A 72,089-nucleotide genomic window follows, 5' to 3' on the forward strand; every position below is an offset into this window, starting at 1 on the left:
ATAAAAGGACGCATCTTTGAAGAAGTTAAGTAGGTCATTTGTATGCAATATTGTCATAGGGTTGCTTGAGCCAAGAATATTTTTTTCAGCCTTTGGGAAGCTTCATTATCAAATCTATTCCATTGAAGTCTTTTGTTAAGGTATAATGCATCTTGGATTCAATTTCTTTAAGTGCCATGAACTTATAAGACATTTTGATGATTTGAATTTAAATCATGCTCAAAGGTCAAGCTACTTTAGAAGAATTGAGGAGGCATGAAGATTCTATTGTTTTGAACATCTTCGTTATGGAAAGACAATTTGCTACTAGTGTTAAAAGCTACATTTGTTGTTACTGTTACTAGAAGTCTAGAATAAACTCTCGATGTTACAAGGGTTGTTGAAGAGTGTATAAATTTTGAGTCATGTCAGTAGTCTCTACTAGGACATTTCAATTGCATGGTGACGTTAATGTATGAAGATAAATGTGATGAAACTTTAATACCTCTTTCTCTTGTGGATATGTGTAACCATAATTGCCTTTCTAATGATGGAATTTTATAAGAGATTGATTTTAACTGTGATAAAGGTTTTGTAAAAGGGAAAGTAGTATGTAACATTAATGAAGAGTTTTTGAGCAATATGAAAAAGGAGTATGTGTGGTGCATGTAATAGAGTCTAATGATGTTATTTGACCTAGAGTTTATAAACCCTAGGTAAGTCTTGAAGAATATGATTAAGAAATCTCTAAGGTTTGTACACAAAACCCTAGAGCTAGACCTTAAGTATTAAAGGTTGATGTTTCTGCTGAAAGAAGAAACCCTTGCTCAGGGAAGGAATCACATCATGCTAATATTGAGGATAAGGTTGATAAATTTTCAAGATAGATGCAAGAAGGCTAAGATCAAAAGGGAGTTGACATTTCCATATAATCCTTGTTGGGTGTGTGTTATATTATTTCCATGACTAGTCTCACGCGCGCGCGCGACACAGGGGGGGTGATAGCCTCCCTTGCTCGTTGCACCAGGTGCAGCAGGGGGGTCACAAGGGGGCGCACCCCCCCTGTCGAGGGGTTTTTGGGGGACGGTAGCCCCCCTGCACGAGGTTCAGAGCAGTGCCCCGGGAAAAAAAAAATTGGACCCTATATTAGGTGGGCGGACCTACCTATGGTTTTGTGCATGGGTTTTGCACATGGTTTTAGGCATGATGGTTTTCTACCCATGGTATTTTGTAGATCCAGTCATGGGAACTACGGTTATGTTCTAATCCAGGATTAATGGATTTGGGTTTATGAATGTTTTAGCATGTGTGTGTGTGTGTGTGTGTGTATTGTAACATTGAAAGGAACATAATGAAAAATCAATATGGTAGTCCCGGTTTTGGGATCAAGGGGAAAATCTCTGTGTATAATTGTTTTATGTTTTATGTTCTCACCATAGTTTATTTTATGTTTTCAGGTAATTTATATACAGGGTTAAAACTTACAATCCTCAAAAGATAAGTAACCTATATATCTCTTCCTTGATCATTATTGTTATTGTTTTTACCATTAGTTAGCCTCTTGTCTTTGTATCTTTTTCTTGGTTATAATTGTTCTTCCATGGCCTCCTAGTGAGGATGGAAGGTACATAGTGAAGGCTACCAAGGATTCGGAAGTACATGAAAGTAGTGGAAGAAAAAAAAGCAAAGCTTGTGACAAGAGGACTCTCCCAGAATCGGTGATTTAAGTTGAGATATATTGTACTATATGAGATCTAAGCTCAAAGGGAGTAGGCAAGTCAAAAAGTTTGAATTATACCTTGATAGTGTCGAAGAGAATTCAACAGTGACTTCCAAATAGATCTACAAGATCTAGCGTGTAACAAATGGTAGCATAGACAAGTACAAAGTGAGATTTGAGACTAGAAGTTTCTCCCAGTAAGAGAGAGAGGATCATGAAAATACATTTGTTCCAATTGCCAAGTACACTTCTATTAGAATTATTGTTGCTTTTGTTATGGAATTACATCAGATAGAAGTAGAGGTTGTCTTTCTCCCTGAAGAGATTGAGGAAGAAGTGTACATGGGATAACCTCAAGGTTTTGAGGGTCATGAAGAAATCACTAAAACGTGGAGTTGACCCCCAATTTTGCACATGTTTTGGGTGAATAATGCATGATAAATCCACAAAATGTGTAGAAGAAGTTTAGGTCCCAAAAATTGTCAAAATTATAGTCATTTCTAAGATGGAACTTGATGGCCACCTAGATCAATCATCCCCTTTACAAGGAAATATTTTCCACTGCATAAAGTTCCTCCATCAGATGGGGAAACCTCTACTAAATTTGGTTATTGGTAAACCACTTGCCCTAGTGATAACTCAATAAACATATATGTTCTATTGGTAGGTTCCCTTCTTCTCAATATACATTATCTAGTCAAATATAGTTTCTCAATGCAATGAGAGTTGAATTGTGTAGGGACAAAGCACTCTACCATCTTAGGGATGCCTAATAAAAGTGGAAAAATAGTTGAAGCAACTCCATATTAATTATCAAGTGTAAACCAAGGAAAGGAAGAATACTTGATCAAAATAATTCTCACTCAGATTCTTGGTGATGGTTCAAGGCCCATATAAAGGTGACCTAAGCTTCTTATGCACATTTGAATCACTCTTTTTGCAAGTAAAAATATACCTTATAACAAACCCTAAATTTGTATTAAACTCAACATTGATTGTGATGTTACTTGTACTTAGCATTAGATTTCTACAAAACACCATGAATTCATTGTTATATGTGTTGAATCCATTCAACAAAATTATTTTTTATTTATAACCCTATAAAATCATGGGAGGACTCTTCTTATGTGGATGCAATAGGTAGAACTACATTGATTGGGATAATAGATGGAACCACGGGAACATCTAAATAAGTATAGCCAATATAACTACGAAGGGATCTATTGTAGCTATGTTGAACATAAGAAAGGATTGCATTACATATATATGTGGATGCTTGGAGTTTTAAATTCTAAGTATATGCATTATCATATTGTTGGCCACCTACCTTTATCTATCTATCAATATAGGGGTACAAGACAATTGATGTGGTTAGCTTGGTGTCCACTAAAAAGTACCAAGGAACATATTGTCCTAATCACAAAACAATGGATTTTGATATTAAAAAATGAACCCAAACACTTGAAGAAGAGCTTGGAAATTGCTTTTGTTGTTGTACTATCTTATAGGATGCCAAGACAATCATCTTAGAGAACCAATAAACAACCATAAATACACAATCAGCAACCATGCTTGGTTGAGGGAAGACCTAACATATATCATAAACATTGACTCCCAAATTTTATCTAGGTAGGTGTAAGATTGTATAATCTTAATTGCTTGATGGTAGGTTTAACAATAACACAAGTAGTACACAATCTAATATACCTAAAAATTCCTTGGCAAAGCTTTGTTTAGTGGAAGTACTTCTATAGTACTATGATTAGTTTCTCCATGCCAAAGTTCCCTACCACCTACTTATAATGTTCCTCCCAGATCAACACCTCACACTCCCCTAAAGGAACATAGAGATGGACCATATGGCATTAATTCCATCTATGAGGTAAAATTTTGAAACTTATTTACCTACAACCAATGTCTAATATGTAATAGTAAAGTTTTTTATTGTTTTCATACAAAATGGGGCCTCTCAAAAGTCTCATGTCCACAATAATTAAGCATTAAAGTTAGTGCCACAACTAGATACCAATTGAGGTAGTTTGTGACTTGGTTTGTGATTCCCTTCTTGTAATTGATGAGCGAGTCTAATTATTGAATGTATGTGGACCAATTTTCATGACAAACATTATTCAACTTTCATTGTGTCTATATGAATTATAGGGGCTTATCACTTGTGTGGATGCCTCCATTTCTCGTAATATAAAGTTTCCATTGTTGACATATCAACGTAATGGAGTATATGTCCTTGTCCTAGATGGATTCTTATGAACCATATGAGTGTTTCACTGTGATGGGCCATTAGATGTTCGTGTTGAATGAGGACCGCATCTGATAGAATAACCTAAGGCATCTATCTCTATCTCAGACATTGTCCCAGGTATATAAAAATAAGAATTAATGCCAATCAAAGGTGTCATTTTAGATCCTTGAATTATTTAGATTGTGCTTTAGCACAAACAAACTTTGGTTTGGCTCGACCTTTGGTCACCTAGCTTAAGGACCAAGTAATATTAGAGAACCCAACCTTTGGAAGAAGTTGGCGAGGCCCAAGAACTTATATAGACCTGTTAGGGTATTTTGGGATGACCACTCATGAATGACTTGGATCTTGGTTGGATCCACATGTACACCATGTTCATCTATGGTGTATCCTATATATTGAACTCTATGCATGCCAAATGAACACTTATCTAGATTAGAATATAACTTGCAGTGTCACAAGGTCCTAATGGCACTTGTGAAATGGAATCGAAATGTTCCTCCCATGTTCCACTAAAAAAATAGGATACTGTCTAGATATGCAACCACAAAGGAAGCTATAAATGGCTACAAAATACCATCCATCATTCCCATGAACATTTTTGGGGCCTTATTCAAGCTAAAATGCAACCAACCACTTATATAGACCTTTTGTATACTTTAATATTTCCTTTCATACATCAACTTGTTAGAATGGCCCTTGATGATAGTGTAACTCCACATCAATATTACTAAAAAAAACTTGGAACCCTTGCACTAATCAAGAAGGTCAGCAATCTAAAGGATTAGATATTTATTCTTAACTATGATTTTATTCCAAGGTCTATAATCTATATAGGGTCACCATGTCCCATCCCTCTTTTAAACTAGCATAATAAAGCTCGTGTAAGGTAAGGAGGTTGGTTGAATGTGGTCCTTTTATATTAAGTCTTGCATTATTGTGTTATCTTATCATTCTCTAAAAGAGAGCATTAATATACTAAGTCGTTAGGTATAGGAGCACTTGGTGTCAAATCAATTGCATCTTTAGTTGATATTATAAAGGTTACCTTATAGGTGAGGTGAAGACATCTCTATATTCTTACATCTTAATTATACAATTATGTTTGTTGTGTAAAGAGACCCTAGTAGAGGCATTGGCAATTATGGTGATCCTCCATTCACCATCCTACTAAAACTTGAAGAGGACACATATCCCAATATAAGAGATTACTTTCTTGCACAACTTCCCTATAATTGGAAAATTTGTACCTTTGATATCTTGCAAAGATAACCTCCCAAAGAAACAATGACACTACAAAACCTAAACTCATAAATTCCATGACACTTCCACACATAATATTGTCCTACAATAACAATGCAAAATTAAAGTAGGGAAACTATCCATCATATTTGAATGGGTTGATGCCATGATGCAAGGGCGTTATTGGCAAATGAAAGTGTCTCATCTTGGCTCAATTGGTCAATGGTGTATGTTTGGAGGTACAATTTCATTAGTAGCTTACACTTCTTAATGACCTCTACTAATATTAGGTTCTTTTGGCCACTATAGTCAACAATGAAATGTAGAAAAGTCTCCTTCACCCACTACAAATGGAAGAGGTGCTCACCTTCCTCATGCTATTTTGGTTCTTCTAATTAGACTTTTGTGATAGAAAAGGTAACAATGGGTTCCAAGTTGACAATGTGGTTTCCCTTATCTGACTTAGAATCATAGTTTGACCTAGAACCAAAATCCTAAGGATTTTACCTTAACTAACAATGTTTGTTTAGAATGATATTCGCTAGTGTTGTGCCAAGGCTTTTGTGGATCTCACAGCGCTTTCTAGTGTCCAACTTCCCATTATTCTTTTTTGTAAGAAACTTGGACTATTTTCTTTCCTTGGGTTGGTTATCCTTGCTTTGTCCTTAAATGTTTCCAATTAGGACCACCTTTACTATCCTTTTGTTGTCATTAATTTCGGGACCTAAAATCTCTCTTGAACCTTCTGTTGAAACTCTTGTTCAAGTTTGATAATGTATTGATAAGTGACTACCAATCAAGAAATATGATCCCACCCCACTTTTTAGTGTCCTTCAAGTTCCCATTACTCTTCATTATAAAGTAGCTTGGATTGCTTTTCCATGGATTTTTCATCTTTGATTTCTTCTTTTCTTTTCCAATTAGGGCCACCTTTATTATTATTTTGTTGTCACTAATTTGTGGCCCTGAACTCTCTCTTGCTCTTATGTTGAAACTTTTGCTCAATCTTGACTACATATTAATAAATGATTGCCAATGAAGAGATGTACTTTTGTAGGCAAGTGTAGTATTTTATAACTAAGTTCTCCTTGATAACCAACTTTCATGCACAAGGTATGGAATGTATGAGTGTACTCCATCACATCTTGGTTTTGGTTCTCATACAAAGTTATCCATCTCATGCACTCACTCATCGTAGTTTCCAACAAAGAAAAATTCACCCTTGAGGAAATTAAAAAACCCCAACCAAGTGGGTTTTATCTCAAATGCTTCATATTCATATTCAAAATGTTGCACACAATAAGTATCACACCAGTGTTTGACAAGGGGAAAGTGATTTAAGGAGCACAAAGGTGATCATTTCACTATTGGAAAAACTTTGAACAAAGTAATAAACCTCTATCAAACCTAACCATTTCTCTATAGCATCGACATCTATATTGTCCTCATACCAAGGAATCTGAAATTTAACTTATGGCTCTAAGGGAATTGTACATTTGAAGTCACTACTTGCCGAAGCTGCCTTCGCCTAGCAGTGATCCTAGGATTTGAATGAAATTATCCATTGTAATGTTTTTATATTGCAGGAATGTGTCCTTGAGTAACATCTTGATAGTATCTCCTACTCTATTGTATTTCTTTTATGACAATTTAACGTTGTTCGGGTTGGTTAGGAAAATTTTCGCTATGCTATGTTAGTTCAATACCCAATTCCATATACCCTAACCTTATCAAGGACATACAAGAAAAACATACTATTGTAATACCATTGATCCAGATTATGTTGAGAACAAAATGAAGATATGAATAATACGAGAATAACAAATATATATTGCAAAAAAACACAAAAATATAGTGTAAAAACAATGTAAAATGGTCTCTTGGACTTTGGTGGATGTTCACATTCCACACCAACCCATAAAGGATTAGGTGTTCAACATTCCCCCCCCCCCCCATCCAAAGGGGTATGTATGAGTCCAAGAAGAGAGTTGTAATACAAAATGTGCAAAAAATGCATGGCAGCACTAGGGTGAATGTGCTCTATGAAATGTTGGTATAAGGGGGTGGTTTAAGGATGACCACCAACACTGGAACACTTAATGCAATTCTTGAAACTCTTCCAAGTGTGGAAAGAAGTTGAAACGTTCTACAAGAGGAAGTGTCCCTGATGCTTTGGAGAGGGAGACCTTCAACCTAAAAAAGGGAGATCTACAACCTACAGTGGTTTAAGGATGACCACCAACTCTTGAATGCTTAACGCAATTCCTGGAACTCTTCCAAAATTGGCAAGACGTTGAAGTCTTCTTCTAGAGGAAGTGTCTCCAATTCTTTGAAGGGAAGTCTTAACCCCGCATAGATGGTTTAATGCTAACCACCAACTAAAGGCATGCTCAGTGGCATCTTTGTCTCTAGCTACGACTCTGAATCCGATATGGCAGGTTGTGGCTTAGGCTCGCTTGATGTGGCTTTGAAACTTGTAGATGACCATCACTTCCCCCCGTCAGATATAAGGTGAGATGATGGAGAAAACTCAACTACAAGATTGGTCAATACTCTAGAACAAATTTTGACATATGACTGAAATATTTTCTTCGTTGTTGATGCCCATTGCCAAAAAGCGATCCATCCAAGATGAATCTTTGTTTTTGCAAGAGGATTGTTTTTTAAGCATATGTTTGAAGAATGAGTGGTTTTATGATAGTGTTCACATGGATGAAGATCAAAACAATGATCTTTCATATGGCAAACTCGGTCACAGTGTTGGCATTTAACAACTTTTGGCTACAAATGTGGGGTAGAATCTGAAACAGGTGAAGGTGAACCGCCATGAAGAAACCCAACACTTTGAAATTTGATGGGCTTTGAGTAATCTGGAATATGAAAGGACACATCCTTGCCATAACCAAGACCGGTTTTGTTTCTGTTATGAGCTTGGGAAGTAGAACTTGAACTTCGACATCTTTATGTAAAACTGCTCCTGAGAGGGGCTCAATGATCTGATCAATTTCTGGTTGTTAATGGGAGTGTGTCTCAAACAGAGGATTGTCCTTAACAAAGACAAGTTCAGAATGATAACTACACTTTTGTAATTCTTCCTGCTGCAGTTGAGATTCAAGCTGCAAAAAATCAATTTGTTCTTGTGCATATTGTAGACATGTCTAAATTTCAAAGAGAGTCTTTGTTGATTTTGACTGTCATCATCAGTAGACAGGATTAGATTGCTTGATAAGTCTAGCAAATGATCAAGTTTGGCCATTTTCTCAGCAAAGAAATAAAGGCTCAAAAATCCCAGTGGACACTGTAGTAGGGCTAGACAAACCTCAACTATTGAAAATTTCAAAAATGAAGAATATGAGTTGTGCATCATTGAATATATAATGCAGGCATAATTTTTTCTTAAATCATTTAGTGATGCCACCGAGAGAATGTCCTTCTTCAATCCTATGCATGAAATGGTTCAAATATCTCAAGCAATGCGAGATTCACTCCTTTAGTTGATAACTTCACTTTATTGCATGGAGCAAAAATTACAATAAAGAAATACAACAGAGCTCCTTGTGTAGGAAATCTGACTGCGTTATGTTCCTTCCCATGAAGTAATTCATATCCCCTCACCTTTGACCAAGCCTTCTCGACAAATGTAGAGATTAAATTATATGTTTTGATTTGGGTCAACACACATAATAGAAGGAGAAACTCATTGCTTCATTCATTGTTCTTGCATTCAAAACAACCCCTTCAACCTTCTAATCTTCAGGCAGACTGACTGTGACGGTGCCCAAGCATGAATAGATCCAAAATCTCAGGTTGGATTTTAAGAATAACATGCATCTTAATTACAGTGAGTTCCATTTGTGGTAGAAATAGCAGCATTAATGGCGAAAAGTGGCAAAAAGTGCCATAGATCCTGCAGAAATATAATCCTGCGTCCCCCACTTGGGCCAGAAAAACACTACGGGGCTTTCCCCTACATAAATCTCCTGCGCTACAAGGAAAATGCAAAGGGTGCCAATGTTTTCCTCCCCCTGACTCCTCGTGGGTCGTTTCTGGTCCAAGATGTGGACTACAAATCAAAGACCATCACCATTAGGGATTCTGCAAAGTCCGTTTGTTCTTCCCTAAAACTTATACCGCAACAACTTCATTCAACATACATTGTGTCCAAACGCCATATATTGTGTGTGCAGACCATTGTTGTCTCACCATCCAAGATTCAATGCCATATTATAATAACAACCAATGTATGCACATATATAACTTCAAATCATTCAACATTCAACAATTGAACCACATGTATATAATTTACGCAACGCTGCATCATATGCACATAATAATCCAATCTCAAGGCCTTGTTATTGCAGATGTCGACTGAAAGTGATTTCTCGACCTCAGATTTCCAGACTCTGAATGCTCCATAAATAAATTCGGCCTTCAAGCACAGAGTGGGCCTTAGATTCTAGATTCTATCACTAAATTTTAAAATTGTTTGTGGCTCTCTTTCAAGAATATGAAACGACCTAACGTGCCACCTATGTCTTCTTCTCGTAGTCTCGTCAACATTCAATATATATGTATATATCAACATTGAGAACTATTCAACGTTATATGCAACCATCATTCAACGTTGCACCATACACAATCATTACCACGAATTCAACACAAAGGACCAAGACAACGAACAGATCTTCAAAGCGTACAATTTGCAAGAACAAACAATTCAACGCGGCTATGATTTCACGGACTCCTATGCAGAGACAAAAGCAAGCATTATCTCTTCGAATGAAACTATCTCCAGAAAGGTTATATCGCTACAGTTGTTCCCAGCTTTGGCTCGGTTTTGTTTTTGTCCACGGAGCACAAATACATTCACTAAAAAAACTGAGAGGACAACATCTAGCAAAATCAGAGTCTGTGTTATTTGCATGGGAGAATGCACAAAGTGCAGGTCTGGCAAAGGTAACAGAAATGTCAGCGTTGGCGTTTCTGAAGGGCGCAGAGAGGATTTATGACATAAAAATCGATTCAAATACCTAATTTCTCTCACGGATTAGAATTGCTCCAACATCATTAATGTGCACAATCTTTATAAACAACGCATGCATTTCATACTAGAGAGACTATGCGTGCTGGAATACAAAGAGACATTGTGCGCAGATACCAGGAGGAACGATTCTGCAAGGATTGGTAGAGCTGCAACAATAACAAAACAAAATCAAAGGAGTTATGATAGAACAAAAAAATACCTTTGGCAGAGCGCTCAGGTGCAGAGTCCAGGGAGGCAAGAGTGCAGGTGCGTTTTTGCTATTTGAGACAGTGGATAGAGAACCCAGCATGAATCTAGCTGAGAGCGGTCAGTCGGACAGTGCGCAACATGAAATAGGCATGCACACAATAATGGCAGTTCTACAAGCAAGAATGCAAAACTGACATGCACAAAGAGGCCACAACGAGTGGTTCAAATTTGAGCAGGGCAGAAATTCGCCTATAGCTCTGATAACATGTTAAACATACAGGAATGTAAACAACTAATGTGGAAGATAAGCATTAGATTGCATATATTATTGACATGATATACGTTTATAGTACATTGATGTGACCCTTGGATTCATATTCTAAGTGGTCTCTTGGACTCTGATGGATGTTCACATTCCACACCAACCCATTGAGGATTAGGTGTCCAACAACTTTGAAAAAATTTGGAACAAAAACTTTATTTATTGTTGTTTTTAGAGACCTTGACATGGAGGGATAGGAAACAAAAATGTTATCTTAGCGTTAAGCACCTAATTAGGCTCTTGGTCGATATGGAGAATAATTGTTCCTTTGGACAAGCAGCTAGGAAAAATTTTGGATTACCTTTGCACTCGATAGTAACTCTGAAACCAAGAAATGTATAGTAAAGAGGTATTTTGTCTAATTATTTATTGTCTTCACTATATAAAATCCTATAACGTATGCTACTTAAACTCATAGTTTATTGTCAAATTGCATATGCTTTATTTCTAAGAATTAAGTGACTTGTAGGTTTCTCTTTTGTTATGAATCTAGAGTATTATAGGGCATAATGAAATTAATTTTTAAGAACAAAGATATCATGACTATGTAAACCTACGTTATTGAATTAAGAACATTGATGATTAACCTAAACAACAATAGCCTTCTTAACATTATTAAGCATTGATTATTAACCTAAACAACAATAGCCTTCTTAACATTATTAACCCTGTGAAGGGTGTTACATAATAAATTGGCAATCCATGCCTATTCACAAGCCTACAAATTCCAATGAACAAAAAACAAATTGAGCTACATCCTACAACCTATGATTCCTCTTTGCTTGTCTCTTTGCTTGTCTGCCTCATGCATACAAAAATCAACATGTTTACTAAGATTCACTCCCAAGCTTTGTGCATTGAGATCATCATCATTGGGTACAAAATTATGATTCATCATCGCTTTCTTTATAAAACCCCAACTCTAATCCCGCACCCCTAGCAAACCTCTACTTGGTGGTTAATCAACAAACATTGAATGCACAATTTCAAAAGCACAAGTTCGAAAGTTTTCTAAATCTCACTCTCCCCAAACATAACACAACATCTTTGGCCCATAGCAACACCCTCAACCCAATTCACTATAAAGCAACACCCCAACCATGAATAGATTCTCAAGAATGGGAAAGTTGTAGCAGTTGGCTCATCATAGTAGGTCACATTATCTAACATTGTAACCATTACGTTAACAATGTAGACCAACACCCTTTCCACACTACATCTACATACTTATCCTTTTAACTAAAAAACTTCAACACCGTTTTGATACTAATACTAGAAAATAATGAAACACTACTGCAAAATAAAACATCACCACTTTATACCACACTATTATTCAACCCCACCACAAAAGAAAAGGCATGGGATTGTTCTCGACATAAAGAAGGGCTTCAAGTGTGGGCCTTCCAAATATTCCTTCATTCACTTGCCATCAACCTGTGATATCTTCGTAGCACCATTTATGATCTGCAAAATGTGGAAAGGTCACTACTAGTGCATCCATAGCATTCGTACATGCCCAAAGTACTTTATCACCATAACATAGAACTAATTACCCACACTATGACCTTAATTTTAATAACTACAATCATTGCAGGCCTTCTTTTCATACCTCTAAACTCTGGTGATATAATGCAAGAAACCTGTATTTTCCAAACTTGCATCAATTCATCCAACCTTTCTTGAAGCGGAACCTCCTCTATCATCTGCATAGCCAAGGCTAGTAACATGCTAGATTGTAACATTCTAGATTATACATATTCTAGCGACATAAATATTTCCTTACCATAAGCAATGTAAAGAGTGTGTGAGTAGTCAAAGCTTTACAAGTGGTGTAGTAAAGCCCATAACCCTGTGTGTATTCTCTCATTCCAATCACCTCTATTCCCTACATCGATCTTTGATAGATACCTTTCCAAAAGTTTGTTAATGCTTTAACAAGGCCATTCACTTGAGGAAGATAGGAGGTAGTCTTACGATGTTGAATCATGAACTCTTTAAATTAACACTGCAATTGTTACATTCACAAAGTGCTTCCCTAATCACTAGTCAAGTTCCGAAAACAACCTAGTAACAATATTCTCGAAAATGAACCTCACAGTGTCAATGCAGCTGGTTGGACAGTGCAACTTCAACTCCCCAAGTCAAATAGTCAATGGCCATAATAATGTACTGCACCCCCATAGCACCTCACAAGCAGAGCAATAGGCCCAGTAAAATCAATTGTTCATCTGTCAAAATGTCCTTCAACTAAAATGTCCTTCGACTACAACTAGCTGCAACGGCAATAAATCCCCCCAGTCTTGTGACAAATGTCACACTGCTTGGCATACTAACAACATCGGACAAAAGCGTAGCGCACCACAGATCTGATTATATATATATATATATATATATATATATTGACAGTATTAGATGTCATTTACTTAGTTTGTGGTTTAAGGCTTAACAATAAGTGGTTATCTTGCCAAGATTGACGTCATTACATAGAAGGTTCCAAACGCATTATAGCACAAGTCAAAAAGTCCAAAAACTTCAACACTAGCAAAAGAGTTCTACTCTAGGGAATTGTTGCTATTTGTTATCCCAAGGTTCTTCAAGGAGATGATTATGGCCTCTGCTACGATTTCTGTTTTGCATGGTACTTATTAAGAACTGAAACTCTGTTTACAAAGAGAACAAAATAATACTATCCAAGGTCGCTTTTCAATTCAGAAGTCTTTCGTGTCAAATGATTGTTTTACAATTGTCTCTAATTGTACCATGTGTATTCAAAACTAGGTTGAAAAAGTGGCCATGCAACTAAAACATCCCCATAGATTAAATAAATTAGAGCAACATGTCTTGCACTTTGAGCAAAGCATCGCCATCAAAGGAAAGTTGGATGGAAACAGGGGCAAAATCACCTATATGACATGGCAATATGCATAAAGAAGCACGCCATGATATCTAGAGGATGAGAGAGGCTAGCAAGTCAGTGGCAGAAGCAACCATCATTGCCAGAGAAAAATCCCACAATAAATCTTTTCATTGGTTAATCTTGTCATCTTAGTTTCAGGCCAACCTGCACGAAAAAATGGAAGTTGACAGTTAGGATCCCTCACTGCTCGAGTCCTGTAAAATGGACTTGAGTTTTGAGTCTATCACAACCAAGATCTGCTCTGCGGCCTCTAGAGGTAGATACAAGCTACCAAGACAATACTTGATGTAAACACCTACTTAAGACAGTCCCACCATTAATGTAACCATCGTATTTTCAGGCCAACTTAAGCAAAAGATAGAGATTCTTGTTTCGGATGCCCAGAACATCAAGGCTTGCAAATAAGCCTTGTTGAGATTATCACAACCAAAGATTTCTACATATTCATGGGTTGTTGTGGAGAGTCAAGTGGCTATGCCCTTGCTCATGATGTCTCTGGCAGGAAAGGCTATTATTTTGTATCGTCATCTCTATGAAAAATTAGGAATTCTATAATAATATTCTATATTTAATATCTTTAATATATTTAAATGGACCTATCACAACCAAGATCTGCTCTGCGGCCTCTAGAGGTAGATACAAGCTACCAAGACAATACTTGATGTAAACACCTACTTAAGACAGTCCCACCATTAATGTAACCATCGTATTTTCAGGCCAACTTAAGCAAAAGATAGAGATTCTTGTTTCGGATGCCCAGAACATCAAGGCTTGCAAATAAGCCTTGTTGAGATTATCACAACCAAAGATTTCTACATATTCATGGGTTGTTGTGGAGAGTCGAGTGGCTATGCCCTTGCTCATGATGTCTCTGGCAGGAAAGGCTATTATTTTGTATCTTCATCTCTATGAAAAAATAGGAATTCTATAATAATATTCTATATTTAATATCTTTAATAGGTCAATGACTTCAAATAGTTAATAGCTCATCTTTGCGGGCTCTTTCTCCATTGTAGAATAACCTTAAACATTTTGTAAGATTTGCATATTGATGAATGTCATCTCAAGTTATTGACAGAATAAAAAGACGCTACATATATCCTGATTCCTAACACACAAATACCAAGAGCCCTGAAGTACTTCTTCTAAAATTAATTGATAACAACTCGGAGCAGCAGTGTGTGCAACCAAAAAAGACCCTTTGCAGGAAATTTAAGGGCACACACATAAAGAGCCAACTTCACTAATTTTGAAATATGTTCTCCCACCAGATTAACCACATGTCTTCACTCCCTTGAATTGACTCTCTACATCCTTCTCTGCATATTTACGACTCCACAAAAATAAACATTCAAACAATTCATCTGTAGACAATGCCTAATCACTGAGGACCCTAAAAACTTGAAAATTTAATTCAATTTTTTTAAGGCCATAGGCATTGCACACAAAAACATAATTTGAATAAATGGAAAAGGAATCCCGACATGCCACTATAAAAGGACTGAAACATTCAAATTGCTGACTCATTATTTGCATGAAGCCCATAAAAGAAGTTAAAACGTTACATAGAGAAGGAAAAACATCAAAAACTGTCACTAGTCTCCTCATTCTTCCTCATGGAATATTCACCTCAAAGGCTCAATGAGAATATACATAAATTAAAAATACAACTAACTGGCAAGTGCCAGTACCGCAGGTTGAAACAAAATTACAAACTAGAGAAGTCCTGCCTACTGAAGAAGATTTAAATATTGTTCCTCATTTACCAAAATTGTGACAACAGATATGATGAGATTACAACTAGCAGGCAAAATCCAGTATCACAAGTTGACACACACAATGAAACTAGAGAAGCCCTGCTTGCAGAATATGAGTTATATGTTGTTCCCCATTTACCAAAATTGTGACACATATTTTTAGCCTGTCTTCTGCTTCTTGTTTATGACAGTCTTACTTTCTGCATGGGCAGCTGCAGCTTCTCTGCGCTCTCTCTTCAAACCTTTCATTTTAGCTAGTGCCATTTCTCCTACCTGCACAAAGAGAGCACATTTACATTCATAAGAAACAAGAGAAGAGGCCCTTATTCATGAAACATGGTGTACAGCGGAAACACACTTGAAAGCAGGCAACAGAAAATACCTCTTGCTTAGGCATATAAATCCTCCCAACTTTTCCAGATAAAAGATCCTTACTGACGTTCTTGACCTGAAAATAAAATGCAAGATGTACAGAAATCATATTCATCAAAAAAAGTCTTATGGAAGTGGAAAGAAATATTCTGTAACTGGGCAATCCGAAAACATTACCTTCTTTCTGGGTTTTACATCAGAAGATTTCATGGCATCTTTTCTAACATCCTCATTTGGAAGTCGATGTCGTCTGTGTACAAGGTCCATTGAAGGTCCAATTTCAACTAGTTCAATACGTGGAACAATTGTGCCAGATTTTTTCAGACGTATTGCACAATGCATGAAATGAACCTACATCAAAATTAAACCAAGATACTAGTAAAACAGAAAACAAAGAAACATTCTCAGAAGCTCTAAAGAGCAGACTAATTACCCTAATTGAGAAGTAAGGACTCGTCTCTCCCCTAGAACTTTCTACAATCAAAAGTCACACAAATTTTGTGTGCTTGGAATGCATACAAGAAAATCCAATGCCCTGGAGCACTAATTCAGAACTAAAAAAAGTAATTCTAAAACAGGAAGACAAGCAAACCTTGTCGTCACCCACTGCTGTGCATACAAATACACGATCTAGACCTGCAATATTTAGTGTCTCGACAACCTGGCCAACCAAGAGATAGCATATTTAAGTGAGTACTACTTGTAAGCAAATATTTATCGTAATATTTCCATTAATAGAATTTTTATAACAAGATAGGCAACTACAGCATTAATATTCTAAGGAAAAACTGAGATAAGAACCAGACCTCCCCCCTGAACATATCAAGCAAAACCTCTTTCAAATGTTTGAGCTGTTCCTTGGTCTCAAAACCTTCCCCAATGAAGGCAAAAAGAGGCTTTGAGCCTACTTGTGGGGCCAATTTCTTTCCATAACCAAACGACTCCATTGAACTGAGATTTTCCACACCGACCTCAATCAGATCATATATATGATGATCATATGTTCTCCCTAAAACAAGATTATTTGGCCTCTTTTTCGAATGAGAAGCAAACTGCAGCAATGCAAGGTTAATGATCAGCACAGCATCTACAATGACTAGTGCACAGCTTCATAATAGAGATATTATTTTTCCATAAAATACATGCCACAAAAAATGTATTTAACTTGTACATTATAAGCTGCAGTATACTAAGTTTTAAGCAAGAGGTAAGAAATATTTTAATTAGAAATCAAACTAAAACAAGAGAGTTTGTCCACAGGCTATTGGTTCAATGATAAAGCAAGGGTTGTGATATCCTCCCCACCAAGGTTCAAATCCCCCAGAGACATGTTTCACCCTTGTGGGCTTCACAGATAACCCCTACCCATGCCTTCACAAATATGTAAGCTACTAAGCTAACAAGAACAGAAACATACCGCAAAAATACTGCAATCAGTTTTCAGAGAAAGAAACTCCAAGGTAGTTTCACCCCCACTTTCAAATGGCCGGATCTTGTCATTCTTCCTTGCGTACTTGATAGCATTTCCCCCAGCTCTCTTGAGATGAAATATGTCAGTCAATAGTGTGTTCAATACCTTGCTAGTCTTTGTGCCATGCAAAATTAGCATTTTCTTTACATTTTCAACCTGCAGCATGTCAAACAAGTTAAAAATACATAAAAAGAAAACTACCAATCTTGAATGGTTATCTGAATCTCCAATAAAGAATTCTCTCTTTGAATATAAAAAGCCTAGATGAAGTTATGACGATAATCATGAACTGATTATTTCTTAACTTCTGCATTTCTGCTTATCTAGACAAGACACTCAATATGCATGGAGGCTTAACAAAAAGCATATAAGAAAAAAGAATTTCTGAAATTTTCTTCTATGCAAATATTTTGAAATTAACAATAACATAGGAATTGACAATTTAATAGAGGCCCTTACAAGCTTTGGAGCATGCTTTTCAAGAGCCCTCCTTGCAGACTTCGTCTTAGGTTTTACAACTTTCAGCATGTTTTCGGCAATTATCAAAACTAGAAACTGGTAGCAACACAAAAAGTTCCAAGTCAGTCCAGTAAATGAACACTTAATTGCTAAATTTAAATTCTCAAAAATGAGTCCAAGATTAAAGAGGCCAACTATGAGGTATTGCAAATGCCCAGCGTAAAATTTTAAGAATGAATTAAAGGAACCATGTAAGAGGATTTTCAGATGTACTTTGTCTATGTGCCCAGCTGCTGTCTAACTTTAGATGTAAGTCCAAAATGGTTAAATAGGAGTATGTTCAAGTCTATGTGAAACTTGAGTGCTATGTAGCGTGTTTGTGTGTATTATTGAAAGCTATAGAATGGTTAATGAATTATAGCCGAGATTGTACCTATGTCCCACTTTCTCCGGACCCTTCTATTCCAGTCTTCCTTTGGCAGCCTTGATGTATGTAACCTTTTACAGTGCTGCCATTCCCTATTCCTCATTTCCACTCAGCTTCACCCCACAACACTGTTCCAATCCACTACTGGTCCATCTCTCCCCACCCAACCATTGTTGTTAACACACCCCTCAATTCCCAGCAACATGCTGGTATTTGCAATCAACTTAGAATGCAAGGATATATGGAAATCCATTGATGCAAGAAGCAACAATGGCAGTTAGGCCCCTGAAAGCAAAGCCAAAACTAGGGCACAAGCAAGGCATATCTGGTAGAAACAAGGAATGCTCTAGATTCTGATTCACTCAATGTTACCAGAACCATCTTGAATCAGAGTGGAACCAGACAAAAATAGGAAACAAAACTGATCAACCAAAAAATATATAAAATATTCAAATAATACACACAGACACACACATTCATGTGCATGCATGTGAAACCAAACCATTATGCATATTTTTTCATGAATATAGCAAGGTTGCATAACCAAAATACACATCAAGTGCAATCAATGTCTGAACCAAAATACATCAACAAAGAAGCTCTAAATGGCCTCTATAGTCCAAAAATAAGCATAGTACTCATTAGTAATTATAGTCTAAAGAGGTATCAAATATTTACCAGGATGGAGATAAGGATGGGATCTACAGTTTCAGGAGGCCTGCGGTTTTCAGGAGGTCGATAGCTAAGGGTTTGGAAGCTGCATCCAGATAGCTAACTGTAGTCGGAATAAAGGAGAGCAGACTGGTGTACATAGCCCTCCAGGGTTAGTTAATATACGTAGGCAGTTTCCGGAGGAGGGGTTTGCAATTGATGTAATTTCAACTTTCTTTCCAGCTGTAAGGCGGCTGGGTCTACAGCTGAAAAGCTTCCACAGTGTTCAAGTTTTCAGGCTGATCTGTCGGTTAGTAAGATAGGTCTTCCATGGAGGAAGAAGATCTGGTTGATTTTGAACCAAAGGAAGATAATGACATCCAATTCTGGGCATCCTCCCCAGATTTCAAGCATAAGCCGTAGGTCGACAGGCCGGAAGTGTGGCCAAAAATTGAGCCCCAGCCTGTCCCCTTTCCAGAATAGGCTGCCTTGGAAGAGAATCAGGCTCCAGCTGGACGATTGGCAGAAGCAATGCCAGTTGTGATCTTTCCGGATGTAGCTATGCAGTGGATACAGAGTCTGGGCCCAGAGGACCGTATTCAAGTTTCTGCAAGGATGCCCTATGGGTTCCTGGAAGAAATTCCTCCTTCCCTGTCCAAATTCCTTCCAACAATCCTTGCATCAGGCACAGATTACCAGACAATACAGGTATTAGCAGAACTCCCTGCAGACCGAGGACATGGTTTGGGTCTCTTCTTTACAGGGGCTCCACCAATCTCAGACCCTCCCAAGGAGCATTCATCTCAGCCATCAGGGAGCATTTTCTTGAAGGATCTGCCGGTCTCAGAAGAAGGGGAAGGTTAGAATATAGAAGAAAGCAGCGAAAAGAACTCGAAGGAAAAAACTCTTACTGTTTCGAGTGGAACCCTGAGTTTAAAAGAGGTGCAGGAGAAGGGCACAAAGTGGAAAAAGAAGTGTTGTGTTAAAAAGGCAAGTAGAGCTAGACTATCTCTGGTTCTGGATGTGAATGTCACGATGAAGAACGCTGAAGAAATGGCAGAGAAATCCTTGGTTGGACAAGCTAGAGGCAGGAAATTCAGCATAGGTTCCATAAAGGCATGGGTGGCTAATGAAATTTCGCCTGCAATCAAGATTCCCCCAGAGGTCGCTCTTTTGGCGCAGGGATGGATTCACCTGAAGTTCAAGAAAGCAGTTGAGGCAAAACAAGTTGCACAGACGGTATAGAAGATGGACTCCACCCCAATCATATTCAATTTTTGGTCCCCTTTGTTTGACGCCAAACAGGAAAGAATGGGTGTTGTCCCAATATTGGTGAGACTCCTGGCCTCGCAGCAAATAATTGGGACACCTTAGCCTTCAAGGACCTCGGAAACTCTTAGGGGACGTGCATGGAACACGATTCATCCTATCTAACAACAGCGGACATGTATCTAGCTCGCATCCTGGTAAACACTGACCTTCGTAACGGGTTGCCTGAAGACATCGACATCAGGCAGAGGGGGGAGAGAATCCAAATACTAGATTACGAGGGTGTTCCCTTCAGATGCAGAGGGTGTCACAAGTATGGGCAACTGGTAAGAGAATGTGAACTCCCATTACACAAAAGAGCTCATATCCCCCATCAAGAGAAAGGAATCCAGTCCAAAAAGTAAGGAGTCGGTACAGATGGCAAAGGATCCAATTGCGCAGTCTCCATTAGATTTCCCTAGGATGCACGGAATTGATCCACTAGGGGGACGTGCAGAGGCAGATAAGTCAAACCCGGACTCAGACGATCCAAAGGAGGCAAGAGAAGGTACTTACTTGATTCCTTTCTCCAACTTACAAATGCTTCACACACAGTTACAATTGTTGAGAATTCTAGGGCCTTTCCAGGTTTGGTATCTGATCATCATGTGTCACTTCCCCCTCCCCTTCCCTATCCTTTGACTAAAGACCTTTGCCCATGCACTCAAGCATAAAGCAGCCACACTTCTCTTGTGACTTTGGTCTCCAAATCACCCACTAAGAACTCGAAACAAAGAGATATAGCGTACATCCTTCACTCCCTATAATGACTCCGATCATCTTGCAAAATATGTAGATACTGCGCTAATTGTCTCGGTCATGGTACATTCATGTATATAATGTAAATGTTCTCTTGGTGACCTTGCACTTGTATGGTTATTGTAAATAATTCCTTGGTTATCTTTATATACATGTTGAAAATAATAAAAATACCCAAAAGGCAATGTAGCAAGAAATCCATAATATAGCCCAAATATGATGATCGGACTTGAAACTTCTACCCATGAGGATAATGGACCCAATAGTAGACCAAGTACTTTTAGTTACTGTATTACTTCAATACCGAAATCTAACAAATTCTTATATATTCTCAAGCATTGGTGTTCTTATAGCTTGGAATATTTATGGTGTTAAAGATATGGGAATAACAAATGATGTGTTTTAAAGTTGTTTTACTTATAAAACTTGTAAGCCTTAGTAGATAGGCATATGAAATTTGATATAACCCTAGACATAGACCCAACTTTTAAAACTAGCAAGTATAAGACAATTCCTCTCATATTGGTAGGAGTGGATGCTAGTGAAGGCCTTGTGTAAAGCATGGACCTTTTGTTAACATTTCTCTAATGACTCAAACAGTGGATTACATTAACCTTCCATTCAGATCGACGTGTTATCTTAGGGTATGTTTTCAAGGACTGCACACAAACATTCATTCAAAAAAGTTTTGAGGATGGAGAGAGAAGGAAGTCGTGAATGAGAAACACACGCAGATATTGCAGGAAATTTGGCAAATGGTGGAGAAGACTTTTTTCCGCACACCCTATTGATTCTAGAATGAACCTGGAAAGATGGCAGATGACAGGCAAGGAGGGAAGGAGGAGGGGGCCAAATGGCAGGAAACTGTTTGGCCAAAGAAAACCGATTAGCAACGACAAGACCAGGAAGGAGAGAGGGACATCTCAGATTGGTCCAGAGGGGCTAGGCCATAACTAACTGGCAGTAGTATGCGAATAGTAGAAAAGAAGGAAGTCGGGACCAGGAGGGGGCACGGAGAGCCAGAAGAAGCGAACAATTAAAGTGCAGTAAGAGAGGAACAAAGAAAACAGTGGAAAGTAAAATAAGGAGAGAAGGAGGGTACTGAAAAAAGCATCCTAAGCCCATAATTCAGGGAATTGGTTGCAAAGGAAGGAGGGGCACAAATTAAGTATCATGCGGTCGGCATCACAAGGGCAGCAGGGGGACCTGCAGCACAGGAGGTTAGCATTAGTGAACCTGCAGAGTCTTATGGGTTAGATTCTTACTGTTTTCACGCCTATTTAGTGGCTAGATGCTAGGGCTTAGTTTAGCAGTCAGTGCTTGTTTGAAACCGGGATAACTGAGATACATTTGGTGAATAATATGAATTCAGCCATCATAGTAATGTCAACCCTTATCGCTATTTTATCACCTGATAGGGTATTCATACCTGCGTACACACTTTGCTAATATGATTGCATGATTGTCCTCATCCTTCAGAGGGCGAAGACCCTGTAACTGTGTCCTTTTTGCAACCAGCATGGTATAGATACATTTCAATAATACTATTGCTCGACTACTATTCAGAAATTATCTAATGTCCCTTCCTAAATTATTTTGGAACATGATTTATTTCTACATTTTGCAGGCCAATTTTGGTGAAGACAGGGCCCATTTGATTTTTGATAGAAGACATAGGAGTTAGAGGCAAGTTAATTTTATATTATTTTGTTTTGTTAATGATATGTGGGGACCACCCACATAAGAAATATGCACTCCCTAAGCCAATGATTTGAAATGCATGAGAGGGAAGAAAAGGAAAGAAGAAAGGCTCCACGAAAGTTATAAAAGGAAGGCAGCACACTTCATTTGGCATTTTTGGCTTATCGAATTTGATCTTGTTGCTCGAGTTGTTTAGCCAAGTCACTCGCTGTTTAGCAAGAGTTTTTCAAGCGGAGAACTCACCCTTTCTTCGGGAGACTTCGAGTGCCACCCTAGAAAGGTTCATCCATTATCATCCGGAAGAGATTTGTAGAGAGATTTCAGCATTTGTATTCAAAGAGACTTCCAGCATTTGTATTCAGTTCACCCTAGCAGTGCATATTTCTAGAGGACGCAATAGTGGATCTATTGTGGCCATTGTAGCATTCTTCCGGAGGGCTATTGCCGAGAGAAATTAGGAGAAGAAGACTCAATAGATTTGTTGGCTATTGGGTGAGTTTGAGGGCTGGAAGTGGCAGCAATATTCAGGAATGATTTTGCAGACTCTGTGGCCAGCGCAGAAGAGAGAAACTGGGCATACATGGGAGATAGAGTTTCAGCCATTGGGGCTATTGCTTGCCGGGAGAAATAAGGGAAGTATTGGTGGAGTTGATCGCTGCGTTTCAGGAATGTCTGGGGAGGATTTTGTTGGTGTATTGGCAGGCAGTCTGCTTCAGCAGATTTGGAGGACATAGGGCCTTTTGGGGATCGATTTTTGAAGGTCAAAACCAGGCCAAACCATTTCTGGGTTTTTCTGGGTTTTTGACAAGGACCCTCGATATAAATTTGCAAAATTTATGAGCACCAAAGGTGGGGTTTTCAGCCATATCTTTGCAGGAGGCTGTGCAGAATTGTTGGGAACTGCGCAGTGTCTTTTTGGGGGTCAGTTTTGGAAGGTCAAAACCAGGGCAAACCATTTCTGAGGTTTTTCTGGGTTTTTGACAAGGACCTTAGAAATAAATTTGCAGAATTTTCTAAGCACTAGAGGTGGGTTTCCAGCCATATCTTTGCAACAGATAGTGCATATTTGTTGGGGCAGCACAGAGCAGCAATTGGACAATTTGAGTTATCATTGCTTCACCTGGCCATTGCTTCACCTAGACATTGCTCCGCTTGCCAAAAAAGAAAAGCCCAGGTGTATTCCTTCCATATATTTGTACTCTTGCACCAGTTATAATAAAATAGCTCAGTTGCTTCCATAATTCTTATTGTTCTGGGTGTTTACTAAATTGTTTTAAAATTTTCTATGGTGTAAATGTGCTATTTGCTTGCATATCACTGTTTTTCCTATTTTGGAACATTACAGGGGTATAAGAGCCATAATCTTGGCTCAGCTTGTGGGAAACCCTTCGTTCTTTGACAAAACCAAAATAAAAAGCTACAAAATCATGGGATCCAAAGAAAGACTAGAATCAAGCAACATGGCAGTAACCTTGAATGTGGTGATTAGGATGCAACAAATGATGATTGATGTGGGCGAAAAGTTGATTCATTCCGCAATTGGGCATCAAGACCATTCTCAATTATACAGCAAATCCACTATGCCCAAAATTATGGGTAATGCATCAAGATGACAAGACATGATTGCAATTGATGTGGAGCTATTGGAAGCAAATTGGAGGGCATACCAATCATTGGGTCATGACATCAAAGCGTCCCTCTCTTTTTAAGAGTTCTGTGAACTAAGAGGCATGCAAAAACCAATGGGGATTCAATGGAATTATGTTGGGATGATGGAGAGGATTAACGAAGAAGACGAAAGTAGTTCAAGGGGCCATGGTTGGCAAGGACACAGTTGAGCAGACACTCATTGATGAGATGTCATCCGTTCTTGAGGTATCCATTAATGAGGTATCCCGGGTTGTGACCGAGTTTTTAGGTGATAGTAGCACACCACAGGTTGATGAGGTGCTGGGAGACATCCCCACTGTTGATGAGAAGCCAAGAGGTACAAAAGCATCCAGATCTATGACAGAGTTGTCAAACAACAGTCACCTACAGCTGACTAGTGAGCATATCTTACATGTTGGGTTGTCTATGGAGGAGCAATCGGAGGCTCGTGTAGAGTCCATGATGGATGAATATGTGCAACCATCCTTTGGGCTAGCCATTGATGAGGGGCAACATAGAGACCACACATTGGCATTTCATCACAATTCACTCAAGAGGCACACTGATGGGATCTACAACATTGTTAACCCACCCTTATGTTGGGTTAACAAAGTTGTCTAAACATACAAGAGGGGATGACCAGTTTAGCAACACTATTGGGTCACCTTTGCCCTTTGGAGAGAGGGAAACAGAGCTACCTAGTCAGATCTCATGTCTTGACCTAGATAGCGGGATAAGACGGTCGGAGTTGCACAAGGTGCAACATCCGCATGTCGGGGTTGTTCTATATGCAGGGGTTCGTGCATTCGATCCCTCTCTTGGTGTTGGATGGCGAGAGATTCTGAGTTGGTACCCGTTGGAGTAGACTGGACTCATAGAGATGGTTATATTCTAGAGTACGGCTCAATGGGAGCTCTTAGACACTGAGGGCATTGGAGGCCCAAGTTGGCACTGGGCTCCAGGTGGAGCTCTGTTAATTTTAGGTATGTTCTATGCTGAGAGCAAATTTACTTCGATTTTCCATATTAGCTCAATATCAATTCCAGATTAGCAATCACATTTAGCGTGAAAGTAAAATGCAGAGAGAACATAAACAAAAATCGCCGAAAACAAGCTAAGACAAGAGGACACAAGATGTGGCGCTAGCCAGGGACAAACCCCAATGTGGGGAAACCCTTGATCAATTCTTATGTTCTTCAATAGTTCAGCAGAGAGAGAGAGAGAGTACATATACATCAGAAGTCAACATTTTGACTTGACAAAATAAGAGCAGAGATCTTCTCTATGAAGATGACACATAAGGTAGTTGATCTAAACTCAGGTGAAGGTATACTGCTTCAACTGATCCTCCAAGGTGACTCCATCACCATGTTGCACCTCATTGTGCTACATCACATCATTATGTTGCACCTCATCATCATGTTGCACCTCATCATCACGCTGCACCTCACTACCATGCCCATCATGTTGCAGCGTTCATCATCATGTTGTCTCCATATTGTTGTACTTCATCGTCTCGGTGCTGCACCCAAATATCACTGAGTTGTTCTCAACATCATTGATGTCACCTACATCATGTTGTATTAAGGTTAGTCCTTGATACAGTCAACAACTCAAATCCATGTTGTCTAAGCTCCTTCTATGACTGCACCTAATCATCAAGATTCTATACCCAAGTCTATAATATATACCGAGACTGTAATAGCATGTATGACTTTCCTTAAGACTGCACATAGGTGCCCTTATTCAAGCCTGCATTGAGCCTTCTTACACAGCGTTAGGACCTGTCTTTTAGGCCTCCATTATACAATCATAAGCCCTCCTATTCTCTGCGGCGAGAGCATAATATGACCCTCCTAAATCAACGTCTAGATGTCAATCATAGACTTGTGTTTTTGCCCATTCCTTGCTGTGATTCCATGACTGCATTTAGGGCAGCGTTAGAGTTGTGTTCTTTCTAGCATATCAATGGAATAAGGCCAACAGATAAGGCTTGCGTTTAACCTCCTTCAATGACTGTGTTAGGGACAGTGAAGTCCCTCTTCTTGCCACGTATAGGACAACGTATTGGGGTCTACGTTATGCCTTGTGATTAGCTGTGTATAGAGGATTGCGGTTAGGGTTTTTGTGGATCTCCCTTTAGCTGTGTTCATGACTATGTTAAGTGCCTCTTCTTGTTGCGTATTAGACAACGTATTAAGGCATCAAGTGGCTTCTCCATACCAGCATTAAGGCTGGCTTTATGGACTGTAATTTAGGGCAGTGTAGGTCTCCTTAGAAAACCCTTTCAACTCCACGTCTAGGGCTTCTCCTTGACAGCGTATAAGAAGTTGCATCTCCTCCATGACAGTGTTAGGGTCTAGGGCTTCTTCTAGGGCAGCGTATCATCTTAAGATCTCTCCTCCCACCAAAACCAAAAGACAAGTGGAGAGGAAGAGATCACAAGAGGTGTGTGAAATGACTTGAAAGTCACCTTTATTAGTGCTACGTTGAGGATGAGGGGGAAATTTGGTTGCTGGCCGACCTTGACGAATTGTCCCATAACACAAATAAATTCATATCTCCATGAATACTTATCGGAATCGGATGATCTTTGGATCAATCCTACACCTCTCGACGAGAGGAATCCAAGAAAAATATCAGTTGCCATGAATAAGTAGACCCACATGGAATTTGGCCCTAGTTTCCAATTTTAACAAGCTCCCTATCCGATATCAGACATGCAAGATGGCTATGGCATTGATGAGGTAGTCAACCCAATGACTGAGCACATACATTCCCTATGGGAATTCCAGTCAGCATTAGAAGATAGGCAATTTGTGAGTAGGCTCCATGGATTGTATTAGCATGTTGGTTGTGCATGGGGTCGCAAGATGATTAGCATTCTCTGGCAAGAGTTGGTTGGAGGAGGTGGTATGGGTAGGCCACTGAACCGGATATTGCATGGAGACGGCGTTCTCCCATTTAGGTTTAGGACTTAGGGGTCATAGAGGATCGGCACAATAGAGATATCCCCTCTAGTAGGAGTGGAGTTAAGGTGCTCAAGTCTAACAAGATGGACAAGGGGACATGACACATGTCATTGTAGGGTCATTAGCAGAGTGGCGGACACTTTGGCACATGCGGGATACCATATGTTACAACGTGGTATGACAGTAGACAATGGTACACAAGATTGCACAAAGTCAGGTCGTAGCGTCCAATGTTATATAGAGGGATGTGACTTCATGCATACAAACCAAATTCTAGGCCATAGCGCCTAGTGGTGTGCAGGGCTATGCAACGAGGAGCAGTGGCCTGTAGAGGAGCATGGAGATGCATGGTGGTATACCACAGCAAGTCGGTTTACACTGTAGGGTAGAAGGAGTGACTTACATCGCATTAAGGACGTGCGAGGAGTGAGAGTGCGGTGACACAGACAAGACATAGGATGGTACAGGATGGTATAGCCATAGCTGCGGGTAACCAGTGGTGTACAAGTACAAGTTGCAGCATACAGCGGCATGTCGAGGAGTGTGGTGGTACTTGGTGGTATGTTGTGACACATGATGCGGCATAGCGGGCCCTTGGAGTGTTGCCTCCAAGGAGACTTATGGGCAAGAGCAGTAGGTGTACCCTTGGACGCAACTCACCTAGGATCGATGAAGACATTGTTGAGCATCTGGGAACACCATGTCTAGTGGAGGCAGGGCCTCAAGGGGGTTATCAACATATTCGAGGCGGAGAGAGGGTCGTTTGCAGGATTACTCTTGAGCATTCCAGCAGACTCTTGATCATACTCTTTGGGACATACCCACCCATCATCCTCCACTGTTGCTTACAATCGCAAAGGGTTTGGTTGTTGCCCTTTGACACTCTCCATTCAAGCAACAAGGCATGGGAGACTCACCCTAGGCAATTGGATGAGACACCGCGTGTCATGGACCAAGAGGAGACTCTCCAATTGAGACACTTGATAGGTGCACGAGTTGACAATCACAAGCTTAGGGATGGCATGGTTGATTATTGAGGTAGCATATGTTCCACCCCTAGGCTCACACTTGAGGAGCTAACCGAGAGGGAGTTACATGGATATTTTTCAACTGGACAGCTCGAGGCGTTAAGTGAGCATGAGGTGCGGAGGACAGTAGTCATTGTTGGCAGGATGATGCCTAGGCTTCTGGCAGTACCCGAGCACATCATCAGGAGCTAGGATAGCAAATCTCGCTATGTGATTTGGTAGGCACAAAGCAGTTGAATATTCGCGGCACAAGTTCTTGATGCTTGATGCCTACCTATTGGATTACCTACAAGAGGCAAAGACGAGGCACAGAGGGGTCCCAACAACTAGCAGCATATCACAGCAGTAGGCAGAGATGAATGGGGGTTATGGACCTCCAGTATGGTTATGGGATCCAAGGATCCAGTGGATTGGTGGGATACTCCACTCCTCAATGAGCATAGAATAACAAGCGGACTGATTCATTCACAAGCAGACACATGGGGGATCACCGAATCCCTGACCATAGGACGAGGCAAATTGTTGCTCAGGATTGGAGCTAGCCATGGAGTGATAGGCGTTGGCACTGTTGAGTCGCTTTGGCAAGATTGGCCTAGCCTCGATCATCGCATAGATTATGGCTGAGAATTCTGGGAGAGGAGGCTCTGGTACGAGCATGCTAGGCAGTCAGTCATGACCAAAGTGTCAGATGTCAGCAAGATAGGTTTCTTTTGCAACAGGCAAGGGATTCTGGCATAATAGCACTGAGCAGTTCAGCTACCCGTAGAGGTGAGTTGGTTTTTATAGGGGAGGGTCATCCAAATCTTCCATTTGGTTTTAGTGATTCGTTGATAGTGTGGGGAGCTTCACCAATGTGGCAAGGTGATCAATAGGAGGAGATCAGGGGAGGCCCAGTAGATGAGGGTTCAATTCCACCAAGATTGGATTGCATCTTTAGGAGCTTACTCTTGTAGTGCATGAAATGGACTACTTAGTAGGGAAAGTTGTTCACGCAAGGTTAAGAATTTGACCTTCACAAGGGGCTTCGTAAGAATATCGGCGACCTGCTCATCGGTCCCAATATGATGGAACCTTATTGCTCCCTATTGTACCATATCTCGGAAAAAGTGGTACCTGATACCAATATGCTTGGAGCGATCATGAAACACAGGATTCTCAGAAAGAAGAATCCCACTCTGGTTGTCACAGAAGATCACGGTGATATCCAGCACATGTCCAAGTAGCTCACTAAAGAGCTTCCTTAACCAGACAGCTTCACAGGAAGAAAAACTAGCAGCAATGTATTCAGCCTCAGCCGTGCTTAAAGCAATCGACTTCTGCTTCCTGCTCATCCATGATATTGAAGCAGAACCTAGAGAGAAGCAACATCCTGATGTGCTTTTACGATCCACCACACTGCCAGCCCAGTCTGCATAAGAGTAACCATGGAGCCTCACATTCCCGACAGTGTATCTCAGTCCAGAAGTGATTGTGCCCTAGAGATATCTCAAGAGATTCTTGGCAGCATTCCAATGTATATGATGAGGCTCGACCATAAATTGACTCAATGTGTTCACTACAAAACATATGTCGAAACAGGAGTTCAACAAAAAAATCGGGGCCCCTATGAGTTGACGGTACTCAAAAGGATTTCCCAAATCGGGTCCGACAGCACTTCCACATAACTTCTTGAAGTTAAGTTCCACCAGTGTAGTCACAAACTTGCAATCCACCATCACAAATCCTTCAAGTAGCTTCACAACATATTTTCCTTGAGAAAGGTAAATCTTCCCTAGCTTTTGCTAGACATCCAACCCTAGGAAGTAATGTATCAATCCTAGGTCCCTCATATCAAACTTTGAAGCCAACTCTCTCTTACATTGATGAATAAGAGGGTCTGCACCTGTCAGAAGAGATTGCCCACATAGATTACCAAGATGAGAGGTTTATCATTCTCAACCTTAAAGTAAAGGTTCGGATCAACTTCACTTCTTGTAAATCCCAGCTTCATCAGATAGCTATCAATCCTCTCATACGAAGCCCGGGATGCTTGCTTCAACCCACAGAGGGCTTTCTTCAACCTGCATACATGTGTCTAATGATCTTGAACTTCAAACCCCTCAGGTTGTTCCACATAGACTTCCTCCTTAAGTGAACCATGCAAGAAGGCAGTCTTGACATCCATCTAGTGTAGATTCCATCCTTGTGAGGCAGCAAGGGCTATAATTGAACGGATGGTGGTGTAGCGAGCAACAAGTGCAAATATCTCATCATAATCTACACCTTCCTTTTGAAAGAAGCCTCGAGCAACAAATCTAGCGTTGAACTTCTCATCACTTCCATCAGCACCATGCTTGATCTTGTAGAGCCATTTAGAGGTGACAACATATTTGTCCTAGGGTCTGAGGACCACATCCCAGACATCATGACTCAACTCTACTTCTCTTTGACCAGGCACATGGATTCTATATGCCTTGGAAGTTTCACTGTAGCCCACAAAAGTTCCTTTCTTCCCAGATGCCTCCAATTTATTTCTCTTTTCTTTCGGCACATGAAAGTATACGGGACTACCAAAAATTCTAAAATGAGAAACATCAAGTTTCTTACTGGTGAAAACTTCTTCGGGAGTTTTGGAGTCCAATGCTTGATGAGGGCATCGATTTTGAACGTACACAACAGTGTTGGCAGCTTCTCCCCATAGGAACTTTGGAAGTCCTTGATCATGAAGCATGGCACGAGTGGCTTCTATAATGGAACGATTCTTCCTTTCAGCAACACCATTTTGCTCAAGAGTATATGCAGTAGTAGTCTCCCTCTTAATGCCAGCTTCCCTACAATAGTCATTGAATTCATTTGACTCATACTCGATTCCATTATCGGTCCTCAATATCTTGATCTTCTTCCCTGTTTGATTTTCCACCAAGGCTTTGAAGGCACGAAACCATGAGAATATTTTGTCCTTCTTCAAGAAATATATCCAAGTTTTGCAAGAGAAGTCATCCACAAAGACAGCATAATATAAATATCCTCCTAATGATGTCACAGGAAACATACCAGATAGATCAGAATGAACCAATTGCAAAATGTCTGTGGTCTTGCTATCACTTGAGGGGAATGGTCCCCTTGTATGTTTTCCCTCGGCACATCCCTGACATACACCTTCATGCTCTATTTTGGGCATACCCGTAACCATCTTCCTTGCATTAGGTAGAGCCTTATAGTGAAGATGAGCAAACCTTTGGTGCCATAGTTCGGATTGAAGAGATGTGTCGCAAGATATGGCTCCCAATGGACTTCCTCCAACTTGATATAAATTGTCAACCCCGAATCCAAGAGTAAATGCTTCTTTGAAATTTCCTTTCCACGCGCGTAACTTTCCATTGATGAATGCCACCTTGAATCCTTTGTCTTCCATCACCGAGATAGACACTAGATTCTTCTTTAGATCAGGTACATATAGTACTTCTTGAAGATGAACGGTGTTACCTTGATTCAATTGAAGGGTAACATACCCAACTCCCTTCACGAGATAGGTGGCATTGTCTCCAAAGATAATTTCCAAATTTGTATCCTTCTCTATCAGATTTGAAAAAGCTTCCTTGTACGCAATGAAGTGCCTTGAGACACCACTATCAATCAACCAATTTCCCAAAGTATCCGAAGGAGAGGCAGTAGAGAGGGCAAATATAAGATAAAATTCCTTTTGCTTAGAATTTACAACATTAGACTCATCATACCTGTGTTGAAGAATCTAGGGCATGTGGGATTAATGTGATTCTTCTACACTTGATAACAATTTGTGAAGTGCTTTCACAATTTATCTTAGCTTGATCTTCTTCTTCTTATTAGTGTGTGTGTTTGCTTCATCAAACTGCTATCAAAACAAAGAGACAAGAACACAAGATGTTTGGCTTTCTGCCAGGGCCAAAACCTCTCCCTCTTGGAGAGGAAAACCCGCACATAATTCTTCTTATAGAGATTCCAATTGACGAACACCAAGACCTGGACCCTTGACCCGTTAAGCCATTCCAAGACCAAGACACCAATCCTCTTCTTCGTCACTACTGAGATCATCATCATTACTACTGCTTCGTCAAGGTCATCTTCACTGAGATATTTATTATAACAGCGAAATCATTACTGCACCTCCATTGTCACATCTTCACTGAGGTCTTCACTGCTTTTCACTGAGATTATTTCTACACCTTTAATGACATCATCACTATAACAAAGAGATCTCGATATTGAGATATGTATATATCTTTGACAATTGCACAGAGATCTTTTCATGATCAATACCTTGTAACTGAGACTGAGATCATGACTTCATCTAAATCGAGCGTGTTACTGTGAGATCTGTTTATCATTCATATGCCGAGACAGAGTATGCCAAGAGTGTGATACTATGGAATCACATCTGTGTTGAGACAGAGATTATCATCGCAAATATAGTGAGTGTAATCCTTCCTTGCACCGAGATCTAAATATGCTTCACTAAGAGACTGTGGATGCCTAATCGAGAGATTGTGGTTTTGTGTAGACTTCAATGAGAGACAGTGTATACTCCTTCACCAAGAGACTATGGTTTTGTGTATACTTCACCTTCGCTTTTCCTCTTCCAAGATCACCCGAAGTACTGTGCTTGAAATTTCACTCCATGTGTTATACATATGGGTCATTGTCGACATCCATTAGGCCGACATGTGAACCATAAGTCAGGCCGACTTATCAAGGAGATCACTATGTTTTCAACTTTTCATTTCGCCGACTTGCAGAGCTTGTTAATTCATTCTACTTGTTGCGTTCTTCAAGGAGATGTTGTTTGTCTTGGAGGGCTTTGATCTAGGCATTAGGTTGACTCTTTTGCATTACATATAAGCTCAAGAAGAGCATGACATTGACTCTTTGAATTTCCTAAGAAATGAGCAAGAAACTCATTCTTATAATTCACAAAAAAATAATATTTCTTTTTCTTGACAAGTACAAAGATCAAAATTACATTTGTAAATTCCGAACCTAGTTACACTTTCTTCAACAACTTGGAGTTTCTTGTTCTTTTAGAAGCTCGATCATTTCCAAGTCGAGTAGTGGAAGCATTCCTTTTCACTTTGATGTTGAACCTGTCATTCCTTTGATTGTTGTTGTTGCCCCTAGAATGATTGTGATCATCATCATGAGATGTGTCCCTTCTATTTGGACACTCCTTGGCATAGTGACCAAACTTGTTGCAAGCGAAGCATCTTCCCTTCCTTCCATTTTTGAATCCTAATCTTCCTTGACTTTGCTTCTTTGAACCTACATTGTTCTTCCTCTTGGCATGAGCAGAGAATGCAGTAGGATTATTCCTATTCGAAGGCATCTCCAGTTCCATCATCCTTGTTTCTTCTTGAGAACATCTAGTCAGCAATTCTTCAAAACCTGGAATAGTAGTGTTGAACAAGTGCCATTCGGGAGGAAGACCTCCAAGGGCAATGAGAGTGAGCTCCCTGTCAGCAATAGCATCACCAATCGAAAGAAGATCATTTTTTATCTCGATAATCCTCATGAAGTAGGATTGAATATCCTCACATTTTCCCTTCTTTATATCCTTCAACTTGTTCTTGAGGAAAAGAATTTGATTTGCATTGCTAGATTTGAACATTCCAACCAACCTATCATATATCTGCTTTGATGCATTCAAATCAGAGATGTAAGCAACTAAGCTTATGAATAGAATCCTTGATGATCTTCTTGGCTTTGACTTTACCCTTCTTGTACTTTGTCTTAGCAGCAGCCGGTGCATTTGAAGGAGGTTCCGGAATCTTTCCCTGCACATAACCCATGACATCTTGCTCTTCTAAAGTCAAATCAAGAGACAGCTTCCATGCATGTTAATCAGACTTATCACGAAGCTTATCATCATACTTGAAGTAGAATGTGGAGGCCATTGAGACTTGTTCTTGATCAGTGATTGCTCCTCTTAGTGATTTCCCTTCACTCTTGCTTGGGCTTTGTCTTCACCTCACCTCTGATACCATGTTAATTTTAGGATAACAATGGTATGTTCTATGCTTAGAGCAATTTACTTCAATTTTTTATTAGCCCAATATCATATCCAGTATAGCAATCACATCAACACGATAGTAAAATGCAAATAGAACATAAACAATAACAGTAGAAGACAAACCAACACAAGAGGACACAAAATATGGCACCAGCCAAGGACAAACCCCAATGTGGGGAAACCATTGATCAATTCTTCTTATAATTTTTCAAAAGTTCAGCAGAGAGAAAGTATAATTTACAATATTCCCTTGCCCAAACTAATCAGTCACAACAACAGAAACAGAAAGCCCTAACTAGAAAGTCAATGATGGTCAACAGGGCTTAAACTGACCTCCAAAACAGCTCAGTCAACCTTGGTCAACTCGACCTCCAACAGCAAGATAATGCAGCCAAAAACAATCCGAAAATAACCAGTCAAATCTGGTCAACAAAAGTCAACACAGCAACCTGAATTAGGGAAGTCAACACAGGGGTCAAACACCTCAGTTTTTGTGCCCAAAATAGCGACTTGCCTAAACAGAAGTCCCCCTCACAAAACCGAAGTCAAACAAGGTCAAAGTTGGTCAAAGTCAACCTCCTAAAATTTCAGTCTCCTTAAATTTCAGCCTCCTGAAATTTCGGTCAAATATGGTCAACGCAACAGCGAAAAAAGACAGTCTTCCTTTCACACGTGTGGAGAGAGAGCGGCCTAGAAATTCGTACCCAATCAAGGTGTGAGAGAAAGATGAATGATATGAGATGCCAAAATGAGGAGGAGGCACCTTGTACTTATATGCAACATTGAAGGCTGGAGGAGGCTAATTTGATGGCTGGCCGACCTTGACAATTTGTCCATAATCAAAATAAATTCATAACTTCATTTGTACATGTCGGAATGGGAAGATCTTTAGATCAATCCTACACCTCTCGGAAAGAGGAATCCAATAAAAATATCAGTTGCCTCATAAGAGTTGTCCAAAGTGATGTTTGGCCCTAGTTGCCAAATTTAACAATTGGCAACTAAGGCCAAATTCAACTTTGGACAACTCAATTGAAGAAGATAATTGTGGCATTTAATTCCTCTTTTCGAGAGGACCAAAATCGACCTAAAGATCACTAAATTTGGTCAAGGAGAAATATATTTTTGAAATGAAGCCAACTAAAATGCAAATTATCAAGGTTGGCCTCACCTCCATGTAGGCTCGTGAAGCCCAAACGACATGTCTCTTGACCCTCACCAATTTGTATAAATAGAGGTGACCTCCAACCTCATTTGTCACATCAAAGTGTTCAAATATATGTCTGAGGTAGCAGAGCTCTAGGAGGAGGATGAAGGGTTGTTTTGTTTTGGGTTCTACTTCTGCAACAGCGCTAAGATATTTCAGATAGGACAATCGTAGGCCTTGAGGAAAATTTTGGCACTTTGTATGGGTAGATTTGTCATTGCAGGTCTGAATTCAAGAGCAAAAAGGTAGGCCAAATTTGTGGGTTGGCTTGTGGACAATTTGGGGAAGAAAGTCTCTCCTTGAGAGGCCGCACTTCAAAGAAATCGCTTCAGGATGGGCCGCAGGTCTGTACAAGCCTAGATAAGGTGGACAAGAGACCTAATTTTGGCACAGACTAGCCCTAAGGGCCAGCGAAGAGCTGCATCTTGTTTGCTTTGAAGAGTCGCAGTTGAAAGGTGTTAATTTTAGGTATGTTCTATGCTTAGAGAAATTTATTTCAATTTTCATAGTTAGCTCAATATCTTTTCCAGATTAGCAATCACATCAGCATTAAAGTAAACTGCAAATAGAACATAAACATAAAATCGCAGAAGACAAGCCAAGACAAGAGGACACAAGATGTGGCGCTAGCCAGAGACACACCCCAATATGGAGAAACCCTTGATCAATTCTTCTTATATGTTCTTCAATAGTTCAGCAAAGAGAGAGAGAGAGAGAGAGAGATAGTACATTTACAACAGAAGTCAACACTTTGACTTATCTAGATAAGAACATAGATCATCTCTGAGAAGATGAGATTAGTTGAAGACATGTTGCTTCAACTGATTCTCCAAGGTGACTCCTTCACCTATCATCGTGTTGCATCTCGTCATCATATTGCACCTCACCGTGCTGCATCATGTTGCACCCATCATCACAATGTTGGACCTCATGTTTGCCGCACCTTATGTTGCATTGTTGTCCCATGTGCCATACAGCATGTCTCATGTGCTTGCAACACCATGCTTACCACTGATGTATGTGCTTGCTGTTGTCCATGCTTGTTGTCCCAACATTGTTCTGTCTCATCATATTGTTGTCACAACATCTTACAATTGTCCCATTAAACATTGCTACACAATATCATTGTTGTCCCATCATTGTGTTGTCCATGCTTGCTGCTGGCCCTACCAGTCATGATATACCTTGCTGTTGTCATGTCAAGGTTGTTGTCCCACTTTGCTGCCATGTCATATCACAGTGGTTGTACAATGTCGTCTGTCCTATGTCATAGGGTTGTCCCATTAAACATTATGCCTAGCTATCCATGCATCTTTGCAGCACTATGTAGCCTTAATGTCCATGCATCTTTGCCACACTATGTAGCCTTACTGTCCATGCATCTTTGCAATTGTCCCATTAAACATTATGCCTAGTTGTCCATGCATGTTTGCAGCACTATGTAGGTTGTTGTCCATGCATCTTTGCAGTTGTCCCATTAAACATTAAGCCTAGTTGTCCATGCATCTTTGTAGCACTATGTAGCCTTGGTGTCCATGCATCTTTGCAGTTGTCCCATTAAACATGCCTAGCTGTCCATGCATGTTTGCAGCACTATGTAGCCTTGTTGTCCATGCATCTTTGCAGCTGTCCCATTAAACATTATGCCTAGTGTCCATGCATGTTTGCAGCACTATGTAGCCTTGTTGTCCATGCATCTTTGCAACTGTCCCGTTAGACATTATGCCTAGCTGTGCATGCATCTTTGCAGCACTATGTCGTACCTAGAAACAGCCCTAACCTTACCCTCAAAACTGCCCTTTCACACCACGTTGTCACCAAACCCTTCACGCTGTCTAGGGCAGCCTCTACATTGTCCCTTTGACCCTTCATACTGTGGCTAAGCTTCGTTGTCCACCCAACTCTTTACGCTGACTAGGGCAGCCTCCTTCTTGAATGCATAGAGGCCAGCGTATAGGCTAGGGCTTGATCTTGAAGCATTAGTGCGTAGGCTTCTTCTTCTAGACTACGTAGATACTAGGGTTGTCCTCCTTGTAGCATTACGACTTCTTACTTAACTGTGTCCTCTAGGTTAGGATAGTGTTCTTCTTCTTGATTGCGGCTAGGGCAGCCTTAATCCTCCAACGTCTAGGGCTTTCACTCCTAGATTTCTCTTCCACTGAAACCCAAGACAAGTAGAGAGAAATCAAGATAGAAGTGTGTGTGAGAAATGACTCTCAAGTCATCTCATTTTATACTAAAACGTTGAGCACATGTGGGGTTTATTTGGTTGTTGGCCAACCTTGACGAATTGTTTTATAACACAAATAAATTCATAACTCCATGAATACTTATCGGAATCAAATTATCTTTAGAATAAACTTACACCTCTCGATGAGAGGGATCCAAGAAAAATATCAGTTGCCATAAATAAGATGACCCACATGGAGTTTGGCCCTAGTTGCCAATTTTAAAACTCCCTCTAAACTAGGGAGAACTCCATCCGCTAATCCATATGTCTGACTATACTATCTCTGCCATCAATGCCCTACACTGCTCTACTGAGCTCTGTTCTGCTCTGCTGAACCATGAAGAAGAAGAATTGATCGATAATGTCTAATACCATTCTCTACTGACTCGAAGTCAATTTTATTCTCTACTGACTCGAAGTCAATTTTATTGATCCCAAATCAATATCACAAGAGAGTGTCTCAAACCACTCATACTGATCCTAGATCAATTACATTGATCCCAGATCAATGGAGGTCATCCTAGCATAGGGAGTACAGTAGATACAACGACGCGTCCATCGATAGTACTACTATGGTCCCTAACCCCATTTCCCTGCTCATTGGCCAGATGAGAGGTACTTCCCATGAGTCCCAGACTACATGGGTAGGATGCCTCGACAGGAGAACCATTCATCTTGTCCCTAAGTCGCCTCAGGGTATCACAGGGGAAGACTAAGCCATTCACCCTGTACACAACGCACCATTAGGGGAGGGTGAGTCACCTTATCATCGCGTGTTGCTCCAGTAGTACCCCAAGCCCCCCCAAGCTCAATGCATGCAACATGCAGGACCCATCATAAGAAGGTCTCTCAACAACTCCAAGTCATTCGGAAAAGTCACAAATTTGACCTTTCCCCGGGGCTTTGACAGAATGTCTGCGACCTGTACATCAGTCTCAACGCGATAGAGCCTCCTCGCTCATCCACGTACTATATCCCAGATAAGGTAGTATCTGATGTCTATATACTAGAGCAATCATAGAATACGGGCTTCCTCAACAATCGAATCCCCCCTTGGTTGACATAGAAGATCACAGTGGTATACATCATGTGTACAAACATCTCACTGAAGAGCTCCTGCAACCAACCAGCTTCACACGAGGTTATACTCGTAGCTATGTATTCAGTCTCAGCAGTGCTCAAAGCAACCGTCTTTTGCTTCCTGCTCATCCAGGATATCGAGAACACCCAAAGAGAATCAGCACTCAAAAGTGCTCTTGCAATCCTCCACACTGCCTGCCGAGTCAGCGTTCGAATAATCATGCAGCTTTACATTTCCGGCAGTGTATCTCAATCCATGAGAGATAGTGCCCCGAAGATATTTCAAAAGATTCTTGTCACCAATCCAGTGAGGCTCAACCATATACGAGCTCATCATGCTAACTGCAAAACATATGTTCGGACGGAAGTTCACCAAGAACATCAACGCGAATGAGTTTATGAAACTCAGAGGCATTTCCCAAATCTGGTCTGGCATTAGTACCATATAACTTCTGAAAGTTAAGATCCTCGAGGTAGTCACGGGCTTGCAGTTTACAATTCCACAACCGCAATCCAACTCCCTCATACTTCTACAAATGAGAGGGTCTGCACCTGTCAGAAATAGGTTGTCCTCAAAATATGTCGGTATGAGAGGTCTATCATCCACAACCTTCGAGCAATGGTTTGGATCGACTTCACTCCTAGTGAATCTCAGCTTCATCAGACAATTATCAATCCTCTCATACTAAGCCCGGGGTGTTTTGCTTCAAGCCATAGAGGGCTTTCTTCCACCTGCATACATGAGACTCTCGATCATGAATCTCAAACCCCTCGGGTTGTTCCAAACCTGTGGACCTGCTACATGAGGGGAATAGTCCCCTTGTAAGATTTTCCTTTGGTACATCTTAGACATGTACCTTCATGCACTTTTTGAATTCAGGCATCCCTGTCACCATCTAACTCACATTGGGTAGGGCCCCATAAAGTAGACCTCTGGTGAGATGTGTCAACTGACATGGTCCCCAATGGACCATCCTGCAACTTGATACAAATTGCCAACCCTGAACTCAAAAGCATCTTTAGAAAATTTTATTTTCAAACACGTACCTTTCCATCGATGAATGCCACCCTGTAACCTTTGACTTCCATTGTCAAAATGGACACCAGGTTCTTCTTGCCATCAGGTACATAAAAGAGGTTCTGTAAATGAATCGAGTTACCCTTATTCAATTGAGGGGTAACATTCCCTACACCCTTTTCGGGATAGGCGACATCGACTCCACGTATAATCCCATGATTGTTTCCGTCTCTACCAAATTAGAGAGAGCACCCTTCTATCCGATGAAGTGCCTTGAAGCACCACAATCAATAAGCCAGATTCCCAAAGAATCTGAAGGAGAGGCCCAATACAAGATAACGCTTCTTTATCTTATCAGAAACAACATTTGATTCTTCATAGCTGGGGTTCCTTGCTTTCTTTGAAGAGTCGGTTATTTCATTGATGACCTGCATTACCTGTCATTCCTTCGATCATTGAAGATGTCCCTGGAATGATTGTTATCTTCATCAAGTGATATGTCCCTGCCATTCTGACACTCCTTTGCATAATGGCTGAACAAGGCATCTGCCTTTCCTTCCATCCTTAGATCCAAACTTCCCATTGAAGTGATCTTTTAGGTAGGCCATCAGAAACTTCCATTGCGCCATTCTGATAATATTCTCTGCTTCGACTTCACCCTTGGTGAATTTGAAGAGGGATGAGGAATCCACTGATCCTTTTGTTCTTTCCCAACTATCTTCAGTGATTTCTCTTTCACTCTTGCTAGGGCTTTGTCTTCACCTTAGCTCTGATACCATGTTAATTTTAGGTATGTTCTATGCTTAAAGCAATTTATTTCAATTTTCACAGTTAGCTCAATATCTTTTCCAGATTAGCAATCACATCAGCATTAAAGTAAACTGTAGATAGAACATAAACATAAATCGCAGAAGACAAGCCAAGACAAGAGGACACAAGATGTGGCGCTAGCCAAGGACAAACCCCAATGTGGGGAACCCTTGATCAATTCTTCTTATATGTTCTTCAATAGTTCAGCACAGAGAGAGAGAGAGAGATAGTACATTTACAACAGAAGTCAACACTTTGACTTATCTAGATAAGAACAAAGATCATCTCAAAGAAGATGAGACTAGTTGAAGACATGCTACTTCAACTGATTCTCCAAGGTGACTCCTTCACCTATCATCGTGCTACAACTCGTCATCATGCTGCACCCATCATCACAATGCTAGACCTCAGGGCTGCTGCACCTTATGCTGCACTGTTGTCCCATGTGCCATACAGCATGTCTCATGTGCTTGCAGCACCATGCTTGCCACTGATGTCTGTGCTTGTTGTCCCAACATTGCTTTGTCTCATCATACTGCTGTCCCAACTTCTTACAGTTGTCCCATTAAACATTGCTACACTATATCATTGTTGTCCCATCATTGTGTTGTCCATGCTTGCTGCTAGCCCTACCAGTCATGCTATACCTTGCTGCTGTCATGTCAAGGTTGTTGTCAATGGTCATGTCAAGGCTGTTGTCCCACTTTGCTGCCATGTCATATCACAGCTGCTATACAATGTCTGCTGTCCTATGTCATAGGGCTGTCCCATTAAACATTATGCCTAGCCATCCATGCATCTTTGCAGCACTATGTAGCCTTGTTGTCCATGCATCTTTGCAACTGTCCCATTAAATATTATGCCTAGCTATCCATGCATGTTTGCAGCACTATGTAGCCTTGTTGTCCATGCATCTTTGCAGCTGTCCCATTAAACATTATGCCTAGCTGTCCATGCATCTTTGCAGCACTATGTAGCCTTGTTGTCCATGCATCTTTGCAGTTGTCCCATTAAACATGCCTAGCTGTCCATGCATCTTTGCAGCTGTCCCATTAAACATTATGCCTAGTTGTCCATGCATGTTTGCAGTACTATGTAGCCTTGTTGTCCATGCATCTTTGCAACTGTCCCATTAAACATTATGCCTAGCTGTGCATGCATCTTTGCAGCACCATGTCGTACCTAGAAACAGCCCTAACCTTACCCTCAAAACTGCCCTTTCACACCATGCTGTCACCACAACCCTTCACGCTGTCTAGGGCCGCCTCTAAACAGTCCCTTTGACCCTTCATATTGCGCCTAAAAGCTCCGTTGTCCACCCAGCTCTTTACGCTGACTAGGGCAGCCTCCTTCTTGACTGCGTAGAGGCCAACGTATAGGCCAGGGCTTGATATTGATAGGATTAGTGCTTAGGCTTCTTCTTCTAGACTGCGTAGATACTAGGGTTGTCCTCCTTGTAGCGTTATGGCTTCTCACTTGACTGCGTCCTCTAGATTAGGGCAGCGTTCTTCTTCTTGACTGCCGCTAGGGCAGCCTTAATCCTCCAACGTCTAGGGCTTCCACTCCTAGATTTCTCTTCCACTAAAACCCAAGACAAGTTGAGAGAAATCAAGATAGAAGTGTGTGTGAGAAATGACTCATCTCCTTTTATACTAAAACTTGAGCACATGTGGGGTTTATTTGGTCGTTGGTCGACCTTGACAAATTGTCTTATAAAACAAACAAATTCATAACTCCATGAATACTTATCGGAATCGGATGATCTTTAGATCAATCCTACACCTCTCGATGAGAGGGATCCAAGAAAAATATCCGCTGCCGTAAATAAGATGACCCACATGGAGTTTGGCCCTAGTTGCCAATTTTAACAAAAGGAGATGTTTTGGAGCTGTTAAGTGACACCGCAGTGGACAATAAGTAACCCTACCAAAATCAAGCTCCTATAACAGTTTGACTATAGCTTAAGAGGGCAAAATTTGTCTGCTTCGTAATTGCATTTTTGGGCCATCAATTTATCTTCAAATTGGCCAGTCAATTTTGACTTTGAATTATTGTACTCTCTGTTGGGCATTTGATATTAATAATAAGAATTGATCAAGGGTCTTCCCCATCTTGGGGTTTTTCCTTGGCTTGAGCCATATTTTGTGCTCTCTTGTCTTGGCTTGTCCTTTGCATTTATTGTTTTTGTTCTTTCTTCAGTTACTGTTATGTGATAATGATTCATGTGATTGCTAATGAAAATGAAATGGATTGATAAACGGACTAATATGGAACATCAAAGTAACTGTCCTAAGCAAAGAACATGTTACACAAAATTTAACGGACTAAAACAGTAGATTACATTAACCTTCCAATCACATTGAGGTGTTATCTTTAGGGTATGTTTCCAAGGATTGCACACAAACATTCATTCGAAAGAGATTTGAGGATGGAGAGCGAAGGAGGTCATGAATGAGGAACACATGCAGATATTTGCAAGAGATTTGGCACATGGTGGAGAAGATTTTTTCTACACACCCTGCCGATTCTAGAACAGGCCTAGGAAGATGGAAGATGGCAGATGGCAGGCAAGGAGGGAAGGAGGGGCCAAATAGCAGAAAATTGATTGACCAAGGAAAAATGATTAGCAGTGACAAGGCTCAAAAGGAGAGAGGGGCATCTTGGATTGGTACAAGGGGCTAGGCCCTAACTAACTGGGAGTTGTATGCAAAAAGTAGAAAAAAAAAAAGGAACTCGGAACACGAGGGGGCACGAAGAACCAAAAGAAGCGAACAATGGAAGTGCAGTATGAGGAACAAAGAAAACAGTGGAAAGTAAAATAAGAAGAGAAGGTCACTATTGAAAAAAGCATCCTAAAAGCATAATTCAAGGAAGGAGAGGCACGAATTCAGTATCGTGTGGTCGGCATCACAAGGGCAACTGGGGGACCTACAGCACAAGAGGTTAGTATCAGTGAACCCGCAGAGTCTTATGCATTAGATTCTTACCGTTTTCGCACCTATTTAGTGCTTCAATGCTAGGGCGTATTTTACCAAACAATGCTTGTTGAAACTAGGATAACAGAAATATATGTTGTGAATGATTTAGCATCTAGATGCTAGGGTTATTTTAGCAAATTGCTTTGTTTGAAACTAGGTTAACTGAAATACATTTGGTCAATAATATGAATTAAGCCATCCTAGTAATGTCAACCCTTATCGCTATTTTATTGCCTGATAGGGTATTCATACCTGCATACACACTTTGCTATATGATTGCCTGATTGTCCTCATCCTTCTGAGGGCAAAGACCCTGTAACTGTGTCCTTTTTGAAAGCAGACTTGTATAGATACATTTCAATAATAATATTGCTCGTCTACTATTCAAAAATAAGAACTTGCAATAATGACGATTGGTTTAATTACTATCCAGCTGGTTTGGTGGGAAAACCCTAGGGTCAACCTCTATACCATTACACCGAAAACGCAATTCCCTATTTGTTGCTAATGGAATTATTAGTTAAGTTCTCTGGGGTACTCGAGTTGACTAAGGGTGGAGATTCTTCGTCTCTGGAGTCCCTCATTGACTAAAGGGTGGAGGCCTTTCGCTGCCCTAGACTAGTTTCCTTGTTGAGTGCTCAAAATTAGTACACTCTGGATTCCCAGCATTGGGTGGAGTTGCTTAGCAACCTCAAGGTGGAGGCAAATCTCTGGAGTCCCTCATTGGCTAATGGGTGAGGGAAAACTACCCCTGTAACCCTCGTACAAGCCTACAACTAAACAACAATCTACAGGGTGGAGGTGGGACAAACCTTAGGAATCCCTGGTCTGATCATTGGGACAGGTTGCACAAGCTAGCGGAAGGCAGTTGCTCTGTGTTGGCAGTTTGTCAATGGTTGGGAGGAAAATCTTGAACCCTATCCCAATGCCCATCCTGAGTTATCCTATTAACTATGATGCCCAGGAATCATTTAGAAAGTTCATCACATATCAGAGTTACAAAATAGCAAGTACTTCCTAAATTGCATGGTGGGCGTTGGATCAAGGGATTTTGTAGTCATGGACTGTGGTTGATTTTGTTAGTCATGGACAATACTGTACAATGGTTGATTTTGTAGTCATGGACAATGTTGTACATTTAGGAACTGTGGTTGATTTTGTAGTCATCGACTGTGGCTGATTTTGGTAGTCATGGACAATACTATATTGTGGCTGATTTCGCTGTCATGGACAATGCTACACATTTAGGAACTATGGCTGATTTTGTAGTCATGGACAATATTGTACTGTGGCTAATTTCGTAGTCATAGACAATGTTGTACATTTAGGCACTGTGGCTACCCCAAATGATATATGTGCTTCCCCAAGCTGGATGGTTTACATGACCTCTGGGACGATATTGTTCTTCAGGAATATTAAACCTGAGTCAAGGCCTTAGGTTGCCTTAAGACTGAGCCACGAGATACCACGATCTGGCACTTTAAAAGACCTTATGAAATCAGGGTAGAACATCCCTTACTACCTCCATTTCAATTCGTGAGGTTCATAGCAAGAAAGACCAGTGTTCCGAGGACATCTAGAGTGATATTGCTTATTCTATGCACAAAATAGGGCATATCAGTTGTGGTTTGCTATGACTTTGTTCCTAATGTAGCTTTATACATGCTCTATTGACATATGCTATTGACTGTGGCTTATGAACACTCTGTCCCTGGTATTCCCTTGTATAAGTTCGGTTGTTATTACTGCTATTCCTAGCATTTATTTTATATGGCCTCTCTAATGACTGCACAACTGTTAGTCTTCTCATACATATGTATACAGTAGAGAAGAGAAGCTCATATTGAATTAGTTGTTGTAACTTTACTGGACTTTCTTTATAGACAGCAAGAGAAACTTGGGACTGTATGCAATTTTTATAGTGTTCTAATTGTGTTGGCATCATGTGAATTTGCTATGTATTGTCCCATCACAAAGCATTGCTACAGACTGATGATAGGTAAACTCAATAGGCTATCCTTATGTAATTACGGTTGGGAATGATGTCAATGTGCTATCATTATGTATTCATAGTTGGGCATGATGTCAAGTAATGGTTTAAACCCAATATTGGGCAGAACGAATTGCTCATTGGGCATGATGTCATAGTGTTAAAATTGGCAACTAGGGTCAAACCCCACATGGATCATCTTATTTATGACAGCTGATATTTTTATTAGATTCCTCTCTCGGAGAGGTGTAGGATTGATCTAAAGATCATCCAATCCTGACATGTACAAATAAAGATATGAATTTATTTATATTATGGACAAATTATCAAGGTCGGCCAGCAAGCAAAACAGGCACACAAGCCCCCAATTCATCCTCAACGTTGCATATAAAAAGGAGACCTCAAGTCATTTTCACCATCATCTCATCACACATATCTCTCTCTCCTCTTGTGATTGGGCACACTTTCCGAGGCAATCTCCTCTCTCTCCACACATGTGAACTATGGTTTCTGTTTGCTGCAATGACCAGCGTTGACCAATCTGCTAGGAGGTTGTTTGACTGCGTTGATTTGATGCATTGACTTGTTTTGACTTCAATTTGGGTGAGGAATCTCTGTCTAAGCAGGCCGCAATTCTGGGCACAAAAATCGAGGAGTTTTGACCAGCGTTGACTGTGGTTAGGGCTAACTGCAGGTTGACTATTTGACCAGACTTTGACTGGGCAGAATTCAACTGTTTTGAGGGTTGTTTCATCTTGTTGTTTGGAGGCCAAAGTTGACTGAAGTTGACCAAATCTTTGAGGGTCAAATCTACCCTGTTGACCAACGTTGACTTTTCTGGTTAGGGCTCTTTTGCTGCTGTTATAAATTATCAGAATTTGTAAATTGTACTATCTCTCTCCACTGAACTATTGAAGACTAAAAGAAGATTTGATCAAGGGTTTCCCCACATTGGGGTTTGTCCCTAGCTGGTGCCACATCTTGTGTCCTCTTGTCTTGGCTTGTCTTCTACTGTTTATGTTTATGTTCTATCAGCATTTTACTTACATGTTTATGTGATTGCTAAACTGAAATTGATATTGGGCTCATAAAGAAATTGAAGTAAAATTGCTCTAAAGCATAGAACATACCATTGTTGCCTAAATATAACATGGTATCAGAGCTGAGGTGAAGACAAAGCCCAAGCAAGAGTTAAACAGCAATCACCAAAGACAGTTGGGCAATGACAAAAGACTCAATGGGTTCCTCATCCTACTTCCCGATTGAAGACAAGCTCCATGATAAATCTGACTATCATGGATGGAAGATGTCTCTTGATTTGACCTTGGAAGAGAAGGAAGTGATGGATTATGTGCAGGGTAAAATCCCTGAGCCTTCTTCAAATGCACCGGTTGCTGCGAAGACCAAGTACAATAAGGTTGAAGTCAAAGCGAAGAAGATTATCGGGGATTCCATTGACAAGCATCTAGTGGCCTATATCTCTGAATTGAAGACCTCCAAGGATATATACGACAAGTTGGTCGGCATGTTGAAAGTTAGTAATGCTAACCAAATTATCATTCTCAAGAATAAGTTGAAGGATATTAAGAAGGGCAAGGACGAGAACATTCAATCCTATTTCTTGAAGACTACTGAGATCAAAAATGATCTACTCTCGATTGGAGAAGTCATTTCTGACAAGGAACTTACTCTCACCACCCTTGGAGGACTCCCACCTGAGTGGTATGTATTTAGAACCACTATACTCAACAATGATCAAATTCCAGGGTTTGAAATATTGATGTCGAGATGCATTCAAAAAGAAACAAGAATGGTGGAGCAAGAAATGCCTTCTAATAGAAGCAACCCCACTGCATTCTCTACTCATGCCAAAAGGAGGAATAATGCAAGGTCTAAAGGTCATTTCCATGGAAAGCCTGGATCTAAGGGAGGGAGGAAGGGCATGTACTTTGTTTGCAATAAGTTTGGCCACTATGCAAGGAATTGTCCTAATAAAAGGGATACACCTCAAGATGATGATTATCATAACAACTCCAGGGGCAACTTCAACAACAACAACAACAACAATCAAAGGAATGGCAAGTCCAATGGCAAAGGAAAAGGGAATGCAGGACATCAAGGAAATGGTCTACCCTCCAAGAAATCAAGGAACTCCAGGTATGATTAATCCAATGTTGTTAACAATAAGCAAAAAGAGTATTATCTTATATCGGCCCTCTCCACTGCCTCTCCTCCAAACACTTTAGGAAATTGGCTTATTGATAGTGGTGCCTTAAGGTACTTCACCGAATACAAGGAAGCCCTCTCTAATCTGGTAGAAAAGGAGACAAACTTGGAAATCATCCTTGGAGATGACGCCACCTATCCTGTGAAGGGAGTAGGGAATGTTACCCTTCAATTGAATCAAGGTAACATTATTCATTTTCAAGAAGTATTGTATGTACTCGATCTCAAGAAGAACCTAATGTCCATTTCAGCAATGGAAGATAAAGGATTCAAGGTGGCTTTTATTGATGGAAAGGTATGTGTTTGGATAAGAAATTTCAAGGATGCTTTTACTCTTGGGTTCAGGGTTGACAGTTTGTATCAAGTTGGAGGAAGTACATTGAGAACCATGTCTTGTGACACATCTCTACAATCTCAACTATGGCATTAGAGGTTCGCCCATCTTCATTATAAGGCCCTACCCGATGTGAGACAGATGGTGATAGGTATGCCCGAGTTCAAAGTAGAGCATGAAGGTGTATGTCTGAGATGTGCCGAAGGAAAACTTACAAGGGGACCATTCCCCTCAAATAATAGCAAGACCATAGACATATTGCAATTGATCCACTCCGACATATCTAGTATGATGCCCGTAAACTCCTTGGGAGGAAACTTATATTATCTCACCTTTGTGGATGATTATTCTCGCAAGACCTGGATTTACTTCTTGAAGAAGAAGGATGAAGTGTTCACCTGGTTCCGACATTTCAAAGCCTTGATCGAAAACCAATCCGGGAAGAAAATCAAGATATTGAGGACTGATAATGGGACCGAGTATGAATCCAATGAATTCCAAGATTATTGCAGAGACGCTGGCATTAAGAGGGAGACTACAATGCCATACACGCCCGAGCATAATGGTGGCTAAAAGGAAGAATCGCTCTATTGTAGAAGCTGGTTGTGCCATGCTTCATGATCAAGGCCTTCCGAAGTTTCTAAGGGGTGACGCTGCAAATACCGTCGTGTATGTTCAAAACCGATGCCCTCATCAAGCATTGGACTCCAAGACTCCCGAAGAAATGTTCACTGGTAAGAAACTCGATGTCTCCCATTTTAGAATTTTGGAAGCCCCGTATATTTTCATGTGCTGAAAGAGAAAAGAAGCAAATTGGGTGCAACTGGGAAGAAAGGAATCTTTGTGGGCTATAGTGAAAATTCTAAGGGGTATAGAACTTATGTGGCTGATCAAAAGGAAGTTGAGATAAGTCATGATGTCACCTTCGACGAAGATATGGCCCTCAGGAAGATCAACAACCTTCATATCCTAAGGACAAAGAAGCTACCACAGGAAATCAGGGTGCAAAAGAGGATGAAACGATGCCTGATGTTGATGAACCTATGGATCCTATTGATCCACTCCCTCATGAGCCTTCCTCCTCCAAGAGGAGACCCTCATGGCTTAGGGAAACTCTCGAAGATTGTTAAAATTGGCAACTAGGGCCAGACTCCACATGGGTCATCTTATTTATGACAACTGATATTTTTCTTGGGTTCCTCTCTCCGAGAGGTGTAGGATTGATCTAAAGATCATCTGATTCTAACATTTACAAATGAAGTTATGAATTTATTTTGATTATGGACAAATTGTCAAGGTCAGCCAACAAACTTATGTAGGCTCAGAAGCCCAACAGTCACTTCTATTCATCCTCAACGTTTGTTATAAATACATGATGCCTTAGCCTCATTTGGACACAGTCATCTTCGCACTTCTCTCTCTCCTCATTGATTGGGTACGGATTTCTAGGCCTCTCTCTCCACACGTTCGAAATTTCAGGAGACCGAAATTCTGGATAGTTTGACCAAGTGTTGACCAGCATGCGTTGACCTCCTTTTACTGCATTTTTGTGAGGGCTATCTCTGTTTGGGCAAGCCGCATTTTTGGACACAGCAATCGAGGCTAAACGTTGACTGCAGCTAGGGCTGACTGGAGGTGGGCTGTTTGACCAGATTTTGACTGGGCCGAATTTGATTGTTTTGAGAGTTATTTTATCTTGTTGTTTGGAGACCGAAGTTGACTAAAGTTGACCGATTTGCTGAGGGTCAAATCTGCCTTGTTGACATTGACTTTTCTAGTTAGGGCTCTTTTGCTGCTGTTATAAATTATTAGATTTGTAAATTGTACTATCTCTCTCTACTGAACTATTGAAGACTAAAAGAAGATTTGATCAAGGGTTTCCCCATATTGGGGTTTGTCCCTGGCTGGTGCCACATCTTGTGTCCTCTTATCTTGGCTTGTCTTCTACTGTTTATGTTTATGTTCTATCTGTATTTTACTATAATGTTAATGTGATTGCTAATCTGAATATTGATACTGGGCTAATAAAGAAATTGAAGTAAAATTGCTCTAAAGCATAGACCATACCATTGTTACCTAAAATTAACAAAGATGCTGAGAGGCACATTGCACCAAGGGGGACTTTCCGTGAAAGCAAGAAGCCGAACAGGGACTATCATTCAAAATGAGCCTTCATCATTCGAAGAAGTCGTGAAGCAAAAAGTATGGAAGGATGTTATGAATGAAGAATACGAGTCAATTATGAAGAATGATGTCTAGGATGTGGTCCCTAGACCCCAGGACAAATCGGTTGTCACTTCTAAGTGGCTCTACAAAATCAAGCATGGAGCTGATGGAAGTGCAAAAAATTTCAAGGTTCGCTTTATTGCTTGAAGCTTCTCTCAAAAGGAAGGTGTAGATTACATTGAGATATTTGCACCTGTTGCCCGATACACCACCATCCCACCGAACAATCCTTCCGGCCTAATCCAACTAGTTGAATTCCGAGAGGAGGTGTGGTAGGATAAGCTATTATTTCCTCTTCTCAGTGGGGTCCAACCCAGGGTAGTTTCATCCAATTATTGACCGGTGGATAGGATATCACAGAACATCATAGCTCCACTAGTTCGCTTGCTCACCCCCACCCAATAACGCGGAGGTTTGAAATATTGAGCAACGAATGAATGCATAATGACATATATAATGATATATATCTATTTGTATACGATATTCGATCGATAAAGCGTGAATGCATATATTATATATGTAATTACGCTTTCCCGAATCCAATCACCGTACTTCTCTGAATGAGAAGTCAAACTTCCCTAACCTCCGCCAAGGTAAAATGGCCAATCTCGTAGGATGCGTAAGCATGCTCGACTGTTAAGGATGCGTAAGCAGGCTCGATCATAGCCCTTGCTGCCTCGCAAGGGTGGAACCTACATCAAATGGATGTCAAGACCGCCTTCTTGCATGGTTCAATCAAAGAGGAAGTCTATGTGGAACAACCCGAGGGGTCTGAAGTTCATGATCAGGAATCTCATGTATGCAGGTTGAAGAAAGCTCTCTATGGATTGAGAGAGGATCAATAGCTATTTGATGAAGCTTGAATTCACTAGAAGTGAAGTCTATCCGAACCTTTACTTTAAGGTTGAAAATGATAAACCTCTCATTCTAGTACCTTGTGTCGACGACCTCTTTCTGACAGGTGCAGACCCTCTCATTCACAAATGTAAGAGGGAGTTGGCTTCTGAATTTGAGATGAAGGACCTAGGACCGATGCACTATTTCCTAGGGTTGGAGGTCTGGCAAAAGCCAGGTGAAATTTTCCTCTCTCAAGAAAAATATGTTGTGAAGATATTGGAAAGATTTGGGATGGAAGACTGCAAACCTGTGACTACTGTGATGGAACTTAACTTTAAGAAGTTATGTCGTGATGTTTGCTAGACCTAAATTGGGAAATGCTTCTGAGTATCATCAACTCATAAGAGCACTGATGTTCTTGGTGAACTCCCATCCGAACATATGTTTTGCAGTTAACACATTGAGCCAATACATGGTTGAGCCTCATCATACACATTGGATTGCCGCCAAGAATCTTCTGAGATATCTTCGGGGCATAATCACTCATGGACTGAAATACATTGTCGGAAATGTGAGGTTGCATGGTTATTCTGACGCTGATTGGGTTGGCATTGGTGGATCTCAAGAGCACTTTTGGATGTTGTTTATCTTTGGGTTCTGCTTCAAAATCATGGATGAGCAGGAAGCGGAAATTGGTTGCCTTGAGCACCCCCGAGGCCGAATATATAGCTGCTAGTATGGCCTCCTGTGAAGCTGTCTAGTTGAGGAAGCTCTTCAGCGAGCTGTTTGGACATGTGTTGGATACCACCGTGATCTTCTACAACAACCAGAGTGGGATCCAATTATCAAAGAATCTTGTGTTTCATGATCGCTCCAAGCATATTGATATGAGGTACCACTTTATCCAAGATATGGTACAACGAGGAGCAATAAGGCTCCATCACAATGGGACTGATGAGCAGGTCGTCGATATCCTGACAAAGCCCCTGGGGAAGGTCAAATTCTTGGCCTTCCGAGAACGACTTGGAGTCGTGGAGAGACCCTCTTATGAGGGTCCTATATGAGATGGACATTGAGCTCTGGAAACTCCGGGGGGCTTAGGGTACTTCTTGGAGCGGTGAGCAACCATAGGGTGAGTGATTCAGCCTCCCCCTAGTGGTTTGTTATGTACAGGGTGAGTGGTTCATCCTTCCCTTGTGATACCCCTTGGCGACATGTGAACAGGACAAATGGTTCATCCTTCCCCTGTGATACCCCTTGGCGACATGTGAACAGGACGAATGGTTCATCCTTCTCCTACCGAAACATCCTATCCATGCAGTCTGGGACTCATGGGAAGTACCTCTCATATGGCCAATAAGTAAGGAAATGAGGATAGAGGCCATAGTACTATCGATGGACACATAGTGTACTACCGTACTCCCTATGCTATGATGTCGAATATTGATCTAGGATCAATGGGAACTGACTTCGGGTCAGTAAGAGTGGTATGAGACACACTCTTTTAATTAGGACTGACTTTGGGTCAGTAGAGAATGGTATGATACATTCTTGATCACTTCTTCTTCTTCATAGTTCAGCAGAGCAGAGCAAAGCAATGCATGGATGGCAAAGATGGTACAGATTGGCATATGGATTAGCAGGTGGAGTTTTCCCTAGCTGAGAGAGAGTGTTAAAATTGGCAACTAGGGCCAAACTCCACATGGGTCATCTTATTTATGACAGCTGATATTTTTATTAAATTCCTCTCTCGGAGAGGTGTAGGATTGATCTAAAGATCATCTGGTTCTGACATGTACAAATGAAGATATGAATTTATTTTTATTATGGACAAATTGTTAAGGTCGGCCAGCGAGCAAAATAGACACACAAGCCCCCAATTCATCCTCAACGTTGCATATAAAAAGAAGGAGACCTCGAGTCATTTTCACCATCATCTCATCACACACCTCTCTCTCCTCTTGTGATTGGGCACACTATCCGAGGCAGTCTTCTCTCTCCACACATGTGAACTAGGGTTTTTGTTTGCTGTGTTGACCAATATTGACCGAGCCGCTAGGAGGTTGTTTGACTGCGTTGACTTGATGCATTGACCTGTTTTGACTTCGGTTTGGGTGAGGAATCTCTGTCTAAGCAGGCCGCAATTCTGGGCATGAAAATCGAGGAGTTTTGATCAGCATTGACTGTGGTTAGGGCTGACCGCAGCTTGACTGTTTGACTAGACTTTGACTGGGCAGAATTTGAGTGTTTTGAGGGCTGTTTCATCTTGCTGTTTGGAGGCCTAAGTTGACTGAAACTGACCGAATCTTTGAAGGTCAAATCTGCCCTGTTGACCAGCATTGACTTTTCTGGTTAGGGCTCTTTTGCTGCTGTTATAAATTTTCAGAATTTGTAAATTGTACTATCTCTCTCTGCTGAACTATTGAAGACTAAAAGAAGATTTGATCAAGGGTTTCAACTTTCCCCACATTGTGGTTTGTCCCTCGCTGGTGCCACATCTTGTGTCCTCTTGTCTTGGCTTGTCTTCTACTGTTTATGTTTATGTTCTAACAGCATTTACTTACATGTTTATGTGATTGCTAAACTGAAATTGATATTGGGCTCATAAAGAAATAGAAGTAAAATTACTCTAAAGCATAGAACATACCATTGTTGCCTAAAATTAACACATAGGCAACCGTAACATATTGTGTTGTCATTTATGATTGGGCATGGTGTTATTATTTGCCTTAATACAAGGTATGATGTGATGTTACCAAATCTGTGTAGCCGTGTTTCATTATTGGACAGCATGCCTTGCTACAACAGCAAAGAAATAGTCATCGCTGAACTGCTCATCTAGTGGAACAGCACTATCACTGTCACTTACTTGTTGCCAACTGATGACCAAACTAATGGTCTATACAAACCTCGATATGTTCATGTCAATATATTGAAAGTAGATGTGCATTCCGCCTTTCAAATTTGGTAAAAGACAGCTGAGATATGGAAACTTTTAAACTGTACTAAATGACAGCAGGCATAACAACGGTAGAGTGGCCCTCCTTTATGGCATAAGATAGGACTTCTTTAGGGGAACAGTCAGATGGTGAAAGAAATGGCCAGCTGTAGGTTCATGATTATACTGCCCTCTTGACAGTCCTCTTGTGATGACTCCCTTGGAGGAATTCCTAGGATAACCGTTCAGATTCATTGAACAGGGCCCCAGGTAAGGAGATGAGTCTCATAACCAAGTGAGAGCAGTTCTGCCCTATAGATTGTACTGTTGGTGAAAAGATTCAATATTCCAACCATCACAGGCTCAAGAAGAACTGACAAGGAACCTTCACCGAAATCAAGTCACTCAGATAAGACTCTGGATCTAATTACAAGGAGGATATCTGCGGAAATTCCCAAGGTCTGAACCATAAGATGGCATACATTGCAACACTATCCATCTGGTTTTTTTCACTGTTATCTTCCAAAAGTGCAGACAACAGTCTTAACAGCTAAAAAGCCCAGTTGAAACCAGCAGCTGCAATAATGCTGAATCTGCCAGGTATAGTTACTTCTAGTGGTCTGTCATCTATCGGAATGTGAAGAAGCCCTGACAAAATGACAATAAATTGAGAGATAGTTGCCCAAACCTTAAGCAATCAAGTCCCAATAAGATCCCGGCTTCGCCAAATACAACCGCTGTTCAGGTTTTGGGACAGTGCATGCATCCTAGTTTGAAATAAGGGTTTGCAACCTTATCAAAAAAAAAAAATTAGGGTGTGTTACACTCCCGTTCTGTTTTGCAACATCCAGAAGGTCTAACTAAAGGGCTAGGAATGCTTGTCATCACCCCTGGCAAAGGCAGAGGAAGGGGTAATCACAATTGACGAAAGCAAAAGAGCAGGCTCGAGAGGATCTTGTAGCAAGTAAACAAAAATCAATTCAAAGGATGCTTACAGCAATGAAAGCCCTCGGATGGGCTCCCAAATGAAGCTGATTTCTCTCAATTGTAGGGGGTTAGCATGTCTCCCCAAATAACGTGCTTTGCGAACATCGGCATCGGGATAAAATCAGCAAGGGTCTGAAAACCAGATAATCGAGAAAATTGAGAAAATATCGGTAAAAATCGGCAAACATCAGCAAAATCAAGATACCATCAAGATATCGGTAAAAATCGGCAAACATCAGCTAGGCCAAAAAATCGTGATTTTGAGATAAAATCAGGATGTTATCGAGATGTTCACAACACTGCTCAAGAGGCTAGTAGATATCAGTAATCCAGATTTAATTTTCCTCCAAGAAACGCTAGGAGGAGACTCTATAGCTAGATGTCTTGAATCTCTCCTGGGGGGGTGGAATTTCATAGGGTTAAACGTGAGAGGAAGATCGTTAGGATTAGCAATGGTCTGGAAAGGGAGGGCTTACAAGCAAAAAAAATCTGAGTATGGATTATGTCCTAGGAATGGAAATCTTCTCAGAGGAACTTGGAACCTCTGTAATAGTTCTAAATCTATACAGGCCCTCTACAAATCAAAAGGAGTTTTGGGACAGACTATTTGACAATTATCTCATAAATTCAACAATCTTATCATAGGGGGGATCTGAATTTCTCTCTGGGAGAAGTTTGTCAGATCAGCTTGCAAAATACTTCCTGTTATCTCACAGGTTCCCCTAAGATAAAGTCCAGACCTATCGAGGGGAATAACTATGGACAGAACAGGCAAAATTGCCCATGGTCACTTTGGCAAATTTGCCCCACTTTTAGGTTAATTCTTCGAACCTAAGGGGGGCTTCCCAATTTAGTTTTAAACATGTCGTTGGTATTAAGAATACTCAATAGTACATTTGAACAAATTATACATTAAATCTCATACCACAAAAGTCTCATGTAGCTATTATGCACATATATAAATGTCATTCACATCAAGACCATTTTTTTAAATACCATTCAAACGCATGAACCTTTGTAAAATTTGTTCAAATGTCACACATTATTAAAGTATTTTCCCAAAAATTTCACCATCAACAAAACAGCATCATTATCATAAATTGTTCCAAAGTAAATTTTCAAGTGAAATGTAAATGCAATCTGGACTAATCTCATGGGAGTTCCATGTCACACACGTAATGCTAAGATTATGCCCCAAAATTTGGCATCATTCGCATCTCAAGTCACTAAACCAGATTTTTTATATCAGCATTTGTGCAACCACGATTTCAAACATAAATAAAAAAATATTGCTTCTCGCTGTTATTTCAAAATAGTGATTCACGAAGCATAATATAAAATCTTTGAATTATAAGAAATGTTCCAATAAGATGATGCTTAAAGAACAGCTTTGCAAAGCAAGCGTATTCTTCACAATCAAATGGAATCGACAGAATAATGCCTCCATTTGAAACCATCAAAGCAAATTCTAAGTAATACGTATTACCAAGCTTTCTCCACATACCAAAATCGTTTGTCATTAAAATGTTGCAGAAACAGCGTTTATGAAGGAAATTATTTATTTTAGTTTGTTAAATATTGAAAAGTATTTACCAGTAACTCAAATCCTTTTGAAATTATCCACGTACCAGTGAAATTTCGATATTAACCTGGTATGTGCTCCGAATTTATTACCAAATTTGAGTCTTGTGGTTTCAGGGATCAAGGTGGATCTATGGACGAAAGCGGTCGACCCAATGCATGTAGGGCTATGAAGTCTTCTGCGCAATGAGACCCGCAAGAAGCTGGCGGCGGCGCTGTCGGCCTGGTGGCTTACGTAAGGGTGGCTCGATACCCAGCTCAGTGAAAAACCATGAACGCCTTACACAGAGAATGGCTTGAGGGTTTCAATATGAAATCGAAGTGCTAGCTATGGGCTCATGCGAAAGAGGGACACACCTGGATGTATGAGACCAAGGGTTTTCAGTGAAGAGCTAGCAAGTCGAGATATGCCCGTAGAGTGACCCAACGGATGTTATCAAAATTTACTGAGTAACTATGCCATACATCGGCCTGGTAGCTTGTGTGAAGACTGTGGTGCCTAGCCGAGAAGGATGACGCACGGGAAGAGTTGGCCACAACAAAAATGTTCAGAGATGGCACAATGTTGTGGATATGGAGCGTGGCGGCAGAGGGTGTGAGGATTTGCTAAGAAAATTGGCCGCGATTTTATGCAGAAGGGTGCCACAAAGGTTCTGCACAGAAATTGCTAAGAAAATCGGCCGCGGGCGGGCTCCTGCGCAAAGAAATGAGAAACGGAAAACATGAATGGATGCCCTAATTTTATTTTATTTTTAATTTTTAATTTAAATCTATAACTTAACTATTGAAAATTTTAATCTAATATGAACTTAAAGATAATTTAAAGCTAACTAAATAAACTCTAACATGTTTATACATAGTATTAAACAAGTATTATATAAGTAAGGTTCTCTACCTAGGTAAATTAAAATGTGTGTTTTGTAAATTAAAATTATGATTAAATCAATTATATTAAATTTCTAAAATATAGTATATCAATATTATTTTCTTTAATCAACTCTGCTATATTTGTTTAATATTATATATATGTTTTTTTTTTTTAAGCTGCGGTGTTGTTCTTCTTTTTCTATTACTTTAAATCAAAAACAAAACAGTATATATTTGGTTGACTTCAACTCGCCCTCTTGGGGAAACCGAGTTTTTCAGCCACCTAAAGTTCTTAATAGCCGACCAAAAATAGAAGTTCCAGATTCTGATTATCCATGCTAAATAAACTAAACAGTCTTGCAAATTTCTAATTCTACTTGTATGCATATATCGATTTTCCTCATCTAATATTTGAAGCAAACTATAATTATCTATACTATGCAGCTTCATCAAAATTAATACATATCTATACTCAAACAGCTTCTGCCGTTGGTCGCTGGTTTGTCTCCCTGTTTGCACCCTGTTGTCCTTCCCTTATCATTTGCTGAATCTCCTCAAGCTTCTTTTCTTGCATCTCCAATGTAATCTGAATAATCCTCAGCTCCCTCCTTAGGTTGGGGACTCCTTGCACCAGTTCTGCCATCTCTGTTGCAGCTTGTTCCAAGGCTTTAGCCAACAATCTCTTCATCACCCAGTAGATATGCAGGGACTGCTTAAATAGAGACATTCTGCCTCTAGTATTGCCAGGGTCATGGAGTAAAAACTCCCAATCTTCCATCTCTGAGTCAGACTGAGCCTGAAGCGAATCTTCTTCCATATTCTGGATAATCCTCCTGATTCTTGGGTTAGTGTTCTGACTGTAAGCCCTTTCTGCTTGTTGAATTTTCTTATCTAACGATCTACTTGTTCTTTTGCCAGGTCTCCCTCTCTGCCCCTGTCTTCCTCCCCTTTCTCCTCTGTTTCTGTGCGGTCCTCTGCCTCTCCTGCTACCCGGTTCCAACCTGCTACCCGCGCCTCTTTCTCCCCTCTGTCTGCCGCGTTGCCTTACCTTTCCCTCCCGCTGTCCTTGCTGCTCTTCACTGGTTTGCTGGGTATCCCAGCCTCCTACAGTTCCACCTCGTTCCTTGCCTTGCCTGCCTTGTTCTTGCAGGTCTTCCTCATCCTCAGAATCGTCATAGATTTCATATATCTCTTCCACTGTTTCTTCCTTCGCTAACGCCTTGCCCTTTCTGTCCCTGTCTTTGCGCTCCGTGGCTTCCAGTTCCTCTACAGCCCTTGCTCTCTTCCTGGTTTCCATAGTGTCCTCAGTAAGGTTTCGGCACAAATTCTCTCTGTAGCGGATCTCCACCACCTTTCCTCCCCTCGCGCTCTGATTTCCAAACAAGTTTCCTCGTCGTCGATCCTTTCGCTGCTGCCCGTTTATAATCCTCCTTGCTCTGATCTGCCTACCTGTCAGCTTAGCCTTCCGCTGCCACCTGTTACTTTGCCTGCTGCCTTTCCTATCAATTATCTTTCTATCCTCATTTCCATTTGTGGACTCTGACATACCGTTTTTTCCCCCTCTCCGATCACTTGAGTTAATTATCTTGCTGTGGGGTGGTTGTTTCTTACCTGTCGTCGCACACTTCTGCTGTAATGTACCTTGCCTGCCCATTATACCACTCCCCCGCCTTGACTGACACTCATTTAATTTCTGGGATTGCCGATCCATCTCACCTGTCCGTCGCACGGATGTTATGATTCTCATTTGTTGCTTGCTCATGGTCATAATTAATAATACCGGCCAGGTCTTCCCATTCTCTGTTGGGTCGCAACATTCTCCATTGATTGTCTATTTTGCTGTTTCGATCCTTACAACCCCAATTCGCAAGGAAGTCTGCCGCTCGGTTTCCATTCCTTTTCACATGGTTAAAGATTTTATAATCAATCCCTTTTAGTAAGTCCGCCATTTCTTGAACAATCCCTGCCGTTCTCCAACTATTGGTGATCTGCTCCCAGTTCTTCCCGTTGTTAAGTTTCTTCAGAATTTCTATTGCTATCTGAGAGTCTCCTTCTATTTCCAGGTTTCTATAGCCATTTCTAATCGCGATTCTCAAGCCTTGGTGAATCGCCCATAATTCGGCCTCATTGTTTGTCATCTCCCCTCCCCACTCTGCATAAATCCATCTAGTGTTTTTCTGGCTATCACGGAAGATACCTCCGAATCTGGCATTACCTGGGTTCCCCTTCGATGCCCCATCAAAGTTCAACTTCATAAAATTATCTCTGGGATATGCAAATTTGTCAGAGCTTTGAGCTCTCGTACTATTTCTGCTGATTTTTTTGGTATGCACCATTTCATAATTCAAATTTAGTTTCTTTAAAATTTGCTCCTCACTCTGATCCGCTTTCCAATCATCCGCATCCCATTTTTCCACCAGAATTGTTTCTCTAGTTAAGTTCACTACTCTGTTCCATATTATTTCCGAATCTTTAGATTTGTCTTGGAATACTCTGCGGTTCCTTTCTTTCCAAGCCATCCAAATCACAAAACCCGCAATGAGATCCCAGGCTTTTCGAACTACTTTACATTGGAATTTTTCCTTCTGCCATTGAAAAATCACTTCATTTATGTCTCTCGGGGGCCTCTCAAGTTTCTGGAATAGTTTTCCCGTTTCAATCCATAGCTTCCTGGTATATACACATTTGATTAAAAGGTGATCTTGTGTTTCAGCTTCAATATTGCACAGGTAACATTTTGAAGGCCCACTGAAACCTTTCTTTTGGAGTTTGTCCCACGTCAGGATCTTACCCTTAGCTACTAGCCATGCAAATAAGGTAATTTTCGGCCACCAATTATTACCCCAGATGACCTTCCAGTCTTGGTTTTCATCGTTAGTCGCCTGTTGGTCTGCCAAATAGTATGCCTCCTTAACGGTGAAGGATCCTTTCATTGAATTCCCCCATCTGAGAATATCCCTACCTGTTCTAGCTTTTATTTTCCTAGAATCCACCTCTTCCATGAATGCTTCCTGTTGTTCTTGGTCTATCTCGATATCCCATTCCTCCGGCCTTATCCATTTCCTCCAAATTCCATCCAATTCATCTTCTTTCCAGTAATCTTTGACATATCTACGGTTATCCCCTATTTTTTCCTGTATGTTTTGGATTTTTTGAATTCTGCTCATTTTCCCTCTTTGTTGCCATTTCTCATCCCAGAATTTGGCTTCTCCTCCTCCTCGTATTTCCCAGAAGGCATTCTTTTCTACTATATCTCGGTTTTGTCGAGCTAGATCCCAGATTGCCGAGCCTTTCGGGGTTTCCTTCAACCGGTAAATACCCTCCGTAGTGTTTGGCATATTGTACTTGTGTCTCCATAGTGCTTTCCATAGGTCATTGCCCCCTCTTAGCCACCGCCACCAAAGTTTTGCTCCAAGCACCTTGTTGAGTTTATCAGGATCGCGCAGACCCAAGCCTCCTTCCTCCTTTCGTTTCATCAGGTGTTTCCATGATACTAAGGCCCACTTCTTCTGCTGAGTCGATCCTCCCCAAATGAATTTCCTCAGAATTTCTCTGATCTTGGTGCAGACTCCTTGTGGTACAACCATAATCGATAATGGATATATGGGGATTGCTTGCAGCACTGATTTCACTAGTACAACCCTTCCAGCAATATTTAAAGTTCTGAAGGCCCAGTTAGCCACTCTATTTTTTAATTTCTCTAGAACTCCTTGCCAATTTTTCTGTCTTTTAGAGTTGAAATCCAGTAAGTTTCCCAAGTATTTAGTTGGGAGTTCTCCTTGCTTAAATCCCAGCATCCTGGTCAAATGGATTTTGATTGACTCCATGGTATTGAATATAAAGGTGCATGACTTTTCCTTATTGATCTCCAACCCAGATGCTTCCGCAAATAAATCCAGAACCTTCTTCAGATTTCTCACTTCTTTTAAGGTTGGTTCCCCAAATAACATGATATCATCTACGAATTGCTGATGGGTTATAGGCAATTCATTACCCCATAGTCTTAGCCCTTTGATTTTATTTGCTGCTCTTTCTTTTTTAAGATATCTACCCAGGCCCTCTGCTGCTAATATAAATAAGAAAGGGGATAAAGGATCACCTTGTCTTATTCCTCTAGATGCCTTAAAGGTTTTCGAGGGAGTTCCATTGACTAATATTGAAAAATTTGGAGTTGATATGAGACTGTGAACCCACTTTATCCACCTAGTACCAAAACCGAAACTTTCCAAGATTTCTTCCAAGTATTGCCAGTTGATTCTATCATAAGCTTTCGATAAGTCTAGTTTAATCATCATTCCTTTCTGCTTCTTCAATTTCAACGAATGAATTACTTCTTGAGTAACCACTAAACCATCTAGAATTTGTCTACCTTCTACAAAACCAGTTTGTTCAGGGGATATTAAACTATCTAGCAGGGGTTTCAGTCTTTTGGCAATCAGCGTTGCAATTATTTTGTAGATAACATTACATAGGGCAATGGGTCTAAATCCCTTAGCATCCTCTGAATTGTCATTTTTTGGAATCAAAGTGAAAAAAGTAGAGTTAATGGCTTGCCATACCTTTTGATTCATTCGGGATTCTTCTATCAGGTCCAGAATCTTCCTTCCCAAAAAGTGCCAACCCGCTTGATAGAAATCAACCGTAAAGCCATCCGGTCCGGGCGCTGTACCCTTCTTCATGTTCATCACCACTTCCTCCACCTCTTCAAAACTAGCTTCTCTCATTAGGGATTTATTCTGGTCTTCGGTTACTATCCGGGGAATGGCCTTGCAAACTTCCTTTATAGCTTCGGACCTGTCCATCTGGGGTTCAGTCAATATTCCTTTGTGGTATTCCATCAGTACTTTTTCAATTCCTTCCTGTTCAACAATCCTCTCTCCACTCTCGTTCTTGATAGATAGTATCCTGTTTCTTTGCCTGTGTTGTATCATTGCTTGATGAAAAAATCTAGTGTTCCTTTCCCCCTCCCTCAGCCACTTTATTCTAGATTTCTGTCTCCATAAAACTTCTTCCTGCTTTCTCCTCTCCTCCAGTTTTCCTAGAATTATCCCTTCTTCTCTACTACTTTCCTCTGTCCTTCCTTCAGTTATTATCCTTTGTTGCAATGTTTCCATTTCTTCTTCCAACTTCTGTTTTTCCTCCATGATGTTTCTGAATTCTTCCTTGTTCCATTTCTTTATCCTTCCTTTTAACTCTTTGAGTTTTAGTTGGAAGGTATGCATTTTTCATTTTCCCTGTACTGTGCTTTACATCCACCATTCTTCCATTTTTTTGATAAATTCCGGGTCTCTAAGCCGAAAGGCTTCTTACCGAGGTTATTTTTAATATCCACTTCCAGTCTAATTGGCCAATGATCTGAGCCAAGGGATGGCATGATCTTTGCTTCTATGAATACATCTCTGTTCATAATTGTTTCTGATACTAAGAACCAATCTAGTCTGGATGCTATTTGATTCCTTCCCCCTCTCCTATTATTCCATGTATAGACTCCGTTGATGGTTGGTAAATCTACCAACCTCAGACCATCTATCATGTCATTGAACATTTCCATATACTGGTCTGATTTTCTTATTCCTCCCTTTTTCTCCTCTAGAGACCGGATTAAATTGAAATCTCCTCCTACAATCCATGCTGTCTCCGGATATAATCTTCGAGTTGCTTGCATATTTTTAATGAAATTTTCTCTTTCTCCCGGAGTGTGAGGACCATAAACTCCTGAGATAATAACCCTTTCCTTCGTCCCCGCTATTCTTCATGTACTTGTAAGAATTCTAGTCATGCTGGTCCAGTTTTCAAAAATTATTTCATTTGGGTTCCACAAGATTGCAATGCCCCCCGCTGATCCGATTGCATCTTGTCCCATGACTTCGTATTGCAGTTTGTTGTTTTTGATTATTCCTTCCATCTGCTGCATGGTGATCTTTGTCTCTTGAAGGATCATAATACTTGGTCTGTCTTTTTTAAGTTTCTCTTTCATATATCTCTACTTTCCCTTACTATTCAGACCCCTAATATTCCAACTGATAATAATCATTTTAAACTTTTGGAGGAGTGGAAAAATACCTCTGACATAGGTATCACTTTACCTGAATTTATCAATATTTCGCCGATTGTTTGGATCGTTTCATTCATCGTTTTCCTCTCTCTTTTCCTGCTGCTTTTGCCGGCACCGCCAATTCCCATCTGACCTCTTTCCTGTTCTCCTGGTGTGGTATCCTGTTTATCCATATTCTCCCCTTTTTTATCTTTGTATTTTTGAAATGCCTCTTTATATAATTGTTTTTGACTGTCTGGTATGAATCTTTCGTCCAAGTTTTTCCATTCCTGGATTAGTTGTCTCATAATTCTTTCTTCCTCTGCCTCGTTTTCCTTCTGGCTTTCTGTCTCCATTTGGGCTTGGTTAGTCAGTATTTCTATCTTTTCAGCAGCTTCTTCTTCATTCATTTCTCTTGCTCCTGTGTCTTTCTCTTTAGTTTCCTTGACTATTTCCATTGGTTCATTCTCTAGACCTTCTTCCTCTTCCAATTTGTCCTCACACTCTTCACTATTTTCCTGGAGGATTTTGAACTTGTTCTGACTTTCAATGTTCAGAGGTTTCGCTTGTGTCTGTGTTTTTAATCCTTCTTTTCCGGCTTTCTTCTTTCTGGTAACCTGTTGGAAACCCTTGTCTGTCTCCTCAGTTTTCTCTGCTTCCCTTTGCTGTTCTTCTTTTTTCCTTATGTATTCTTCCTCCTTATTTAATGGACATTGCATGTATAGGTGTCCATACTCATGGCATCTTCTGCATCTGAAAGGGATATGCTCATAGTCTATTGGCTATTTCCATATTTCATCGTGGTATTCTAGTTCTATGTATTCCGGCAGAGGTTCGGCTATATTCATGTATACACATAATCTTGCATATGATGTATACTTGCCTTTTTTCGTTGCTTCCGCTACCTTGACAAAAGCACCAATCGTGTTGCCTATCCCCTCCATAATCTCGGGATCCCAAAATTCCACTGGTAATCCAAACAATCTGACCCAGATCAGGGCTGCCAGCATTTTTTCATTTTCAGGGTTATATCTTTCTTCCCAATACTTCATGAACAGTCCCGCATTATTCATAAAATATGGCCCTTCCTCAAAAACCCTTTCTTTATCCTCCAAATTCGCAAATATGGCTGTAAAGAACCCTTTTGCTCCTAGTTTCAGCTCAATGTGCCCTTTTGGCCTCCATCTTTGGTAAATCCACCTGTGTAGTTCTTTTTCAGATGGCCAATACCCTACAAACTTGCAGATCAATGCATGATCTTTCATGTAGCTGTTATATTCCTCCAGCTTGTTGTTGGGTATTACGTACCTAGGTTTTTTCTGAGCCCTTGGTAAGCACTTTCCTCCGGTCTTCATTTGCCACAAATTACCCATCACTGGTGCTTCTTTATTATTCTCCCTGGCATTACTCTGGTTGCCGCTGCCACTTGCCTCTCCTGCAACAATATTTTTATAGGAGGGGATCTCTCCCCTCCCTTGCCGATTTTCCATTGTTGCCCTCAGCACGGACTATATTGGAAACTTCCACTCCTATGCTGAGATTTCTGCTGTCTCCTCCGCTCCAACCCCGGCTTCTCCTGCTCGTTTCCCCTTCGCGCGTTTCTTCCAGTCCTCTCCGCGTTTTCTCCTGCAAACCCTAGCCCGCAGACTGCAATCGATTCCCCTGTTCCTTCATTCCCGTCGACCTTCCAATATTATATATATGTTTTTAAGATCTACTATAAGTCATAAGTTTATTTCTCACTTATGATGAGTATAAGTTTTATTTAATTTAAAGCTAACTAAATAAACTCTAACTTGTTTATACATAGTATTAAACAAGTGTTATATAGTAAGGTTCTCCACCTAGGGAAATTAAAATGTGGGTTTTGTAAATTCAAAATTTGTAAATTAAAATTATGATTAAGTCAATTATATTAAACTTCCAAAATATAAGATATCAATTTTATTTTTTTTACTCAACTATGCTATATTGGTTTAATATTATATATATGTTTTTAAGATCTACTATAAGTCATAAGTTTATTTCTCACTTATGATGAGTATAAGTTTTATTTAAAGTAGTAATTGCGTTACATGTTGCAAAGGAAATAGTAGTATAGAAGAAAGAAGTAAATTTTTTATGCAATTTTGTTTCTTTATTGGCATTTATTTTTTATCATATTAGTTTGGTGTTCTATGTGTACTAAAATACTTGTGAGGTTCAGCACCATGTATGGGGTTTCGTTTTCAAGATTTGTTTGTCTATAGTAAGAAAGATTTCAAAGGTTTTCTACCGTAGGCAGAAGACTAGGTTGTTGCACTCTCCATTGGTCGTGTCTCTCTTGAAAAAAATGTAGAAAACAAGAAGTAAGGTAGGTGGATTTCTTTCAGTAACCAAATAGCAGCTAGAACCTAAGCTTATGATTTGGAATCCTAGGATGCTAGTTTGAAATTGCACATTGATAAGGAGACTTCATGTTAAGGACTTGATGCAAATGTTCCATTGACAACCATGCCTTTGAATTCCTTCACTAGTTGAACTAATATATTGAGATTTTGGTTTTCTTCAAGTTGAATTGTGTGCTACCGAAATCAATCAAGACAATCCATGATTAGTCTTTCATCTTGTCACGAATATGCATGGAAATTTCATCTTGTTCACCTATTGGGGCACGAATGGAAATATTCAATGGGTTATAGTTACTTATTTTTTTAATATTTTGTTGGATAAACCCATGAGTTTGAACGGGTGTGATGTAAATTATTGTTTCTATTTGGACCTTTATTGGAGGAAGCATATAAATTTGAATGCTAGGATTGGACGTGCCTTTAAGTTGGGCTTTTGACTGAATTCTCAAGACTTTCAGGGATCATGGCTTTGAATGTTGCCCTAATTTATGAGATCTTAAAGCGGGTGGATGGCGCAATGATTGCCAATGCAGAGTGTGTGTTGTCTATTTTCTATTCTGCAACAATAGAAGAGCACATTTGGGAGGAAATATGCTTCTCACTATGGCCTTCCACTATAAATGAAGATGTAAGAAGTTTTATTTTTGCATAGGGCGGGTTTTGGAAGTTCTACACAGATTGCTTTACAACGGTTCTATTTACAAAGAAAGTTTTTGCTATTGACCGCAATTTGGAATTCAACAAATCAGAAGAATTGTTGTCCAAGTATTGTGATAGAGAACTCCATAATGTTTCTTCTCTGATTTTGTTTCCCTTGTTGACGTGCATTATAGAGATAAAGCAATTTATTCCAAAATACTTTAGGGAATCCTAGGTGTAGTTTATAGTAATGGTTGGTTCTCTAACTCTCCTTTCAGTATTGATTTGCTAAGTAGTTTTGACAAAGTCGAGAAGGGAGAGAGCCAGGCTCATATCTCCTTGGCAGAAGGGTTGCCACCATTCGCATCTCTTGAGAGGGAAAGGAAAGATGGGAAACTTTGGAGAGAGATTTGGAACAACGCAAGGCTTAGTTGGATCCTTGTGAATAGAAGGGAAAAACAAACAGTCAACCTTTCAAGCTAGAGTCCTTTAGGGTAATAGAAACATTGCCCTACTGACAATGATTTCCTTTTGTTATTCGTTTTTATACTTCCTGCTCATAAAATTACGCCTTTTGGGGTTGTTCAGGGTACCCTTGCGATGACGTGCAAAATTTCAAATGATGGTGTTGGAGATATTCTCATACAACTCTGAAGTTAACTGAGCTTGGCATACAGTTGGAAGATGTGGGAGGTGCACATTTGAATGGAAGGAACAATCTTCTCATCCTTAAAAGAGCTCTGGGTTACCATAAAATGATGAATTACAACAACGTTTTAACATATTATCATAAATTTTTGAAAGCATAGAGTGAGTTGAAGGTTGAGAAGATGAATAATGAAAGATTGATTGATACAGTTTGTGTTCTAGGTGGAATTACTGCATTTTCCAATAGTTGTTTGAATGTTCTTTAAGAAATAAATGGTTGATGCTAGTTTTCTATGACATGTTTCAAATCCAGAGAGAACTATAGATTCTTTGTGCCCTAACAATTCATCGATATTGTGCAACATCTCAGTCAGAATCACTGAATTTGAAAGAGCTTGGTATAATAGGATAAATGGCTTACATTTATTCAAATATTTTTGCTCTCTTTTTCATGTGTCTTGTGGGTTCAAATTTCAACTTGTGCTCTTTTGCATGTCATCATTCTCAAAGAGTCGACACAAATCCCATTCGGATACAAACTTATGGGCTCGTAATATGAAAACATCCACATTAAAAGGGAGATTGACACATCTTATAAGATATAATAAAAGGGTTATTGACAACTTATAAGATTTTCATTGAACAAGGGAAAAAAAAGGTTCCAAATTTATTTTTTCAAAAATAAATTCTAATGGAATTCTAACTTCATCGGAATTTTGAAATAGATAGAACCATTCCGTCCCACTAGTGCTTCAAATTCCATAAACTAGGGGAGTTTACTCCACCCATAACACTTCAGATTCAACATGGTCAATATCAATAAAATATAATGCCCAAAAATGTTTGAAAAAATACACCTTTTAATTACATTCCATTGAAGGGAATACAGTAATAGACCCTAGACAAATGATAAAAAATGATGAAAATCAAAGAAACTACGCACCAACTTTCTCTATATTACATGCGTTAGGCCCTATCATTGCCTCGAGTTGGGGGATAATCTTACCTTTTTTCCACTGACATTTCTGAAATTTCTCAAATGGCATGTGTGCACCAGACGTTGTCACTTACTAGCTTCCATTCAATAATTGTTGTCCCCGAGTGACATTCAGCAATAGCTATTGTATTTCATATTTGAAGTTTCTGAACCAAAAAACTTAAGACATTCAAAATGATGTTACATGTCCAAGTTTGTTTAAAAACTTCTAAAGCAAAGGGTTTGTGATAAAGCAATCATTGGCAATGCAAATCAGACAAGCAACATTGATCACGGTCTATTGAAATAGTTTATGGCATTGACATCAGTTTAAAAAAAACAAGATTTAGGTGGTTTGATTGTAGTTAAAAATCCAAGGCTTTCAACTTCGGCACATTGAAGCAAGAAAAAATAAATAGCATATCAAATCAATAGGAGGGGGGGAGAATGATCAATTAAGATGAAAATATACAAACATAATTGGATATGATGTGGACACTGTATATATTTCAAAAAATTATATTGTTTTCTTGTTATTTCTTCCAATTTTTTAGCTTGTAAGGTGTATTATTGTATTCTTTATGCCATCACTTTTTGACATTTTTAGCAAATATGGCTGCTATAATATGTTTAGAGATGGAATCCATCAAATAGTATGATCTCCTAATCAAGGCCAGATACATTTAGTCAATGAACAAAGTTTCCCTAAACTACATTTATCATAAATTGGAAATAAGACTAGTGCAAGGTCGGGGAAAACCCATTGGAATTGTTATTATATAAGCCTATGCTTTTAGCTTGCTTCAGTTAGCGTCACTAATCTAAGGCCACATTTATAAGGTTATTCAACTAGTATATCAAGTAATCCCTGTAACAACCTTGGTTAAAGCTCATGTAAAAAATATATAAGGCCACGGTTGATGGGGGCACATATTCCAAGTTGAATGGTGGGCAAAACATCCTAGTGGGTGTTCATTTCGGTTATTATGGGTAAGGAAATTGGCAAAGGCAACGTCAAAGGCTTTGGAAAGGCAAAATGGCATTTTGGCACATTTATTTATGAAAACAATGGAAATTGGGAGAAAAGGGAGATGAAAGGTCACATGTTGCATGTGAGGAGGAAAATGAAGAAAATAGAGGCCTCATTGATAAAAAGGCTTTTGAGGATCAGTGGTCAGGCTTGGTCAATTCAGTTTTAGAGCTCTCTCATTATTCTCTCTCTCTTTCATACTCTTGGAAATTTAGAGTTTTATTTAAGCACTCTTGGAGAGTGTGCCATACTTCAATTTTGGAGCAAGAAGGCAAAGGAAGAGCAGGAAAGCGCAAGAGGACATCGGGATCAGCAACTGGAGCGGATTTGGCTTGCAGGTACCAAGTTGCGTGTATGTTTTCCTCACTGGTTTTGGCATGCATGGCATATGCATGTGGATTATCGGTCATGGTCTGTCACTCGCACGGAGGACTTCCTAACCTTGCCATTTCCTAGATAACCATGGAGATTGTGGGTTTATTTCCTTGTTTTGTTTTGGTTGGTTCTCATGTTTCCTTTAACATGGGTTGAATTATTAGTTCCTAGAAACCCTGGTTGGACAAATGCTCTGGAAGCTCTGTAACAGCTTGGGTTGAGTTACTATTCTTGGAAGCTTTAGTTGGACAAACGCTCTGGAAGCCCTTGGTGGGTTGAGTTACTAGTCCTAGAAGCCATAGTTGGACAAACGCTCTAGAAGCCCGGCGACAACTATGGGTTGAGTTACTAGTCCTGGAAGCCTTGGTTGGAACAAACACTCTAGAGCCCTAGAAGGCTTGGGTAGAGACTGATCTCATGAAGGTTTTGTGATGTCTGACCGCGAGGTGGAATCACTATTTGACAGGTTGAGTTTGCTGGTCTCTAGAAGCTCTGGATGGTTTTGGATTGATGTGTTCTATGAGATACCAAATTCATGATTGGAATATGGCACGGGGGTTGTAACAACCCTAGTGAAAATTCCATGTAATAAATGTTAAAAACAATAACCACGGACGATTGGGACACGTATTCCTAGTTGAATGGTAGGAAAGACAGCCTAGGGGGTGTTCATTTGGTTGTTTATGGCTAAGGAAATTGGCAAAGGCAATGGACGAGGCATTAATTGGCATTTTATTTATGAAAATAATGGAAATTATGAGAAAAGGAAGGTGAAAGGTCACATTTTGCATGTGAGGAGGAAATTGAAGGAAAATAATGGAAAATGAAGAAAATAAAGGTCTCATTAATAAAAATACTTATGAGGGTCAGTGGGCAGGACTTGGTCAGTTTAGCTTTGGAGCTTTCTCATTGCTCTCTCTCTCTCTCTCATACTCTTAGAGACTTAGAATTTTCTTGGAACACTCTTGGAGGGTGTGGCATACTTGGATTCTTAGAGCAAGAAGGCAAAGGAAGAGCATGAAAGTGCAAGAAAGCATCGGCATCAACAACTACATCAGATTTGCTTGCAGGTATCGAGTTGCATGTATGATTTATTCACTAGTTTTGACATGCATGGCACATGCAAGTGGTTTCTTGGTTGTGATCTATCATTGGCATGGAGGATTGCCTGGATCGACAGTAGATTGCCTAGCCTTTCCATTTCCTGGATAACCATGGTGATTGTGGGTTTACTTTCATTGCTTTGTTTTTGTTGGTTCTCGTTTTTCCATAGGCTGGGTTGAGTTACTAGTCTTGGAAGCCCTTGTTGAACAAATGCTATAGAAGCCCTGTAACAGCTTGGGTTGAGTTACTAGTTCTGGAAGCCCTGGTTGGACAAACACTCTGGAAGCCCTTGGCAGGTTGAGTTACTAGTCCTGGAAGCCTTGGTTGGACAAACGCTCTGGAAACCCTGTATAAGTTGTGGGTTGAGTTACTAGTTCTAGAAGCCTTGGTTAGACAAACACTCTGAAATCCCTGGAAGGCTTGGATGGAGACCATTCTGATGATAGTTTTTGGTGATGTCCGACCGTGAGGTGGAATCACTGTTTGATGGGTTGAGGTGGGTGGTGTTTGGAAGCCCTGGATGAGTTTTGATTGATGTGCTCTATGAGATCCCACATTCATGCTTGGAATATGGCACGGGGGTGATTGGTTGAAGAGAGACTTGGCTCAGCCAATCTATGGTTGGGTGGAATATGGTAGTCCCAACACCGGTTGGTTCATTGCATTTATCAATGAAAAATTCATTCCCTTGATTTTCATGCGGAAATGTACTGATGTATATATGGATTTTGATGGCTGATATGTTTATTGTATTTATGTTCCTATTATGTCTTTTTTTATATGCACATTTAACCTGGAGGTTGTTACAAGGGTGAATGGTTGAAGAGAGATTTGGCTCAGCCATTCTACGGTCGGGTGGAACATGGAAGTCCCATCCCAGGTTTGGATTTTGCATCATCAATATGAGGTTATTTCTCCTTGTATTTCTATGAGTATTATATTGGTCTATATGTGGATTATATGGTTGTGATTTCATTGGTATTTTTGTTGCTATTATGATGGTTATGTATATGCTTTATGATAATGGTTATGTATGGCTCTCGTCATGTTTTTACTTGTATATGAATGAACAATGTATCTATGACCTAATGGATGAAACTGCGGCTAAAGTGATAAGGAAACAATGCCTCATAGTGAATCCTAGATAAGTATGAGACCCCTATGCTTAGATTTGTTATTTTAACCTGTAGATTGCATTGATGCCAAGTGTTTGACAAAACATCAGTCCCCATTGGGGATGGCCAGGCTTAGTCCTAGAGTTAGTTTTTGGTTTATTAGTCTTGTCTTCATGTGTTTAATGGATTTTGGAAGTTACAGCAAGTTCTGGGCAGTGG

At 40.1% G+C, this 72,089-nt stretch overlaps 1 protein-coding gene across 1 annotated transcript; it reads right to left on the reverse strand.

The window, feature by feature from the left end:
• Positions 1-15,175: 15,175 nt before the first annotated feature.
• Positions 15,176-57,425, reverse strand: LOC149229897 (Ribosomal RNA processing Brix domain protein). Its single transcript, XM_089378773.1, has 8 exons — positions 56,740-57,425; positions 17,733-17,828; positions 17,220-17,429; positions 16,609-16,854; positions 16,395-16,463; positions 15,980-16,153; positions 15,813-15,878; positions 15,176-15,703 (listed from the first exon to the last, which is right to left on the reverse strand). Exons 2-8 carry the CDS (start codon positions 17,799-17,801, stop codon positions 15,590-15,592), a joined length of 948 nt encoding a protein of 315 aa, XP_089234899.1. The 5' UTR covers positions 17,802-17,828; positions 56,740-57,425; the 3' UTR covers positions 15,176-15,589.
• Positions 57,426-72,089: the final 14,664 nt, after the last annotated feature.

Source organism: Pinus tabuliformis, chromosome J (assembly GCF_031772625.1).
Source record: "Pinus tabuliformis cultivar Carrire ecotype Pingquan chromosome J, CPIR1, whole genome shotgun sequence".
Taxonomy (NCBI): domain Eukaryota; kingdom Viridiplantae; phylum Streptophyta; class Pinopsida; order Pinales; family Pinaceae; genus Pinus; species Pinus tabuliformis.

Coding starts and splice junctions, on each gene's coding strand:
- LOC149229897 (XM_089378773.1), bottom strand. CDS start 17,801: ATGCTGAAAGTTGTAAAACCTAAGACGAAGTCTGCAAGGAGGGCTCTT. Junction 16,464..16,608: donor TTGATATGTTCAGGGGGGAG/GTCTGGTTCTTA, acceptor TTGGTTGGCCAG/GTTGTCGAGACACTAAATAT. Junction 16,154..16,394: donor CAGCAGTGGGTGACGACAAG/GTTTGCTTGTCT, acceptor ATTTTGATGTAG/GTTCATTTCATGCATTGTGC.